General features: G+C 49.4%; 2 protein-coding genes across 6 annotated transcripts in view; both read right to left on the minus strand.

The window, feature by feature from the left end:
* Window positions 1-9,989: 9,989 nt before the first annotated feature.
* Window positions 9,990-54,037, minus strand: RNF4 (ring finger protein 4). 4 transcript variants are annotated; one of them, XM_023206799.2, is made up of 9 exons: window positions 53,791-53,942; window positions 34,287-34,382; window positions 33,695-33,854; window positions 27,006-27,120; window positions 24,269-24,348; window positions 13,896-13,905; window positions 13,266-13,425; window positions 12,721-12,769; window positions 9,990-12,187 (listed from the first exon to the last, which is right to left on the minus strand). In XM_023206799.2, exons 3-9 carry the CDS (start codon window positions 33,701-33,703, stop codon window positions 12,038-12,040), a joined length of 573 nt encoding a protein of 190 aa, XP_023062567.1. In that variant the 5' UTR covers window positions 33,704-33,854; window positions 34,287-34,382; window positions 53,791-53,942; the 3' UTR covers window positions 9,990-12,037. The 4 variants fall into 4 exon arrangements, with proteins under 4 accessions (XP_023062567.1, XP_023062568.1, XP_023062565.1 ...); XM_023206800.2 differs by having other exon boundaries at window positions 53,820-53,937; XM_023206797.1 differs by lacking the exon at window positions 34,287-34,382 and having other exon boundaries at window positions 53,791-54,037.
* A 6,242-nt stretch (window positions 54,038-60,279) lies between these two features.
* Window positions 60,280-69,746, minus strand: part of CFAP99 (cilia and flagella associated protein 99) — a 51,127-nt gene continuing 41,660 nt past the window's right edge. For both annotated transcript variants that reach the window (XM_026448274.1, XM_026448273.1), the window contains 5 exons: window positions 64,304-64,445; window positions 63,910-64,061; window positions 62,950-63,155; window positions 60,602-60,764; window positions 60,280-60,396 (listed from right to left, as the gene is read on the minus strand). In XM_026448274.1, coding sequence (XP_026304059.1) covers window positions 60,280-60,396; window positions 60,602-60,764; window positions 62,950-63,155; window positions 63,910-64,061; window positions 64,304-64,445 — 780 coding nt within the window. The remainder of the gene's footprint in view (window positions 60,397-60,601; window positions 60,765-62,949; window positions 63,156-63,909; window positions 64,062-64,303; window positions 64,446-69,746) is intronic.

Below are 69,746 nucleotides of genomic sequence, written 5' to 3' on the forward strand. Positions count from 1 at the left end.
AAAAAAGTTGATCTCATAGAAGTAAGACAGTAGAATAATGATTTTCTTTCTTCTTTTCTTTTCTTTCTTTCTTTCGAGACATTTGCCTTTGTTGCTCAGGCAGGAATGCAATGGCCTGATCTTGGCTCACTGCAACCTCTGCCTCCTGGGTTCAAGTGATTCTCCTGCCTCAGCCTCCCAAGTAGCTGGGACTTCAGGCGCCCACCACCACACCTGGGTAATTTTTGTTTTTGTTTTTGTTTTTGAGGTGGGGTCTCGCTCTGTTGCCCAGGATAGAGTGCAGGGGCGTGATCTCAGCTCACTGCAGCCTCTGCCTCCCAGGTCCAAGCAATTCTCCCACCTCAGCCTCCCAAATAGCTGGGATTACAGGCGCACCACCATGTCTGGCTAAGTTTTTAGTACAGACAGGGTTTCACCATGTTAACCAAGCTGATCTTGAATTCCTGACCTTGTGATCCACCTGCCTAGGCCTCCCAAAGTGCTGGGATTACAGGCGTGAACCACTGTGCCCGGCTTAGAATAGTGGTTTCTAGAGGTAGGGAAGAGTAGTGGGGAGAGGGAGATAGCCAAAGGTTGGTTAATGGATACAAAAGTACAGCTCGAGGCCGGGCACAGTGGCTCACGCCTGTAATTCCAGCATTTAGGGAGGCCAAGGTGGGCGGATCACCTGAGGTCAGGAGTTTAAGACCAGCCTGGCCAATATGGTGAAACCCCATCTCTACTAAAAATACAAAAATCACGTGGGTGTGGTGGTATACGCCTGTAATCCCAGGTACTAGGGAGGCTGAGGCAGGAGAATCACTTGAGCCTGGGATATGAAGGTTGCAGTGAGCCAAGATTGTGCCACTGCACTCCAGCACAATCTCGGCTCACTGCAACCTCTGCCACCCAGGTTCAAGGGATTTTCTTGCCTCAGCCTCCCGAGTAGCTGGGATTACAGGTGCCTGCCACCACGCCAAGCTAATTTTTTTGTATTTTTAGTACAGATGGGGTTTCACCATCTTGGCCAGGCTGGTCTTGAACTCCTGACCTCATGATCCACCCACCTCGGCCTCCCAAAGTGCTGGAATTACAGGCGTGAGTTTTTTTTGTTTTTTTTCCGAGACAGAGTCTCACTCTGTCACCAGGCTGGAGTGTGGTGGTGAAATCTTGGCTCATTGCAACCTCCGCCTCCTGGGTTCAAGTGATTCTCCTGCCTCAGCCTCCCGAGTAGCTGGGACTACAGGCATGTGCCACGATGTCCAGTTAATTTTTATTTTTAGTAGAGATGGGTTTTCACCATGTTGACCAGGATGGTCTCAATCTCCTGACCTCGTGATCAGCCCGCCTCAGCCTCCCAAAGTGCTGGGATTACAGGCATGAGCTGTGAGCCACCATACCTGGCCAATATGCTTAACTTTTAAGGAACCGCCGGGCACGGTGGCTCAAGCCTGTAATCCCAGCACTTTGGGAGGCCGAGACGGGCGGATCACGAGGTCAGGAGATCGAGACCATCCTGGCTAACACGGTGAAACCCCGTCTCTACTAAAAATACAAAAAACTAGCCGGGCGAGGTGGCGGGCGCCTGTAGTCCCAGCTACTCGGGAGGCTGAGGCAGAAGAATGGCGTAAACTCGGGAGGCGGAGCTTGCAGTGAGCTGAGATCTGGCCACTGCACTCCAGCCCGGGTGACAGAGCAAGACTCTGTCTCAAAAACAAACAAACAAACAAACAAACAAAAAAAACTTTTAAGGAACCAACAAATTGTTTCAAAAGTGATTGTATCACTGTAAAGTGATTCCCAATCAACACTGCATGTGAGTTTCAGCTACTCTGCATCTGTGCCAACGGCCGATGTGGTGAGTATTGTTAATTTTAGATATTCCAATGGGTGAAAATGTGTGGTAATATCTTATTGTGATTTTTTTTTTTTTTTTTTAGACGGAGTTCCGCTCTTGTTGCCCAGGCTGGAGTGCAATGGTGCCATCTCAGCTAACCGCAACCTCTACCTCCCGAGTTCAAGCAATTCTCCTACCTCAGACTCCTGAGTAGCTGGGATTACATAGATGCGCCACCATGCCCGGCTAATTGTTTGTATTTTTAGTAGTGACAGGGTTTCTCCATGTTGGTCAGGCTGGTCTTGAACTCCCGACCTCAAGTGATCCACCTGCCTTGGCTTCCCAAAGTGCTGGGATTACATGTCTGAGCCACCGCGCCTGGCCCCATTTTCCTTTATGTTTGTTAGAATTCACCAGTGAAGGTCGGGCGCGGTGGCTCATGCCTGTAATCCCAGCAGTTTGGAAGGCTAAGACAGGTGGATCACGAGGTCAGGAGATTGAGACCATCCTGGCTAACATGGTAAAACCCCACCTCTACTAAAAATACAAAAAGTAGCCGGGCATGGTGGCAGGCGCCTGTAGTTCCAGCTACTCAGGAGGCTGAGGCAGGAGAATGGCGTAAACCCGGGGGGTGGAGCTTGCAGTGAGCTGAGATCCGGCCACTGCACCCCAGCCCGGGCGATAGAGCGAGACTCCGTCTCAAAAAAAAAAAAAAAAAAAAAAGAGGCTGGGGTGCAGTGGCTCATGCCTGTAATCCCAGCACTTTGGGAGGCTGAGGCGGGCAGATCACTATGTCAGGAGATTGAGTCCATCTGGCTAACACGGTGAAACCCCGTCTCTACTAAAAATACAAAAAAATTGGCCAGGTGTGGTGGCGGGCGCCTGTAGTCTCAGCTACTCAGGAGGTTGAGGCAGAATGGCGTGAACCCGGGAGGCAGAGCTTGCAGTGAGCCAAGATCGCGCCACTGCACTCCAGCCTGGGCGACAGAGCAAGACTGTCTCAAAAAAAAAAAAAAAAAAAAAAAAAAAAAAAAAATTTACCAGTGAAGTCATTTGGTCTTGGACTTTTCTTTCTTGGGAACTTTTCGATTGTTTCAGTTTCACTTGTTGCAGGACTAATTAATTTTGTTTCTTTATGAATCAGTTTTGGTAGTGTGTTTCTAGGAATTCATCTATATTATCCAATTTTTTGGCAAACAGTTGCTCACAGTAGCGTGTGATAATTCTTACTTCTGTAAAGTCGGTAGTCATGTCCTATCTTTTCTTTTTTTTTTTTTAAGATGGAGCCTCGCTGCGTCACCCAGGCTGGAGTGCAGTGGCGTGGTCTCAGCTCACTGCAACCTCTGCCTCCCAAGTTCAAGCGATTCTCCTGCCTCAGCCTCCCAAGTAGCTGGGACTACAGGTGCCTGCCACCACGCCCAGCTAATTTTTTGTATTTTTAGTAGAGATGGTGATTCACTGTGTTAGCCAAGATGATCTCGGTCTCCCGATCTTGTGATCCATCTGTCTTGGCCTCCCAAAGTGCTGGGACTACAGGCGTGAGCTACCGTGCCCAGCCATCCTTAACTGTTTGTTTATTTATTTATTTATTTGAGACCAGTTTTGCTCTAGTCTTGGCCTCCCAAAGTGCTGGGACTACAGGCGTGAGCTACCGTGCCCAGCCATCCTTAACTGTTTGTTTGTTTGTTTATTTATTTATTTATTTATTTATTTATTTATTTGAGACCAGTTTTGCTCTAGTTACCCAGGCTGGAGTGCAGTGGCAATATCTCAGCTCACCGCAACCTCTGCCTCCTGGGTTCAAGTGATTCTCCCGCCTCAGCCTTCCTGAGCAGCAAATCCTGACCTCAGATGATTTGCCTGCCTCGGCCTCCCAAAGTGCTGGGATTACAGGCATGAGCCACCACAACCGCTTTATTTTTTTGTTTTTTGAGACGGAGTCTCACTCTGTCACCAAGGCTGGAGTGTAATGGTGCAATGTTAGCTCACTGCAACCTCCACCTCCCGTGTTCAAGCGATTCTTCTGCCTCAGTCTCCCAAGTAGCTGGGGTTATAGGCACCCGCCACTATGCCTAGCTAATTTTTGTATTTTTAGTAGAGACAGGGTTTCACCATGTTGGTCAGGCTTTTCTCAATATCCTGACCTCAGGTGATCTGCCCACCTCGGCCTCCCAAAGTGTTGGGTTTACAGGCGTGAGCCACCGCACCCAGCCAATTTATTTATTTATTTAGAGACAGAGTCTCACTCTGTTGCCCAGACTAGAGTGCACTGGCGTGATCTTGGCTCACTGCAACCTCCACCTCCCGGGTTCAAGCGATTCTCATGCTTCAGCCTCCCTAGTAGCTAGGATTACAGGTGCACACCACAACACTCAGCTAATTTTTATAGTTTTAGTAGAGATGGGGTTTCACCATGTTGGCCACACTGGTCTTGAACTCCTGGCCTCAAGTGATCCACCTGCCTCCACCTCTCAAAATGCTGGGGTTACAGGTGTGAGTCATTGCGCCCGGCCTACCTTGACTCTAATCTTTATTATGGCCTTCCTTCTGCTTTTTCTTTTATTTTTTTTGAGACGGAGTCTCGCTCTGTCACCCAGGCTGGAATACAGTGGCCGGATCTGAGCTCACGGCAAGCTCCGCCTCCTGGGTTCACGCCATTCTCCTGCTTCAGCCTCCCGAGTAGCTGGGACTACAGGCGCCCGCCACCTCGCCCGGCTAGTTTTTTGTATTTTTTAGTAGAGACGGGGTTTCACCGGGTTAGCCAGGATGGTCTCGATCTCCTGACCTCGTGATCCGCCCGTCTCGGCCTCCCAAAGTGCTGGGATTACAGGCTTGAGCCACCGCGCCCGGCCTCTGCTAACTTTTTGTTTAGTTTTTTGTGTGTGTTTCTTAAGGTATACAATTATGTATTGGTTTGAGATGTTTTAATGTAGGTGTTTACAGCTACAAATATTCCCGAGCAGAGCTTCCGCTGCATAAATTTTGGTATGTTGTCTTTTTATTTTCACCCTTCTCAAGGTATTTTCTAATTTCTCTTGTAATTTCTTCTTTGACCCACTGGTTAAGTGTTCTGTTCAAGTTCCATATTTTGTGAGCTTTGCAGTATGTTCGTACTCTATAATCCAGTAATTTCACTTTTAAGTATATATCCATTAGATACGTGAGCCAAATTGCACCAAAAGAGACACACAGAATGTTCATTTTTTGGCTATCAATAGCCCCAAAACTTAAATGACCCGAATAGTGGATAAATGCAAGCATATCCATCTAATAAAATTACAGTGAGAAAAATGAACTACAAACATCAATGAATCTTACAATATAATACAGTAGTGCACCCTTTTCTATGCTTTTGCTTTGAGAACACAGTTACCCACAGCACACACTACAATGAAATATTTTCAGACCATATTCAGGAGGATTGCTGGAGGCCAGGAGCTCAATACCAGCCTGGGCAACACAGTGAGACCCTGTCTCTACAAAACACAAACAAAAAACTGGAAAAGAAACTACTATGCTGGGCACAGTGACTCACGCCTGTAATCCTAGCACTTGGGGAGGCCGAGGCAGGTGGATCACAAGGGTCAGGGGTTCGAGACCAGCCTGACCAACATGGTGAAACCCTATCTCTATGAAAACAAAAATTAGCCGGGCACGGTGGTGCATGCCTGTAATCCCAGCTACTCAGGAGGCTGAGGCAGAATTGCTTGAACCTGGGAGGCCGAGTTTGCAGTGAGCAGAGATAGCGCCACTGCACTCCAGCCTGGGCGACCGAGAAAGACTCCGTCTCAAAAAAAAAAGAAAAGGCCGGGTGCGGTGGCTCAAGCCTGTAATCCCAGCACTTTGGGAGGCCGAGACGGGCGGATCACGAGGTCAGGAGATCGAGACCATCCTGGCTAACACGGTGAAACCCTGTCTCTACTAAAAAATACAAAAAATTAGCCGGGCGAGGTGGCGGGCACCTGTAGTCCCAGATACTCGGGAGGCTGAGGCAGGAGAATGGCGTAAACCCGGGAGGCGGAGCTTGCAGTGAGCTGAGATCCGGCCACTGCACTCCAGCCTGGGAGACAGAGCGAGACTCTGTCTCAAAAAAAAAAAAAAAAGTACTGCATATACAGTATTTTATTAGTTGCTAACCTCTTACTGTGCCTTATCTGTAAATTAAACTTTATATGTATGTATATATAAATAAGAAAAAAACCAATATATATACAATTTGGTACTTAGGTTTCAGGCATCCACTGGGGGTCTTGAAAGGTACAGTAGTGACCGGGCATGGTGGCTCACGTCTGTAATCCCAGCACTTTAGGAGGCCAAAGACAGCAGATCACCTGAGGTCAGGAGTTCAAGAGTAGGCTGGCCAACATGGTGAAACCCCATTTCTACTGAAAACACAAAAATTAGCCGGGCGTGGTGGTGGGTGCTTGTATCCCAGCTACTCCGGAGGCTGCGGCAGGAGAACTGTTTGAACCCAGGAGGCGGAGGTTGCAGTGAGCCGAGATCGTGCCATTGCACTCCTGCCTGGGCCACAAGAGTGAAACTCCATCTCAAAAAAACAAAACAAAACAAAACATATAGAAGGACAAAGTATCATGAATAGGGTGAAGTTATCAGAGAAATGCAAGTATAGTGTATGCTAGAAAATCAAATAGTCATGTGCTGCTGTAGACCTTTAGTCAGCAGACCACATACACAATGGTGGGTGGTCCCGCTGAGTATAATGGAGCTGAAAAATGCCTACTGCCTAGTGACAGCTTAGCTGTCATGCTGTAGTACATTGTTACATGTGGTGCTACCAGTTGTATAAAGGTATAGCACATATAATTTATGTGCAGTACATACTTAATAATAATAAATGACTATGTTACTGGCTTATTCATTATATTTTAAGATTGTAGTCCTTCTATTATTGTTGTTGTTATTTTTTGAGATAGAGTTTCATTCTTGTCACCCAGGCTGGAGTGCAGTGGTGCCATCTTGGCTCACTGCAACCCCCACCTCCTGGGTTCAAGCTATTCTCCTGCCTCAGTCTCCCAAGTAGCTGGGATTACAGGTGTGCACTACCACACCAGCTAATTTTTGTATTTTCAGTAGAGATGGGGTTTCACCACGTTGGCCAGGGTGGCCTCAAACTCCTGACCTCAGGTGATCCACCCACCTTGGCCTCCCAAAGTGCTGGGATTACAGGAGTGAGCCACTGCGCCCTGCCTTTTCTGTACCTTTTCTATGTTTAGATACACAAATACCATCGTGTTACAACTGCCTTCAGTATTCAGTATACTAACATGTACAGGTTTGTAGCCTGGAGCAATAGGCTGTATCACATGGCCTAGATGTGTAGTAGGCTCTGCTATTTAGGTTTATTTAATTACACATTACACTTTACAATGTTCATACAACAGCAAAATTGCCTAACAATACATTTCTCAGAACATATCCCTGTAAGGTGGGGCGCAGTGGCTCACGCTTGTAATCCCAGCACTTTGGGAGGCTGAGGTGGATGGATCACTTGAGTTCAGGAGTTCGAGACCAGCATGGCCAACATGGTGAAACTCTGACTCTACTAAAAATAGAAAAAATTAACAGGTGCACACCTGTAATCCCAGCTACACTCTGGAGGCTGAGGTAGGAGAATCGCTTGAACATGGGAGGTGAAGTTTGCAGTGAGCTGAGATTGTGCCACTGCACTCCAGCCTGGGCGACGGAGTGAGACTCTGTCTCAGGGGGAGGGAAAAAAAAAAAAAAAGAACATATCCCTGTAGTTAAACTACATATACCTATGTTACACAATACATTAACTGTTAGAGAGGCAAATGAATGTTGTCTCAATAGGAGCAGAAAAAGGACTGATAAGATTGAACATTCACTTGTGACCAAGAACAGAACTAGAGAAACCCCATCTCTACGAAAAATACAAAAACTAGCCAGGCATGTTGGCAGCTCCTGTAATCCCAGCTACTCAGGAGTCTGAGGCAGGAGAATTGCTTGAACCTGCCGAGACTGTGCCACTGCACTCCAGCCTTGGCGACAGAGCAAAACTCTGTCTCGTTAAAAAAAAAAAAACCCAAAAAACAACAGAAATCGAAGACAAATGCACTAGGTGCGGTGGCTCAAGTCTGTAACCCCAGCACTTTGAGGAGGCTGAGGCAGGCGGATCACCTGAGGTCAGGAGTTCGAGGGCAGCCTGGCCAAGATGGTAAAACCCCGTCTCTACTAAATACACAAAAATTAGCCGGGCGTGGTGGTGGCATGCTTGTAATCCCAGCTACTCGAGAGGCTGAGGCTGGAGAATAGCTTGAAACCAGGAAATGGAGATTGCAGTGAGCAGAGATTGTGCCATTGCACTTCAGTTGGGTGATAAGAGCGAAACTCTGTCTTAAACACCACCACCACCACACATGCCTACCTCATGGTAGGAAAAAGAACCTCCCTCACCTGATAGTTATCTAACAAGAACCTACAGCAAACATCTATCTTGATGAAACACTAAAACACTAAGGTGTCCACCCACACCATTTGTGTTAATAATAACGAACTGGGCTAGCCTTGGCATCATGGCTCACACCTTTAATTCCAGTGCCTTTGGGAGGCTGAGGAAGGAGGATCACCTGAGGTTAGGAGTTAAAGATCAGGCTGGGCAACATGGTGAGACGTCCGTCTCCGCAAAAATAGAAAAAATAAAAAATAAAAAAAACAGAGTTGGGGCTGGGCATGGTGGCTCATGCCTGTAATCCCAACACTTTGGGAGGCCGAGGCGGGCAGATCACTTGAGATCAGGAGTTTGAGACCAGCCTGGCCAACATGGTGAAACCCCGTATCTAGTAAAACTACAAAAATTAGCTGGGCAAGGTGGCATGTCCCTGTAATCCCAGCTACTTGGGAGGCTGAGGCAGGAGAATCGCTTGAACCCGGGAGGCGGAGGTTGCAGTGAGCTGAGATCGAGTCACCGCACTCCAGCCTGGTGACAGAGCCAGACTCTGTCTAGGGGGGAAAAAAAGGAAAAGAAAAAAAGAAACAGTTGGCAAGGATTCTGGATACACAATATACAAAAATCAATTGTTTCTATGCTGCCAAACAACAACAAAACAAAACAAAAAACCCAGTTAATACAGACATCTTTTGAGTTTCCACAGCCAGCCTTGGGGGCTCCCTCCTTTCCAGGACCAGACCCACTCCAGCAGTACCAGTCTTAGGGATACACTGCTCCCCACCTTCCCTGGGTAGCCACCAGAAGTGTCTGGTCCAGTGCCTTTAGGTATCAGGGAGGCCTGCAGACCCTACTGTATGCCAGCAAGGAGGTCTTTCTCCTAACTTTCACAGGCCTGGCCTGGAGTCTCTGGAATTCCTTCTTCTCCTCTTTCCCTAGAGAGCTTTCTGGACCTTGAAGATGGCAACTTAGCAGCCCTTACTCAGGGAGAAATTTCTGGACAGGTTCAACTTCCTCCTGCTGAATCTCCTGGTTTCCTGTACCTCCCCCTCATCAGTTTCAATTTTCCACCGGCCTAGGGGACTGTCTCCTCTGTAAACATGTTCCATGATGTCTGTCTCACTGCCCACAGAGCCAAAAGTGCAGTGCCAGGAGCATGGTAGGAAACTGCACTGGATGGTAGGCCTTTGGGACCCAGGCAGCCAAGCATGTTAGCCTTTCTAGTCCCTGGGGACAGCTGGATAGTTACAGAGGAGGACAGAGGCAAAGGGAGAGCTTGGCCACACTACCAAGCCCATTCCCTCCTTGTGGCTTTGCTGGCACTGCTCGCCTGTGGCAGTGGCTGTCACATCCATGCACTCCCAGTGCTGACTCCCACGCAGAGGGCAAATTTTGTATCTAGGTGGCCAGGGGCAAAGGGGGGGCACTGCAATGCAAGGTATCCAGGGCAATCTCAGTCCATCCCACTCAGAGCAGCACCCCCAACACCTCTGAGAGACTGGCTGAGCTGAGCAGACAGTTCCTTGGCCTCGGCCAATCTTGCCTCTCAGAGTAGACTCTGCTCTCTCAGGGACTCCAGGGCTTGGGCCTCTGGCTCTGCTCCAAGAACAGCCTCTCACATGCATGCTGGATTTCGGACATGCAAACTTCCTGAACACACACCAATGCAAAACACACTCAATGTGAGGCAGACAAAGGGGGGAAGCTGATTCTAATTCCAAAGAGCAAACGAGTGTGTAAAAGATATTTGGTTCAAATTAATGGTTTTATTTCCATCTTTAACACTAGCAGAGGAGTCCAAAGCAGACTGATATCCATGGATATAGTTTAAATGTAACAAAGAAAGAGTTGAACTATGTACATTGAGAAAAGGAAAGACATTTTTTTCATACCAACCTTTCCCTAGTTCGCAGTTTCTGAATAGTAGAAACAAAACACATTTTTAAATCTTTTTATCAATTTAATTTAGGACAAAGTAACACAACTTTTATAATTAACCACTGAAGTTGTCTTTAAGGATAAAACTTAAAGAAATTTTAAAATGGGTGGTACTATATTTTATTAGTGGACTGACTCCAAGGTTGCCTTGCTCCAAGTCTGGGCATCATGACACTCGCATGATGCCCAGAAGAAAGTTAATGGCAATGATGTTCGGTCAGAGGGCAGACACGCTACACACCACAATGATGAGAGCTGAGGATCTGCCCTCTTCAACTCCAAGTAGAAAATTATTATTTTCATTCAAACTAACTGGAAGTGAGCCAAACAGTTAAAAAGTCAGAATGAAGAATAAAACAATTTTCTTTTCACATAGAGGAGGGACACTCCTTCAGCCCCGTCTAAAGTGAATTCTGTGCTGAGTCCCTGCTCCTTCAGAAGGGTAAACTGAAGGTCAGTTATTGCTAACAAAGCCAGAAGTGGCCCCTTTCCCACTCTGAAGATGTTTCACACGAAAAGGCCGTTTGTTTGGCTTGAAGCCCTCTGAGGAAGGAGGACAGCGGAAGAGGAGGCAGGCTGGCACTGTAAGGCCTCTCTCGTTAGCCACCCCCAGGCCCTGTGCTGTCAGGGGCAGCGTGGGCCACTTTGCTGCCCTTCAGAGAACCTGAGGCTCCCACACACCTGTGGAGTGAGGGAGAGGTTGTCATCTGGGCCCGTGTTTCACCCATCAAAACCTATGGAGCAGTCAAAGCCCAAAGGATCCAAGCCCAGCTGGCCAGAGGAATAGCTTCTGAAACAAATGGCACTGGGTTGGGAAGGATGAGAAAGCCAAGTCAGGTGGGCCAGGTTCTCCGAAACATGGGGCAACAGTGACTTGGGCAAAAGCCTGGAACTAAGCGGCTGATAAGGCCACAATTACTGCCACCACCTCTCAGTATCTACGCGGGGGCAGACGTTAGGCAGTGGGAAGTGAGGAACTGAGGACTGGAGGGCGTGTGGCAAATAGGGTGGATTTTATCAGAAAAGAGGACACCCAAACACGTGCCTGCCCTATTTATTTTACATGTCCTGTGCCAGGTGAAGGACGCTGGAGCATGGGTAAGGTTCCTGAGAACAACTGGCGGGCAGAAACGGGCTGGGATGGGCACTGCTCCCCAGGCAACACTAGGCCTCTGAGGGGGACGCTAACAGTGCTCCATCTTGTGGGCTGCTGAAAAGTAGGTAACGAATGGCCTTTATTGCACTTTTTCGTTCTTAGGAAACAGGGGATTGCCCTGCAGTTTCTCCTGATTTGCAGAAATCACTGCAGATCAATTGTAAGGTGCAGGCAGAATCACGGGTGACCTCTGACTCTCAAGGGAAGAAGTCCAGTGATTGGTCTTTCCAGGGCCTCAAGGGGCCACTCTTGCACCTGGCATCCTCGAGCTGGGTGAACTGGGTCTGGCTTGGTCAATGTGTGGCAGGCAGATTGGCCGACCGGCAGACACGTGGAACAAAAGGTGGTGTGCCTGGGAAAGCTGGGGCAAACCTTCCAAACAAGGAAAATTTCTTGGCAAATATGCAGGTTCTGCAACCAGACTAGAACCACGATTCCCAATGTGCCTGACTCCCTTTCTCCCACTCTAGAACTGGACCACCCCAGAGGAAAAGACATGGCCTGGGAGGGCCCTGGGTCCAGCGCTATAGCATCAAACTGGAGACAACAAAAGGAAGGGGTTGGAAACAAAAGAGCAGTTTACATATCAGATGTTGGTTTCGAAACAGTCTTTTTGAGCGCAGGAAAATGGAGGCAGATACCACTGGAGAACCTATCTGTCTGTCTGTCCATCCGTCTCTCCTGGGCGACTCTGAATACTTCATATATAAATGGGGTGGTACCGTTTGTGGTTGATCTTTTTCCTACAAGTTGGGCAAGTATTAGCATTCTTCAGGGAATCACGGAGGCACTGGCTACAGAAGACATGGCCACACTCTGTGGAAACGATGAGACGTCCATTCTGCACGATCTAGAAGGGATTAAAAAGAAGAGCCTCTGAGTTTATCCTTATCCCAGAGCAGCCATGGTCCCCAGAGAATCCCACCCATCTATGCCTAAGATGACCAATTAAAGGAAAGCAAGGGCCAGGCTGAACAGGGAGGGGTCTGGAGAGCTGACTGTGCCTGCTGCGATCGCTCTGAGCTGGAGAGGAGGAGGCAGGGGCCATGGCATCTCAACAGTGTGACAGCCCAAGGTTATGAGGGACACCAGTAAACACTAGTAGCTTCCAGAAGAGTCAGGATGGGGGACACAAAAGGAGGATGCATTTACACCCAGAAGCTCAAGGCATACAGGGGTACAGGCGCTGAAGGTGAAAGTTGTAGGGTCCAAGGAGAAACGGGCACATTCTCCCCTCACAAGCAGATCTGCAGCAAGTGATGCCCAGGCATGACTGCAAGTAGGGCTGTCCAGCCCCACCAAGGGGGAAGATCCTGTCTCATCCAATTCTTTCAATGAAGTTTAGAAACCAGAAGTAAGGAAGATACAGCTTGGTTTACTTACCTCAGAGTATCCATCCATGCAGATAGGACAACTGACAGTACCCGAGGGCCTAAGAGCACAGTGCTTCACATTAGTTTTTCAATCAATGCAAACATTTTATTATACCCTGTACGTGGCCTTCATGTAAGTGGCCTGTACCCCCTACAAGAGAACCACCCTGACCTCCTCTGACTCTGCCTTAGCACAGGCATCCAAGAGACTTTCAGAAAAGCCAACTGCCCCAAGGGCATGTGGCAGGGTGAACATCAGAAGGTGCAGACAACCTGAGTCACCCTGCCCTCCCCCAGGTCCCTACTGGCCCCAGGATCCCTGTCTGGAGCCACTGGGACTGTCTGCGCCCACTCTGTCAGCGCTCGGCATACTCTGGTTACAGTGGAAACAGCTGGGTTCAGTTCTGGGCCAGGTTCCAACTGTATCCAGATGCTAGGGAGAGGCTTGGTCAAGCCCTGCCAGGGCCGAGCGCTCACAGATTTGCTGAAAAGCATTCCTATGTCCTGGCCCCACACCCTAGCATGGCAGCAGCAGAGCTGGAGGCATGTTGGTACCTGAGGCCTGTAGCGCCCTCATCCCTGGTGTTTCTGGGAGTGTGGGTAGTCACATACACGTCTCTGTCCCTGGACAACTCCTCATCGTCACTGCTCACCACACAGCTGTCAGCATGGTCCTGGGGCAGCCTCCTTGCATTCCTCCTTGGTCTTCTTCTTTCTAAGGTAAGAGGTCACATTTTCAGGTTGGAGGCTCCCTACTCTTACCATCCTCACCACCCCCATCCTGATGCCTCTTAAGACCCTCTTCCTTCCCTGCCTGGGACACCCAGAGAGAAACTGCTGCCATGCTCAGCTATAACCCAGAAGGTTCTGCCCAGCTCTGGAGGCCACTATCTTATCTTCTCAGGAGAAACCCCCCAACCCCTGCTGTGAGCTACCAGCCTTCTCCAAAATCTGGTAGGCCACAAGAAAGGACGACAGCTCAGTGCTCAGTGATGGGGTGAAGTTTCTTCAGCAGGCACGGGGGGACTGACTGTGCGGGGCTGACCACAGTATGTGTGAAGGGATCCTCCTGCTTGGAGAGCTCCAAGCCCTTGGGGAAGGTCTGCCAAGGCCTGCAGCACCGCAGCTCTCACCTAAGGCAGTTTTCGCTCCAAACCCAGTGAAAAAGGAAATGAAACCACTTACCGTCAACAATCTTGTAAAAAGAAGGAGAAAAACAAAAGAGAAACAAGCAATCAGTTTGATATACGTGATAAATGAAGGCGTTTCTTTTTTCTGACGTGTGACACCCTCTGTGGAACCCTCTGGTGAGCAGCAGGGGCCCCACTCTCCTCCCATCCGCAGAGGATCTGTGCACCTCTCCCAGTCAATCAAGCCCGTTTCCCAGGTCACTCCACCTCCCAGCTGATGTGCTGTGTGTCTCCCTGTTGGGTGTTTAGTGGAGTCTCTGGGAGCGTGAACACAGCCACAGCCACAGCATGTGGTGGCTGCAAGACCTGGGGACCTTACTTACTATCTGGGGGCTGCAGCTTCCTCTTCTGAGAAACAGAGTCACCAGAGCCCACATCTGACTGTGGTGTTGTGAGGACTACCTGAGGCAGTGAACATTCAGACAGCACTAGGGGCACCATGCTTTCGCAAGCTGACATGGCCAATGTAGGCCCCTGCCAAGGTGGAGCCTTCATGTGGAGGAGGATTTGCACTGCTCAGTAGGTTGTTACAAATAACTAACAAAGAAAGGCAGGCTATGCATGACCAATGCGTGTGACACACAATCCAATTCTGTGTCCTGGGGGCCTAAGAACCTGACAAGCCCCTCACCTGCCAGCTCAGAGTTTACAGCTAGACGATTTCTGCTCCAACAGTTTCAAATTCGGTTCCTCCCGCCTTCTGGCCAAGTGCTCTTACCCATCTAGGGAGGTCAGTGGAACGCCCTTTCCCTCTTGCTCAGCATGCAGGAGGGACTGCTTCAGGAAAAGTTCTCACCGCCAAAGCCCTACTGCTCACCTCACCCTGCCTGTCAGTGACAAGAAGCTCTAACCTTCTACTCTGACTCCCGCGCAGCTAGGATCCTGGACATGAACCATGCTCCCTCAAACAGACACACTCATGCTACTGGCAGGGCAGGGGGTGGAGGCCGACTTGAGCTGCTGTGGGTGTTGGCACTGGCAGGCACAGCTGCATCACGAAGAAACAGTTCAGGCAGAGGCTGCTATGTCTTGAGTCCAGGGCTCTCCTCCCTAGAAAGGGTCTGCAGTACTGTCTACTCGAACCCAAAGATATGAGTGCAGGGGGTGGATCCCACCTCCAGACCTTCTTCGTGGAGCACACAGAGCAGCTCCCTAGGTGGGTCCATGCTTTGAGGTCAAGAGTGATTCCTTGTGACGCAGCCCAGAGACTGCTGATTTAGGCTTCTCCTTCCATGTTAAAATCCACTAAGCTTAAGAATAATTAGAGTGGATTTTGTTTCCCAAATGGCATCCTGACATACACAAATGGCCATGCAGGAGAATGTAGGCCTGGATATACAGGTCTTTGATTTGCAGATGACAATATAATACACACACGTGGAGGCACTGAAAAGTGCTCCCCTTTCCTCTCAGAGGAGACTGCAGAAGGTGAAAAGGGAAATCTGGGGACAATCGGTCAACTTCATCAACAGGACCAAACTTACCAGGGCCAGCACAATGTACTGTCCGCATGAAATCTAGAAAGGAGGCTCTGGTAACAGTGCTGGCCCTTGGGGAAAGCCCTGGGTTTAGCTGGGAGCAGAAGCAAATTCTTCTGTGGCTCGAAATGACCCTAGCTTTCTACAGCTCCAACATGCCCCCACCCTCTGCCAAGATGACCCACTAATTAGGTGTGGACACCTGGAAGGGCTATGACACTCCCAGTTCCCCAGCCATGAGAGTGTGGGTACTGAGTCTTTATGGTCTCCTGTGAGTCATACCCAGTTTGCCCCTGGATGGTGCCAAACTGAGGCCTGTCCTGAGCACTGAGCGCAGGGGCTGCTGGCAAGCAGCAGGTGATATACACATAACTACTGGGTGCATAAGAACAGGGTGGCCAGAGAGTTTCCTCACTGGTAACAATTCTGACTGTCCCCACTTTCAGTGAGAGAAAAACAGCTTACAGATGAGTCTTCAGCATAAGAATGACACCACAGGCCAGGCGCAGTGGCTCACAACTGGAATTCTAGCACTTTGGGAGGTGGAGGTGGGTGAATCACTTGAGGTCAGGAGTTGGAGACCAGCCTGGCCAACATAGTGAAACCCTATCTCTACTAAAACTACAAAAATTAGCAGGCGTGGTGGCAGGCGCCTGTAATCTCAGCTACTTGGGAGGCTGAGGCAGGAGAATCACTTGAACCCAGGAGGTGGAGGCTGCAGTGAGCCAAGATTGTGCCATAGCACTCCAGCCTAGGCAACAATAGTGAAACTGTCTCAAAAAGAAAAGAAAAGAGAAAAAAAAAAAAAGCCTGGGTGCGGTGGCTCATGCCTGTAATCCCAGCACTTTGGGAGGCCGAGGTGGGCAGATCACCTGAGGTCAGGAGTTTGAGACCAGCCTGACCAACATGGAGAAACCCCGTCTCTACTAAAACACACAATTAGCTGGGCGCGTAATGTCTGTAAACCCAGCTACTTGGGAGGCTGAGGCAGGAGACTCACTTGAACCTGGGAGGTGGAGGTTGTGCTGAGCCGAGATCGCACCATTGGATTCCAGCTTGGGCAACAAGAGTGTAACTCCATCTCAAACAAACACACACCCACCACAGCCTGGCCTCTCAGCTGGTGGACAATACAGTATTGATCACTGGTGTTCCCTCCACCCAGTGGCCGAGTCACATCAAATTCCAGAGTCCTGCAGACATCTCAAGAACTCTGTAATGTATTTAACTCACAGCTGCGGCCCTGCAGGCGGCACAGTGCTTGCCTAGCACAGAAGATGGGTGCAAGGGGAAGAGTACCAGCGCTTCGTAAACGCCTACTGGATGAGTTGAGAGATGGATAGAGGTACAATACAAGCTCTGCAGCCTCTAATCTATTTGAGAGGCCTTTAAGATAAGTGAAAAACCGAAACTGAAATAACAATGAACGAATCTCCTGGACTGAATAGTTTAATTAGTACTGTGGTAAGCTAGCCCAAGACCAGAAATTCACACTTCCTGGGCTGGGCGTGGTGTCCCACACCTGCAATCCCAGCACCATGCGATGCCAAGGTGGGCTGAATCACTCGAGCTCAGGAGGTCGAGAGGAGGGCAACATGGCGAGACCCTGTCACTACAAAAAATACAAACAATTGGCCGGGCGCGGTGGCTCAAGCCTGTAATCCCAGCACTTTGGGAGGCCGAGACGGGCGGATCACGAGGTTAGGAGATCGAAACCATCCTGGCTAACATGGTGAAACCCCGTCTCTACTAAAAAATACAAAAATCTAGCCGGGCGAGGTGGCGGGTGCCTGTAGTCCCAGCTACTCGGGAGGCTGAGGCAGGAGAATGGCGTAAACCCGGGAGGCGGAGCTTGCTGGGCATGGCAGTGAGTGCCTGTAGTCCCAGTACTCCTGAGGCTGAGGCAGGAGGATCTCTTGAACCTGGGAGGTTGAGACTACAGTGAGCTGAGATTGGGCCCCTGCCCTCCAGCCTGGGCAGCGGAGGAAGACCCTGTCTCAAAAAGAGAAAAGAAAAAAGAAAAGAAGGAGATTCACTCTCTCAAACATTCTATTTTACTCTAGCTTCTTCTCAACTATGGAGAAGAGTCCACAGGTCAGAGCATTTAGAGACAAGTGGGCCTGCAGCAGGCACATCTGATTGGTCACTCGAAGCCCCTTTGTGCTTCTAAAAGCACAGGTGAGCCTCAGAACACCTCTGCATGAAAGAAACAAGTATATGAATCACTGGGGTCCCGTGCACTCAGGCTGGCCCCTGGCATTTCTAGGAATGTTCACCCAGCCAAGAGCACCGAGACACACTTGCTTTAGACAACTTCGCAGCTCACAGCACTGCACACTGCTCCACTGGAGAAACAGCCATCTCCAAGCACTGTGCACACAAAAGGCTACTCCATGTCCAACAGCTACACACATCATGCAGTTACTGATGCCTGTTACGTAGAGCACTGGCAGGAGTGTCGGGAAGATTGGTGCTGACGATCACGTTCTAGCTGAGCAGCCAACCCATCTTGGTTAATTCCTGGATATGATATTTGGGCTTTTCTGAGCTCTTCTTTCTTCCTATAGAATTGGGCTGGCTCACTTATTTCAACAGCGTGCCTCCTGTGTCCTTTATACCCAGAGATCTACAGGGTTCTGTCTCTTCCTTCCTTCCAGAAATATCAAGCATCCTTTCTACAGAGTCTCATAAATGGAAAACCAGGCAGGATACAGAATAAAACGCAAATAGTGTGACTTATTAATACACTGTAGAAACAGACCAAAAAAAGATTCCAGAAAAATCAACCTTACTGAGACAATATTTGGAAATTTAAGAAAAACAGCCTAAGTAACATTTTCAATAATTTCCCCCTAAAAAATCTCGATTCCTTGAAGAGAGGTGCCAGTCTCTTTTCTACCACTGCATTGCTTCTAGCCAGAGCAGAGATGGGCATACTGAAAATACTCATGAAGTGATCCAAGGCCAGCCTCAGTGGTTCACAACTATAATCCCAGCCCTTTGGGAGACCAAGGTGGGAGGACTGCTTGAGCCTAGGAATTTGAGACCACCCTGGGCAACATAGTAAGACCTTGTTTCTACAAAAAAATATAAAAAATCAGCCAGGGATGGTGGCACACCCCTATAGTCCCAGCTACTTAGGAGTCTGAGGTAGGAAGCTCAATTGAGCCCAAGAGGTACAGGCTGCAGTGAGCCGTGATGGCACCACTGCACTCCAGCCTGGGTAACAAAATGAGACCCTGTTTCAAGGGGAAAAAAAAGAAAAGAAAAAAAAACAACAAATTTGGAAAAGGCACACAAAACAGAAAAAAGCAACCAAGGAGGCTGGGCATGGTGGCTCACGTTTGTAATCTTAGCACTTTGGGAGGCTGACTCAGGTGTATCACTTGAGGCCAGGAGTTCAAGATCAGCCTGGTCAACATGGTGAAACCCTGTCTCTACTAAAAATACAAAAATTAGCTGGCCATGGTGGCATGCACCTGTAATCCCAGCTACTCAGGAGGCTGAGACATGGGAATCGTTGGCACCCTGGAAATGGAGGTTGCAGTGAGCCAAGACTGTGCCACTGCACTCCAGCCTGGGTGACAGAGAGAGACTCTGTCTCGGGGGGGGGGGGGGGAGGAGAAGACAACCAATGGTTTTCTTTGTTCTAGTTCAATTTCTTCAACTATTTAATTTAAAAAGTTGATAGGACTCAAGGAACCAAAATTGTATCTGATGGCCTCAAGGGTTATGTTTGAAGGCTTGCTGATTTGCAAAAAACTCAAGTTGACTGTTCAAGATGTTCAGGGCAAAAACTTCCTAGCTTCCATGCATGGGTCTTACCCATGACAAAATGTGTTCTGTGATTTAAAAATGGCAGACCACCTGGGCGGATCACTTGAGGTTAGGAGTTCGAGACCAGCCTGGACAACATGGCGAAATCCTGTCTTTACAAAAAATATAAAAATTAGCTGGGCGTAGTGGTGCATGCCTACAGTCCCAGCTACTCGGGAGGCTGAGGAGCAGGATAATTGCTTGGACCCAGGACGCGGAGGTTGCAGTGAGCTGAGGTCATGCCACTGCATTCTAGCCTGAGTGACAGCGAGACAGCGGCTCAAAAAAAAAACGACAGACCATGATTGAAGCTCATGTTGATGTCTAGACTACTACCAATGGTTAGAGAAAACCTCAGCACCAATAGTTCTAAGATGATGGAAATTATGACCCAAGAGATGCAGACAAGTAACTTGAAAGAAATGGTAGAGAAAATTATTCCAGACAGCATTGGAGAAGACACAGAAAGGCCTGCAAATCTATTTATCCCCTCCGTGATGTCTCTGTTAGAAAAGTGAAAATGCTGAAAACACTCAGGTTTGCATTGGGAAAACGTAGGGAGCTTTTATGGTGAAGACGGCAGTTCTGGAAAAGCTACTGAGATGAGACAGGTGCTACAGCAAAAAGTCCTATTTATGATGAAAAAAGTTTACATACGACAGTTGTATTAAAAAAAGGTATACAGTCGGGCGCGGTGGCTGACGCCTGTAATCCCAGCACTTTGGGAGGCCGAGGCGGGTGGATCACGAGGTCAGGAGATTGAGACCATCCTGGCTAACACGGTGAAACCCCGTCTCTACTAAAAAATACAAAAAATTAGCCAGGCGTGGTGGTGGGCGCCTGTAGTCCCAGCTTTTTGGGAGGCTGAGATAGGAGAATGGTGCGAACCTGGGAACCAGAGCTTGCAGTGAGCTGAGATCACGCCATAGCACTCCAGCCTGGGCGACAGAGCAAGACTCCGTCTCCAAAAAAAACCAAAAAACAAAAAAGGGTATACAACAGTCAGGTGCAGTGGCTCATGCCTATAATCCCAGTACTTTGGGAGGCCAAGGCGAGTGGATCATCTGAGGTCAGGAGTTCAAGAACAGCCTGGGCAACATGGTGAAACCCCATCTCTACTAAAAATACAAAAAATTAGCCTGGCATGGTGGCACGCGCCTGTAATCCCAGCTACTCAATAGGCTGAGGCAGGAGAATCGCTTGAACCTGGGAGGTGGAGGTGAACTGAGTGAACTGAGACCTCGCCACTGCACTCCAGGCTGGGTGACAGAGTGAGATGCCGTCTCAAAAAAAAAAAAAAAGTTATAAAACAAAAAGGTTTTATAACAGGCACTTCACAAAAGAGAAAAATAAACATGAAAAAGTGTTTGATCCCATTAGTAATCAAAAAGCACAAATTAAAACCACAATGAGACACCACTGGACAAGCATCAGAATGGCTAAAATTAAAAGTGGCCACGAGGATGTGGAGAACCTCAAACACTGGCACGAATGTGAACTGCTCCCTCTTTAGAAAATAGTCTGGCGTTTATCCAGTAAAAATCAAAGAAACTCACACCTCGGGACACAGCAGTGATGCCTTTTTTAGGCAATACAATGCCAAAAATGAAAGTTAATTTTGAGGGAAAGTAATAAAGCGAGATGAACAAAGTCTCTCACTGCCCCTTACCACATTTTTCATTTCCCTTCATATTTCAGGGGCTTTGAATTCCTTCAAAAGTTGGAAGAATGTGCACACCTGCATGCAGAGTCTCCAGTCTTTTTTTCTTTTTTGAAGGAAACAGGGTCTCACTACGTTGCCCAGGCTGGCCTTGAACTCCTGAGATCAAGAGATCCTCCTTGCTCAGCCTCCCCAGTAGCTGGGACCACAGGCACAAAGTTTAGAGGGTTCCCTGATGTTCTGACGGCTACCTCTGGATCCTGGTATCCAGGGATTCCTATCTTAAAAGTACAGAGCTACAGGAGCTAAAGCAGTGCACTCAAGCTATTCAACAGGTCCTGGTGGAACTGGTAAGGAAGGTTACCCCATTTCCAGAAAGAATACATTTATCCATTTTATACTCTCCTGCAGGTGGAGTCTAGGGTCACCCTGAACACATGATCCATGTATACATGTCCCTTGTCCTCAGTGAATAGCATTCAAGGCCTCCCAAACAGATTCGCTCAGAGAGGCAGAATTCCAAACTCAGGTATACGTCTCAGTGTAAATTCATAAACTGTCATTTATTAAATTGACTTATTAAAACCAAAAATAAGTGGAGAATGATTAGCAAGAGCTATCAAGTCCAAAACAATTATTTTGTGGCTGAGAACACTAAGGACAGTGTGAGATAAATCCACTGATCAAACTGACCAGTAGATCTCAGACCAGCACCTAAGACTCCTGCCTTCCAAGCCGGGAGTATCTCCCTTTTACCTATCAGCTCTCTCTCTGGCCACCCATCCATTTTCCAGGGCAGCTCCCTCAATGCCAATATTCCCAGTCCCTGGGTCTCCCAATGACTGCAGATCTTATAAAGGTTAACCAGGCAGCCCCAGGTTAATAGGAAGTAGGACTAACAACATGGAGCCCTAGCCCAGGGAAACAGAAGGAAGGTAGGGTAGTGCAGAGAGGAAGCCCTTGTAGCAAGAGCAGTTTAGTCATCAAAACAAAACAAAGCTGGCCAGTGTGGTGGCTCACACCTGTAATCCTAGTGCTTTGGGAGGCTGAGGTGGGTGACTGCTTGAGCCCAGGAGTTCAAGACCAGCCTGGGCATCACAGTGAGACCCTGTCTCTACAAAAATATTAAAAAATAACCACCACGACCCCACCCAAATTTAGTAGGGTATGGTGGCATGCACCTGTAGCCTCAGCTACTCAGGAGGATAATGTGGGAGAATCATGTAGGCTCAGGCGTTGGAGGCTGCATTTGTAAGCTATGATCATGCCACTGCTCTCTAGCCTGGGCAACACAGTGAGACCCTGTTTCTTTTTTTTTTTTGAGACAGAGTCTTGCTCTGTCACCCAGGCTGGAGTGCAGTGGCGTGATCTCAGCTCACCGTAACCTTTGCCTCCTGGGTTCAAGCAATTCTCCTGCCTCACCCTCCCGAGTACCTGGGATTACAGGTGCGCATCATCACGCCTGGCTAAGTTTTGTCTTTTGTTTGTTTGTTTGTTTTGTTTTTTTTGAGATGGAATCTCACTCTGTCGCCCGGGCTGGAGTGCAGTGGCGTGATCTCAGCTCACTGCAACCTCCGCTTCCTGAGTTCAACCAATTTTCCTACCTCAGTCTCCCGAGTAGCTGGGATTACAGGTGCCCGCCATAATCCTTGTATTTTTAGTAGAGACGGGGTTTCACCATGTTGGCCAGGCTGATCTCAAACTCCCGACCTCGTGGCCCGCCCACCTCGACCTTCCAAAGTGCTGGGATTACAGGCGTGAGCCACCCCGCCCAGTCTGAGATCCTGTTTCTAAAGCAAAAGAAAACACACGTGTGAAAGGGGAGATGATGTTGGTTTGCCAGCCAACAAAGTCAATCAGTGATTGTGGCCAGAATCCTAGCTCCCTCCTCAGGGTCCGGCAGAGAGAAAGAAGGCCAAGAAGACTGGTGAACACGGAGTATTCAAGGAAAAGAAAACTTTTGCGGACACCACTTTCCAGCTTTAATTAGCAACTGGTGAAACCAAGGTGTCAGCTGGGAAAAAGAAAAACAGGGGAAAAAAATCAGTGACTGTGCTATAGCTTTCAGCTAACATACCAAATTAGTTATCTTTCCAGAACTCCATGGAGTACATAGGGACGATAAGCAAAGTCATATGTGTATATGTACCTCAGAGAAAACACTAATGAGACCTAAGCAGAGACCACTTACAACTAAACCCACTGCTGCTTATCTCAGATGGTTTTCCATCCCTGCCCTTTTCTATGGATTGAAGTCTTGAAACTTCTCAGTACAACCCTATTCTGAAGTTCTCAGCACAGCTAAGAAGCAACACCTATGGTGTGTCCCTGTTCAGATACCCTGGCATCAGCCAGACACGATAACCTGAACACCAGTGAGCCCAGGGCCAAGGCGAAGACTCAGCTACTAGCAGCCCCTACAGTCCTCCTCAGCAGCACCTACCACCCCACTGCCAATGCTGCCAAGTGTGCCACTGCCCCCACCCCTGACCTGCAGTCCGAGCACACTGTCAGAAAACGCTCAAGTGGCATCTTCCAGAGGCAAATCTGCACTTAGGATGCTGACCAGACTCCCAGACCTGCACGTACCATGAAACAGGTCTACTAGAAATAGCTTCTCCGTGTGTCCTCTGACCAGACAAGGCCTCCCTCTTGGCAGGCAGGACACGCAACACACACGTCCCCTGCAGTATGCAACCGGTGCCATGGGACAGGGACACAGGCAGCCTCCTGGACTCCGGCCTCCCTGGCATCAGGACACAGCAGGCATCAGGTGGCAACGCAGGGAGCCTGCATCCCCTGAGGCCATGCTCAACAGCAGGTGCTTTTAGAACTTGAGAGATTTCCCACTGGCAGTGCTGAGCCAACATTCTTTCCTCTCAGGTGGGAGGGCATAAACTCACAGTGACTGGGCACCATTCTAGGTGTCAGGCACTCAAACACGGCATCTCTTGTAAGATCTCTTACACCATGCCCTACTGACATGAGTGACCTGTCCCCATTTCATGGAAAGTGAATGAGGCTAAGTCACATGCCCAAGGTCACACGGCTGGTGTAAACTGTGTAATCAGGGACTGAAGGCAGATGTGGGGGCCTTGAGATTTTCCCCAAATCACTTTTGTGCCCAGGTGTGGCAAGGTCAGGTTACACAGACCTACTCCATAGGCAACAAGGCCATAACAAATTTTTCCTGAAACATTTTTCATTTTGGGCTCTCGTCACTGAATGCATGAACTTCTTTATTATTATTGTTGTTACAGTTTCCTTCTAAAAGCTCAATTCCACAAGATGCATGAACTTCTTTAGCATAAGCTATAACCTTGACCTGTAGTCTCTGACCACGGCTGTCAGATGCTGGCACTGGCCAGGGACCCACACCCAAGAAAGAGCCGACTCTCACACTCCAACACTTACCACAACAGAGTCATTGTGAGTCAGGTCAACAACCACGGGCTCTAAAGATTCACAGGTGAGGTCCACAATTTCATCTCCAGCTTCAAAAGAAAGTATTTCAACAAGCATTAAGAGGAAAATAAGCTTGTATCCCTCTACCCTTTAGTATGACTGCAAATGGAATATACATTTACCCCACACTAAAATAATCCTGAAGTACACACTGCAAAGAGCACCAGGACCAACACCTCCTTCAGGAGGGAAAGCCAGTAAACACCCTTCCAGAGTTCTGCTCTCAGTGGGGCTGTATGGTTTTTACAGATGTACCTTGGCGGTTATCTATGTGTGCACATGCGCACACATCTATTCCGCGGCAACCCACTTCCACATGGCTATGCCTCTGTGCCCCATCTGGAAGAAGGCACCATGCATGCCCAGCCCTGGGCCTTTCTCTTTGGGATGGGCCAGCCTGAAACCTTTGCTCCTCCCAGTAGGGGAAGCAGACCACTCTCACCTGGCCTAAGGACTAAAGTCAGGCTTAGTTTAGTAACTTCATTGGTTAATCTAGGGATCTAGGGCAAACTCTCTCTCTTTTTTTTTTTTGGAGACAGAGTCTCGCTCTGTTGCCAAGGCTGGAGTGCAGTGGCGTCATCTCGGCTCACTGCAACCTCCGCCTCCCAGCTTCAAGCAATTCTCTGTCTCGGCCTCCCAAGTAGTTGGGATTACAGGCACCCGGGAGCATCCCCGGCTAAGTTTTTTTGTATTTTTAGTAGAGAAGAGGTTTCACCATCTTGGCCAGGCTGGTCTTGAACTCCTGACCTTGTGATCCACCCGCCTCAGCCTCCCAAAGTGCTGGGATTACAGGTGTGAGCCACCGCGCCCAGCCAACGACAAACTTTTAATCTCCATTTATCTCCCAAGTGTCTCCCTACTTGGATGGAGAATAACAGTGATATTTACTGGTCCCTAGAACCTCAGCACACAAAATGGGTTGCATCTCTTGTGAAGCTTGCCTTTCAGCCCTTAGGGTATACTGTGATGTCTACGTGAGCACAGGATGAAGGTGAGAAGGACATGGATCAAACAGTTAATGTACAACTTCCATTTATATAAAGTAAAAAATGACTCACAACCATTTTGTTTCTGATTACTATTAATATTTAAAAGCACTAAATGGGCCAGGCACAGTGGAACTCCTGACCTTAGGTGATCCACACGCCTCGGCCTCCCAAACTGCTGGCATTACAGGCGCAAGCCACAGCGCCCAGCCTAACGTAACTTCTTTTATTTATCTTTTAGGTGGGGTCTTGCTGTTGCCCAGGCTAGAGTGCAGTGGCACGATCACAGTTCACTGCAGCCTCAATGTTCCAAGCTCAAGTGATCCTCTGATCTCAGCCTCTCACACTTGGCTAATTTTTTTATTTGTAGAGACAGGGTCTTGCTATGTTGTCCAGGCTGGTCTGGAACTCCTGGGCCCAAGCAATCTGGCCGGCCTGTTTTATTTTCTTGTATCATAAAGTTTCACAAGAATAAAAACCATGATAACCTTATATATACAATATAATTTATATAACATGATTGCATTCTTTATTAAAAAGAAGGGCTGCCCAACAGTCTATATACTGATACACAACAATTTATTGAACCATTCTCTTTCTGGTGAACACAATTCTGGGCTCTTACAGAAACAGTGCTCTAGGCCTGGCGCGGTGGCTCATGCTGATAATCCCAGCACTTCGGGAGGCCAAGGCAGGTGGATAATCTGAGGTCAGGAGTTTGAGACCAGCCTGGCTGACATGGTGAAACCCCATCTCTACTAAAAACACAAAAAAATTAGCCTGGTGTGGTGATGGGCACCTGTGATCCCAGCTACTTGGCAAGCTGAGGCAGGAGACTCGCTTAAACCCGGGAGGCAGAGGTTGCAGTGAGCCGAGATCGCACCATTGCACTCCAACCTGGGTGACAGAGCGAAACTCCGTCTCAAACAAAAAGAAAAACAAAACAGTGCTCTAATGGGCAGCCCTAAGCACGCACAGGGTAAGACTGCCTAGAGGATGACAAGTGCCATGCTGGAAAACAGTTGGTTCCTTTTTGGTCTAGAGCCAGGATCTTAGCCTCAAGTCAAGGCTGTCAAGAATTCACTTGCAGAAGTGAAACTCAGAGACCACATGGAGAACTTCACCGCTCCTGGGGGCCCATGAAATTTATCTTGCACTAAGCTGCTTCTGTTTAAAATGCCAGTTTGCAGATATCCTAGTTATAAAAACAGTATGTGCAGAGCAAAGGGACTTCACTCAGGTGGGCCATCAACCACTTCTTGAGCAGGCAGAAAGGCGAAATCCAATCTGGACTCTGCCTACACCAAGCTCCAACACAGGGAGCTCTGCGGACAAGTTTACCTTCTTGGGTAATTTTGTGTCTTAACGAAAACCAGAAGAGGAAGGCCAAGTCCTTTATGAGGTCAAGCAAATTGGGGATGTAATTTCAAAAAGAAAAGGTGGGCTATCCCATTTGCACTAGAGATTTTTCTTTTTTAAATGGGTCCTACCCCACTGCTAAACATTATCAGAGTTGAATAGTTAAACCAGCTGAGAGGCTATTTCAGAATCTGTGAAGCTTTGAGTTGTAAATGGTTGAGTTGAGATTGCATAGGCCTTCTAAAGACACTGAAAACACCTTCTAATAGCTCACCCTGGTACAGTGAGCTACCTCTCTCCACTTTAACACCCCACAGTTGTAGTGTCCCTGTAAATCTTACCCGTTTCCACCAGTTCTATGGGCTCTGCTTCCAAGGAAATCTCGGGGGTGGAGGTTGCTTCCCGAGTTCGCTTCTGGGTTTGTCTAGAATTTATTGCTCCACCACGACGCTTTCTCTGAGTAGCAAGGGGGAAAGAATAGTCACATGAACACCAGAATGTCAGGGTTTCAGGAAGAACTAAAGGGGCAACAACAGAAACGGTTCACCTCATTACCAGGTCAGTGAGTAGACTTGAAGTTAGGGCTCCTTTCAAAACTTGAGATTCCAGAATACTGAACGCTTATATAGAGAGAAATCATCCAAGACATACAACAGTAGAAATTCTAGAAAGTAAACCTTCTGTTTTATCAAACCATCAGCAGGTCGGCTTGGGGTGGTGGCTCATGCCTGTAATCCCAGCACTCTGGGAGGCTGAGGCAGCAGAATCATGAGGTCAGGAGTTCAAGGTTAGCCTGGCCAACATGGTGAAACCCCATCACTACTAAAAATACAAAAAGTTAGCTGGGCCTGGTGGCAGGCACCTGTAATCCCAGCTACTCTGGAGGCTGAGGCAGGAGAATCGCTTGAACCGGGAAGTGGAGGTTGCAGTGAGCTGAGATCACGTCACTGTACTCCAGCCTGGGCGACAATGTGAGACTCCATCTCAAAAAAACAAAAACAAGCCAGGCGTGGTGGCTCACGCCTGTAATCCCAGCACTTTGGGAGGCTAAGGCGGGCGGATCACGAGGTCAGGAGATTGAGACCATCCTGGCTAACATGGTGAAACACCTCTCTACTAAAAATACAAAAAAAATTAGCCGGGCGTGGTGGCAGGCGCCTGTAGTCCCAGCTGCTTGGGAGGCTGAGGCAGGAGAATGGCGTGAACCCAGGAGGCGGAGCTCGCAGTGAGCTGAGATGCACCACTGCACTCCAGCCTGGGCAACAGGGCGAGACTCCATCTCAAAAACAAACAAACAAAAAAACCCGAAAAAACAAAAACTATCGGCACCTCAAAAGGGACACGATGCATCCCTTTACAAAAGCTTCAGGGCAAGTCAGGATTTGGACTTGTCGTGGATGCCCTGGCCAAAAGGCTGGAAACCCTTCCCTTTAACCAAAAGTTATCAATGTCTCTTCCCTGACTTTGTGTCCAGCCTTTCTGGGCCCTTTTTGTTTCTTAGCATAAAGAACTTGGAGTTTTCTGAGTTTCTATACATTGTGGAAAGCTCATCTTCCCCCGGGAAATGTGGCCTTGAACCTTTCAGGGTATTATAACTGTGATTCACGCCAGACAATCATCCCCACAAAGAACTCAGAGAACCAAACCTGTTTTAAGCCTGTTCCCAGTGGCTACCCAAGAGCCATGTCTTCCGGAAGGTTCAGGCTCTCAACTGGCTGATCTGCAACTAACGCTCTGACCAGTCTTTCTTCCAAATCCTTAGGCTGCCTTTTGCCAATATGCTCCGGCCATTTCTGGGCTGGCTGGTCCCAAAAGACGAGTTGAGAATACCCTCCACCTTAACCAAGAGACAGAGCCTCCCAACCGAGCCTGTCGCCTTGTTACTCCCACTGTGTATTTCTGTGCTCTTCTCCCCTGTGCCCTGTCCTGCTATCCTTCACACTGGACCACCTGGACAAGTACTGCACTACTAAGTCTCAAGTTCCCCACCAGTACCAGCCTTGCAGAACTGTTATAAGGTCTAAATGAGATCATGTATGTAAAGTACTGCGCAGAGCTGGAATATGCTACTATCCCAATTCCTTAGCCTTACTAGGGTCAATCTGTCCGAGGAAACTCTGAAAGGACCAGATATTGCAAGTGAGATTCATACAAGATCTAGGAACACTCACCACCCAGCCAAGCCCACGCTAGGTAACAGGGATAAGCCTAATTATATCTGTGTTGCAATGCTACTCTTATCAAATGACAGCTTGAGATGTTTTGGGAATGAAGCTGGGTCTAGCAACTTCCCACCGACTAAGGAGCACAAAACCAGCCCCAGGAGGGCCCAGAGGCCAAGTGACAGCAGCCATAATTCCCACGTGACCAGCTGCTCTTGGCCTCAAGGGAGCTGACAATAACCTCAGTGGAGTTCTACTGCCTAGTGTTTTAAGGGCTTCCCCAGCAGCCACTAGGTTACTTATGCAAAAAGTAGAGGTTCCTCTTCAAAGACTTTCCTCCCCATCTAATTAGAAATAAATAGTAACTTCTCTTAAAAGCAAAATTTATTCAAAGACCTATACTAACATTCTTAAATATCTGCTAGCCATAATAAAGAAATCAATGTACTTTATATTCTTAGCTCCCACAATTTAGCCTAAATATTTACCCTAGCATGCTTATATTAGTCCAAGCAAGCATTAGATCATAGCCTGTTTCTCTTCCTTATTTAAAGGTTATTTTTACCTTTCTCAGCATTCCACAAGTTACTTCCTCATTCCTTTATTCTCCTCTGCCTTTGCCTCTTTTACAAAGTTCTGGCCTGGGCGATTATTCTCCTCTGCCTTTGCCTCTTTTACAAAGTTCTGGCCCAGCGCAGTGGCTCATGCCTGTAATCCTAGCACTTTGGGAGGCTGAGGTGGGTGGATCACGAGGTCAGAAGATTGAGACCATCCTGGCTAACACGGTGAAACCCCATCTCTACTAAAAAAATACAAAAAAAATCAGCCGGGCATCCCGGCTACTCAGGAGACTGTGGCAGGAGAATGGCGTGAACCCAGGAGGCAGAGCTTGCAGTGAGCCAAGATCACATCACTGCACTCCAGCCTAGGCGGACAGAGCAAGACTCCGTCTACCCTCCCCCGCCAACAACAACAATAACAAAAGTTGTAAGTTACTAACCAGTTGGGACAAATACAGAACGTGAGGTCCCATTCCAGCCAATAAAAACCGGACACAGGAGTAGGGTAAACACACCAAGTTATAAACAACCCTGTCTCCTTTACTCAATGTACTCTCACGGCAAAACTACTGGTGAGTGTACCCTTTCTGTAGAAAGTATAAAAATGGCCTTACTAAAAATATTAAATTTATGTTCAAATGCTATTTTTTTTTACACCACTGGAAAACAAGCATTTCAAACACTTAAGACTCTTTACTATTTACCCCATTCTCATGGATCACGAGGTCAGGAGTTCAAGACCAGCCTGGCCAAGATGCTGAAACCTTGTCTCTACTAATAACACAAAAAGTAGCCAAGCCTGGTGGCACGCACCTGTAGTCCCAGCTACTTGCGAGGCTGAGGCAGGAGAATCACTAGAACCCGGGTGGCAGAGGTTGCAGTGAGCCAATACTGCACCTACTGCACTCCAGCCTGGGCGACAGAGCATGACTACTGTCTCAAAATAAATAAATAAATAAATTTATCCCATTCTCTTTGATAATGTCCTTTGTCCTTGTACCCTCCTTCCCTTGTAGCTGACCAAGTCTTTTTTTTTTTTTTTGAGACAGAGTCTCGCTCTGTCGCCCAGGCAGGAGTGCAGTGACACGATCTCAGCTTACTGCAACCTCTGCTTCCCGGGTTCAAGCAATTCTCCTGCCTCAGCCTCCCGAGTAGCTGGGATTACAAGCACCTGCCACCATGCCCAGCTAATTTTTTTGTATTTTTAGTGGAGATAGGGTTTCATCATGTTGGCCAGGCTGGTCGCGAACTCCTGTGATCCACCATGCCCAGCCTGTAGCAGACCAAGTCTTTCTTACTAGACACTGCTAAGCAGACCTTCATGTCCCACAGCTACCTGTGTGGTTTCTGGGCCCCACTGAGGGAGCCAAGAAAGCAGCCATGGGTCCTGGACCCCAAATCTCCCCTCATGGATAATTACAGGAATGTCCCCACCCCTCCCTAACCTCAGGAATCCTCTTTCCTGCCTGCTCTATCGACCCCTCCATGCCTTTATCTAGAGCTTCTTCCCTGCCTGGAGTACCCATCCCTCCCTTTCTTCACCTGGCCAATTTTTGCACAGCTTTCCAGAACGCACTCAAATGTCACCTCCTTCCTGAAGACATCCTTCACCCTCCCCCTGTGCTTTCTCTGAGCCTCCCCCTCCCCCCAACTAGCTTCCCTGCACCACTCAAGACAGGCTCAATAAATCCAGGAATATCTGCAGAACTCTCCCCTCTCGCCCTCCCATAATTCTGGTCATAACTCTCCTCCTCTTTCCCAGCAGGGCCCTCAGAGGTCCATAGCTTTTGGTGAAAACTGACCATCCAATCACAACCACATAAGCTATAACCACACCATAACTTTCAGGAATTTTAACCAATTTCTTCACACACACACTCACAAAAGGCTACATTGTTTTGCCTGTTCCGATTCAGCCTAAGCAGAGATGGGACTTCAGAGGTAAGGCTTAGAGCACCTATTTCCCTATAGATGACCTACGTGGTAACCTGCAGGTGAAGCACCAAGGTGGGAGGTCAAAGAAGCAGGCTTTTTTGTGTATCACCATCAAAAGTGGGCCCTGGAGCAAAATGGGGGCCAGGAATGGCCAGGAAGTAACGGAAGAGGGTGAGCACCCAAAGGAGTCAGAGGGTGTGACCAGCATTTCCTTGGCCGTTCCCTCTGAGAGCTGTTTGTTCAGCCTCATCCTGCCCCCACCATCCATCTTCCCATACCATTCACAGCGTCTCTGGAGCACTGGAAGAAATCAGCAGGCGATTTCACATCTGGTCTGACAAGGAATTCAGGATCTCAGACAACAGTTGTTTTAGAGTTTAGATCATTTAAACCACCTTGCAGTGGGAACTCTGTCAGTAGAGAATAAACTGGGACAGGGGGACCTTCAGGCAATCTCCTCTAGAGCTCAAGGGGTTCCACGTGATACCTGAATTACACCAAACCAGAGCTGCCTCACAGATGCGATAAAAGCTCTGAACAGTCTGGATATGGTCAGTCACTTTGGGAGCCTAGGTGGGAGGATTGCTTGAAGCCAGAAGTTCAAGATCAGCCTGGGCAATAAAGCAAGACTCTATGCCTACAAACATTTTTTTTTTTTTTTTTTGAGACGGAGTCTCGCTCTGTCGCCCAGGCTGGAGTGTAGTGGCGTGATCTCAGCTCACTGCAAACTCTGCCTCCTGGGTTCACGCCATTCTCCTGCCTCAGCCTCCCAAGTAGCCAGGACTACAGGTGCCCGCCACTACGCCTGGCTAATTTTTTGTGTTTTTAGTAGAGACGGGGTTTCACCGTGTTAGCCAGGATGGTCTTGAGCTCCTGACCTCGTGATCCGCCCACCTTGGCCTCCCAAAGAGCTGGGATTACAGGTGTAAACCACCACGCCCAACCAACATTTTCTTAAAAATTAGCCAGGTATGACAGTGCATGCCTATGATCCTAGCTACTCAGGACGCTGAGGTGAAAGGACTGCTTGGCTCCAGGAGTTGGAGACTGCAGTGAGCTATGATCACACCACTACACTCCAGATAGGGAGACAGACAGAGACCGTGTCTCTTAAAAACAAAAAAACTGCTGGGCACAGTGGCTCATGCCTGTAATCTCAGCACTTTGGGAGGCCAAGATCACTTGAGGTCAGGAATCTGAGATCACCCTGGCCAACAAGGTGAAATCCCGTCTCTACTAAAAATATAAAATCAGCTGGGCATGGTGGTAGGTGCCTGTAATCCCAGCTACTCAGGAGGCTGAGGCAGGAGAGTTGCTTGAACCCGGCAGGCAGAGGTTGCAGTGAGCCGAGACAGTGCCTCTGTACTCCAACCTGGGCGACAGAGAGAGACTCCATCTCAACAAGCAAACAAAAATAGCCTGGCCAACATGGCAAAAACTGTCTCTATTAAAAATACAGAAATCGGCTGGGCGGGGAGGTGCACGCCTGTGATCCCAGCTATGTGGACCGTTGAGGCACAAGAATCACTTGAACCCAGAAGGTGAAGGTTGCAGTGAGCCAAGATCGGGCCACTGCACTCCAGGCTGGGTGACATGGCAAGACCCTGTTTCAGAAAATAAACAAAAGCTCTAAACAGTCATTATAATGACGAATCAACTTTGGTCACAGAACATAAGAAACTTTTCACTATGGATCATTACTATCATGCTCACAATGAATGAACCAAGAACATCACAGGGAAACAAAATAGAAGGAAAAATGGAAAACTGGGTGGAAATACTTTTATAGAGACAGGGTCTGACTCTGTCATCCAGCTGGAGTACAGTGGTGTCATCATAGCTAGCCTTGAACTCTTGGGTTCAAGGAATCTTCCTGCCTCAGCCTCCCAAGTAGCTGGGACTACAGGTGCCCCCCACCACGCCTGGCTCAATTTTGTTTGTTTGTTTGTTTGTTTGTAGAGATGGGGCCTGTATTGCCCTGGCTGGTCCTAGGCTCAAGTGATCTTTCTACCTTAATCTCTCCCAAGTGCTGTGATTACAGGTGTGAGCCACCATGCCCAGTCTATAAATAATTTTAAAAAGCAAAAAGTCTTAGTATTTCTATGACACTGACAACTGCTGTGAAGGTCTGAGATTACCAAACCCTAAGTTATTCCTTCTTAGCCTTTTGTCTTCTGGGCACTGCCCTTTATGACTGGAATTTAGTGTCGATAAGTGAACTGATGTAACTACCAGAAAGATCCTGCACACACTCCTTCAAGAAGTGGGGCTACCTTGAAGTGCCATTATGGAACTCACTTTCATTCATGTGCTATAAGGAAGAAGGTAGTTAATTAGCCCTAAAAAATCACAAATTCAAGAGATAAAACTTACTGTACTCATTGTGCTCTTTGGTGCCAACCTACAGAAAAGGAAGTGATCTATACCAAGGTTTGCAGGGAAGACAAACGTTCTCAACCTTTCATGCCGTCTGGTTACTCATCTGGCTTGCCAAAGAATTTGGATCCGGACAGATTTCCAGTATTTTCAAGTCCTGAAAAACAAAGATACTGATTTGATAAATGCTGCCACTTACATCACTGAAACAAAGCTCAGCTCGATAATGTACTGGTCCTTTCTGTCCCTAGGTTCTTTGCTGAATATGTTACGCAATGACATCCTTAATTCTATATTCATCTTAGGAAGCAAGCATTCTTGTTGCATATAGACTTCCTGATCCCAAAGTCTGCAAGTGTAATTATTATGCTACCTCCTTTCTGGCTCCTGCCATCTTGGCAAGGTACTGTGCTAACGCCTGGGAAGAGGTGCAAGTCAGGACTGCCACACACGACCACACCAACTCCTCAGTAACCGTAACCAGAAGGGAAGGGACAGAGCTTCTGAGGCCAAACAGAGCTCAGAGCCTCAGGCTCTTCCCACAATCTCACTGTTGCCGTCTAGAGTTGAGGAGACAAGAGCCACTCACTCTAAAGCACGCTGTGTGTCCAGCTGAGACTTCTGTCGCTGGGACCAGGTGAACGGTGAACCAGGAGACTGTGGACTAGGCAGCCAAGTAGAAGCTCTGAGTAAAGGCAGAGAAATCACCAGATGCAGAGGTTGAGAGGCCCTTGGATTTCACTGAGAAGTGAGGCTGAACACGGCAAACTCAGTGTCAGCAATGCAGTGGGTAATGGAGCCACAAGCCCTGAGCACAGGACAAGGCTGAGGGACTAAGAGACAGCCAAAGCAAGGACAAGACCCTTGTGGTCACCCACTGCTGGGTGCTAGCGGCTTAGATTAGGAGAGTGCTTCTCAAGCAGGAGCCTGTATCAGGCTCCCCCACAGAGGGCTTTTTAAGCCCAGGCTGCTAGGCCCTCCAATTTACACGTCTTAACAAGTTCCCAGGTGCTGCTGTTCCAGAGACCACACCATGGTACATACTGAAGTAGCATAATGGGATGGAGTTGCAAAGCAGACACAGGTGAAAGGGATCCAGGTGGCGGAAACAACAGGAACGCTCTTCATATCCACCCTCTGTGCATCCCCAGTGCTGCTGCCGTGTCATCCTTCTCTGCACCATTACCATGCCTGCTCATGCTGGGTCTCCTGTCCCTGGGTGCCCATCTACCCTACTGCCAGGCCATCTTTCCAAAACATTTGCCACAGCAACTTTCCCTGGCTCCTTATCAAGACCTAACTCCTAAGCATGGTGTGTGGAGCCTGGCTGGCAATGCAATTAGGGCACATCTCTTGAGCCAGGCAACTGGGATTGAAATCCAAGCACTGGCTGGGTGCGGTGGCTCACACCTGTAATCCCAGCACTCTGGGAGGCCAAGGCGGGTGGATTACCCGAGGCCAGGAGTTTGAGACTAGCCTGGCCAACATGGTGAAACCCCGTCTCTACTAAAAAATACAAAAAATTAGCCGAGAGTGGTGGTGGCTGCCTCTAATTCCAGCTACTCTTGAATTAGGCAGAAGAATCTCTTGAACCCGGGAGGTGGAGGAGCTGAGATCATAGCATTACACTCCAGCCTTGCAACGAGAGCAAAACTCCAAACTCCATCTAAAAAAAAATCCAGGCACCTGAACCCCAACCTGTGACGTTGGGGCATGGTACTGAACTTCTCTGTGCCCCATTTCTTGTCTATAGAACAGAACTGCACCTACCTCAATGGTGTGTGACGATTCCAGAAGTTATTAGAAGAGAGTGTTGGGAGCAGTGCAGACACACTGTAAAGGCTCAGGGTCTGTGGGTTGACACATACCCATCACCATACTCAGCCCCACAGCACAGGCTGGTAGTCTCTCCAAATCCACCTTCCCAATGCCCAGCTCCAACCTTCTGCTCAAGCCCTAAAACGCTGTGTGATATCACATCCCACTGTTTTGTTTTGTTTTTTTTTTTGAGACGGAGTCTCACTCTGTTGCCCAGGCTGGAGTGAGTGCAGTGGTGCAATCTTGGCTCACTGCAACCTCCACCTCCCAGGTTCAAGCAATTCTCCTGCCTCAGCCTCCCAGGTAGATGGGATTACAGGCGTGTGCCACCACACCCAGCTAATTTTTCTACTTTTAGTAGAGACGGGGTTTCACCAGGTTGGTCAGGCTGGTCTCGAACTTCTGACCTCAGGTGATCCACCTGTTTCAGCTTCCCAAAGCGCTGGGATTACAGGCATGAGCCACCATGCCCGACCTCCCACCCAGTTTTAAGAAGGGGCTGCATACCTCCCTGCCTCATTCATAGTGGGGATGTAGAAATGTAGAAATGCAGAGTGAATGGAGACCTTAGGGGTCATGGGAAAGTAGCCCTCACCAACTACAAAGGGTTCTGGATCATGTAGGTGAGAGTCCAATGGAATAAGAAAACTAACAACAGCTGAGATGTGCCTTCTATGCATCTGCACAAGGCACTGTGCTTCCTAAATACTACCACATGTGTTCCTCGTACCATCCAGTAAGGAAACAGGCACTGTTATGGTCCCCATTTACACATGAAGCAGCTAAGGATTAAAGTAATTTGCCCAAAGTCGTCCACACCTAGTAAACAGAGCCTAGACTTAAACCAGGGCAGTCTGACACCAAAACCCGCACCCTCAAATAGGTATGTTAGTGCCAGAATCAAATACATCAATTGTAGAAACTAGCTGGCACACTGAAGGTGATTTTTCAGATATCTCAAATTTAGTGTGTTCCAAAAGGAACTCATGCCCCCTCCTTCCGCCAACACACACTCCATTTCAGGAAAGGGCCCCACCATCCTCCAGCCTCTCGTCCAGGATGCTCTCACTTACACAAATGCTACGAGGACAGGGCTCTATTTACTTTGTACCTAGCTAAGACCTTACACAAAGCGGATGCTCACATTTATTGAAGGAATAAATGAGGGTAAGAGTGGGGTGATGATGGCACCCCCGCCACTAAGAAAAGAGGAGCTGGGGTAGAGAAGTGGTCATTCCTGACTGGGGATGGTCAAGACAGCCAGATGCTAGGGATTCCTAAAGTTCCAAGGTGAAAGGAGAAACAACTCATGACAAGGTTATCTAGCTTCTTACCCTGCAAGAGTGATATCACAAAACCCAATGAGGGAAGGGAGAATAGAAACAGGAGCTGAGTGTAGTTTTAGAAAAGTGGGGTGTGAGATACCCAGGGAGAAAGGGCCAAAGGTAGTCGGAAACTCAAGAGTGAGAACTGGGATGGACGTAGAGATTTCAGAATGTGTGAAAACTTGGGGAGGCAGGTAGATAGAATCTGTAAAAGAGAATTTAAAAGAAACAAAGCTAGGAGAACCTGGAGCTGTCACTTAGACAAAACCTCCTCCTTCAAGGAGGAAGAAGCAGTGAACAGCTGCAATGCAGGGGAACTAGAAGGCAGCCAGTGAGCTCAGATACGGAAGTGGGACACTGGTGACCTAAGCAAGTGGAAGCAGCAGCAAAGGAGTTGCAGTCCCAGCCTAACTGCACTGAGGATCAAGCTGGGCTGTCTAGAGGAAGCGGCACTGAATGGGGCCTATAAAGTGACAGGAGGTGTTAGTCAAGAAACAATGTATGTGGGTGGGGTGGGCAGAAGGGAAGAGGGATGTCCCAGACAAGCACTGCGCGGAGGCGGGGAGAGAACTGAGGACAACAAAGGTGCCGAAGAGAACAGATGGGAGACTGAACAAGTCAGACTGTAGACCAAGGAGGAGATTCAGGGTAGACCAGGCGGGAAGAAAGCCGTGAGGCTCAGGGGTAGTGACAGAGTATAGGACAGAGAGGTGGCTGACAGGGTGGAAGTTGGGAGGGCTTCGGGGCTTTCTTCATTCTCATAGATTTATTATTTAAGGTCTACGTAATTATTCTCTTATTCTTAGAGGATCCCCCCCACATAAAGCTATTATAAGTACTTCAGATATTGACCCCCCCCCACTCTAGGAGTGTGACATTTAATTATGTATATTTATGGTATATATGTATATGATATGCAGATGTTCCTTGACTTACAATGAGGCTAACTCCCAATAAATCTTAAGTTGAAAAATCCTAAATAAAACACTGTAAGTCGGCCGGGCGCAGTGGCTCATGCCTTATAATCCCAGCACTTTGGGAGGCCGAGGCGGGCGGATCACAAGGTCAGGAGATAGAGACCATCCTGGCTAACACGGTGAAACCGGGTCTCTACTAAAAATACAAAAAATTAGCCGGGCGTGGTGGCGGGCGCCTGTAGTCCCAGCTACTCAGGAGGCTGAGGCAGGAGAATGGCGTGAACCTGGGAGGCAGAGACTGCAGTGAGCTGAGATGGCGCCACTGCACTCCAGCCTGGGTGAGAGTGCGAGACTCTGTCTCAAAACAAAACAAAAAACCAAAAAACCCCACTGTAGGTCAGAGACTGTCTGTGTATTCATATGTGCATGTGTCTCTATCATATATAAAAGAGTCTGCTAATTGACAGAGACAGACTGTCAGGCGGGCAGGAAACAGGAATAGGGTTAGACTGGAACCAAATTCTATGACCGTATCTCATTATCACTGTATTCTTATGAGCAAAGAGTGAGTCAGCGGAAAAGGGGCAGTGGGGAGCACACCAGAACCAGAATGATGCTGTAACTCTGCAGCCAGTCCATGGGGAGATGCTCTAATGAGAAGCTCTTCTGTTTAGCCCAGCCCTACATCAGTTACACAGAACCCTCAAATCCTGCCTGGGAGGCAGGGTCTGATACAATTACCCACTGAAAATAAGAGACCTGGGCCGGGCATGGTGGTTCACGCCTGTAATCCCAGCACTTCAGGAGGCCAAAATGGGCGGATCACCTGAGGTCAGGAGTTCGAGACCAGCCTGACCAATATGGGGAACCCTACTCCCTACTAAAAACACAAAAATTAGGTGGGTGTGGTGGTGGGCACCTGTAATCCCAGCTACTTGGGAGGCCGAGGCAGAAGAATCGCTTGAGCCCAGGAGGCGGAGGTTACAGTGAGCTGAGATTGCGCCATTGCACTCCAGCCTGGGCGACGAGTGAAACTCAGTCTCAAATTAAACAAATAAATAAAAACACATAAATTTTTTTTTTTGAGACAGTCTTGTTCTGTCACCCAGGCTTGAGTGCAGTGGTGTGATCTTGGCTGACTGCAGCCTCTACCTCTCAGGTTCAAGCAATTCTCGTGCCTCAGACTCCCAAGTAGCTGGGATTATAGGAACCCACCACCATGCCCAGCTAATTTTTATATTTTTAGTAGAGATGGGGTTTTGCCATGTTGGCCAGGATGGTCTCCAACTCCTGACCTCAAGTGATCCGCCCACCTTGACTTCCCAAACTGCTGGGATTATAGGAGTGAGCCACTGCACCTGGTCACAAACACCTTTTAAACGGAACGTTGATACCCGCAGTCATATCAATAAACACACCTTAATATTCAAAAGAAACACGAGCCTCTTGCTCATTATACAAATGAGGGTATGTGGTAAGTGGTCAGCAATGATGTGGCTGGCCAATAAGCCCTACAGCCTTGGACAAATACTTGCCCTCTGTGCCTCAGTGTCCTCATCTTTAACTGAGTAGAACACCTCATCTCTGTGGAACCAGCGGCCGCTGAATGAAACACCCAGTATGGTTCCTAGCACCCAGAAGGCAACTCTATCAGCTAATTCGCTAACTATTCACAGGTGCCTAGTCTGGGTAAGGCACTGCTCCAGGGGCTAGGAACGGAATGGGAAACACCAACAAAAAACCATCCAAGGAGCATATATCCTAGCTGGACAGATGATCGACACATTAAGTAATAAACAGATACTGTATCAGAAGGGCTGGAGAAAATGTCTCTTCTTAAATAAACAGATACTGTATCAGAAGGGCTGGAGAAAATGTCTCTTCTTACAGGTATGAGTGCTATTCAATAAGGGCAAAACAAACCTTCACCCCAGGAGGAACTGGAACCAATGTTTCCGGCTCTTAGCAAGGGCTTTATTCATTTCCAAGAGACTTGGCAGGATGTAGCTAATCACAACGGCTTAGACTTAGAGGAGGACTCAGAGGAGGTTGAAGAAAGCCGGCACAGAGCCAACGACAGGCAGTTCTCACCCAGAGTTATTTATTCCTAAGGCTCAGGGGCCTCGAACATTGGCCTCCCCTGAAGGTTTGCAGGGACAAGAGGAATGAATTTGATCAAAGCAGAAAGCAGCAGACTACGCTCAGAGAGGCAACGAGGCAGGTTCAGATGCTAAGTAACCAGGTCTTCCATAAAATTATCTTATGGCCCTGATTAAGCTGCCACCAGCGATCAGGCTACAGCCAAAATCCCCAGGGTCCTGCAAGGAGCAAAGGGCTTTCACATCTTTCAGCCAAGGTGGCCTAGGCTTTGGGGCCTCATGCAAAAACAACGTAATTTCTGGAGGCCAGGAGAAACGGTAATATCATGAAGGAAATCTAAGGATCCACTCCTCCAGAGGAGGAGGTACCGATGGGCAGGTGTACCTCAGATGCTAGAGGCCATCAACATCCTCAACACTTCCCCAGGGCCCACAGTCAGCACAGGAGGCAGGCTTGCCAAGCTACCTGGTGATAATGGCCACTGAGTACAGAGCCTGCCAGAGAAGATCATCTAGCAGCTTAGCTGCCTCTACTGTATCCAGAATCCAGGGTTGGTTGGGCCATAGAGATGGTTGTGAGACGCTCACAAATCTGATTATTTGACCCATACCAGGTGGGAGCAGCTGAGCAGTGCTCCACAATGGGAATTCTCTTAAGGGCACACCAGAGGCGGCCTCATCTCAAACAGCCCTGTCTCCGGCTCCAGGCTCCTCACAGAGACACGTTCTTCCATCCTTAGATGCATCTGTGGGCTAAGGAGCAACACAAGCTGTCACCAAAGGGCTAGCCAAACCCAGCTCTTCAGGGGCTTGCATCTTGGTGGAGAAATCCAGCATCCACAAGCCCTAATCTAGACCCTCTTCAATGCTCAACATTTTACCTAGAAAGTAAACTAACAAGTCAGTGTCCCAGTCTGGGCAACAAGGGGAAACCCCGTCTCTACAAAAAAATACAAAAACTTAGCCGAGCACAGTGGTGTGCGACTCTAGTCCCGGCTACTTGGGAGGCTGAGGTGGGAGGCTCACTTGAGAGTGGGAGGTTGAAGCTGCAGTGAGCCATGACCGTGCCACTGCACTCCTGCCTTGGTGAGAGTGAGACCCTGTCTTAAAAACGACAAAAACGCCGGGCGTGGTGGGTCACGCCTGTAATCCCAGCACTTTGGGAGGCCGAGGCAGGCGGATCACGAGGTCAGGAGATCGAAACCATCCTGGCTAACACAGTGAAACCCCGTCTCTACTAAAAATACAAAAAATTAGCCGGGTGAGGTGGCGGGAGCCTGTAGTTCCAGCTACTCAGGAGGCTGAGGCAGGAGAATGGCGTGAACACAGGAGGCGGAGCTTGCAGTGAGCTGAGACTGTGCCACTGCACTCCAGTCTGGGCGACAGAGCAAGACTCTGTCTCCAAAAAATAAAAATAAAAATACAAAACAAAAACACACATGCAAGTCAAAAAATCACTGGCTCCCATTGAAGATAAACAGGCACACACAACAGGAATGCTCTGAAGGTGACAGAAGGCAGAAGGGAGGAGGAAGAGGAGGTTCAAGGAAGTAAGGAAGTTAAAAGCGCCACAAGGTAATGCAAAGAATCACCAGGCTCCAAAATATCCAAGAATATTGCAAGTGCTCCCAAATAATCACAAGCATTGCCTACAGAACATAGGCCAAAGTCTTCATATCATATAGCCAACCTCCCCCGCAACTCGTCCTCACTTTTCTGGGTTCATTTGCAGTTAGACATGTGTTCCTTAAATAAATAAATAAATACATAAATAAATAAATAAATAAATAAATAAGGCATCTTGCTATGCAAAAACCCAACATCTGTGAGGAAAAATGGAATTAGGGGCACAACACTAAAAAATTTTGTCAGTGACCCACATACACAAAACAATCTAGTGAAAATGGTAGTAAAGTTCTACACATGTTAAATGGTTAAGAAATACAAGTAACTGTGATACTTTACCTTGAAAAAGGCCTGAAGCTTGCTCTGTGGAAGTGGGCCTCAGACGGTTTACAGCTTGTGAGTTATTGAGAAGTGGAGGCAAAGAGAGTGAATGCTGTAACATCAGATGTACACAAATGTGGCTGACATACAAGTCAACTGAGGTGACTGATCTATGTTGAAGGTGTGTATATTACATGGCTTGGTTCAGCTGGCCTCAACTTTTCACGATCACCTAACATTTCTCACAGATGACACTGTGTACAGCAAACTCTCAAGTGGTTCTCTAATACAGCAGCCTCCCTGGAACAAACTCATGTTTCCAAACAAACACTTCAAGCAGAACTGTACTTTACTCCAGGTATCCTGGAAGTCAGTTCAAAGTACCTGACTTTGGAACTCAAAGAAGGTCTGAAGTTGGCCAGGTTGGTCCCACCACTCCCACCCCGCTTTGGGGGAATTTCTGCTCATTCTTCAAGGCCTCCCTCAAAGGTTGCTTCAATTTCTCTCACTCCTCCCAGTTCTGACTTAACCATTTCTTCTATACTCCCTTAAGACAAGAAACATAACTTATCAAATACTTATCAAGGTGTCCCCACCCATTAGTACAGCACTTGGCCCAAACATGTAAGTAAGATTTTCTTTTTCCCCACTGAAATTATCAAGGTCTGGGTTCACGTCTGTAATCCCAGCACTTTGGGAGGCTGAGGTGGGCAGATCACCTGAGGTTGGGAGTTTGAGACCAACCTGGCAAACATGGTGAAACCCCAACTCTACTAAAAAAAAACAAAAATTAGCCAGGAATGGTGACGGGCATCTGTAATCCCTGCTACTCAGGAGGCTGAGGCAGGAGAACCCCTTGAACTCGGGAGGCAGAGGTTGCAGTGAGCCGAGATTGCACCACTGCACTCCAGCCTGGGTGACAGAGTGAGACTCTGTCTCAAAATTAAAAAAAAAGAATGAAATTAGCAAACTCTAGGGCCAGGAATGGAGGCTCATGCCTGTAATCCCAGCACTTTGGGAGGCTGAGGCAGGACTTGAGCCCAGAACTCCAGGGCTCAAAAAAAAAAAAAAAAAAAAAAAAAAAAAAACCTAGCAGGGTGCGGTGGCACGCACCTGTAGTCCCAGTTACTCAGGAGGCTAAGATAGGAGGATCGCTTGTGCCCAGGGAGGTCGAGGCTAAAGTGAGTTATGACTGTGCTACTGCACTCCAGCCTGGGCAAGACCCTGTCATTCCGAACACTGACCCCCAGCAAAAGTTATCAAGCTGATCACATGTTTGAAAGAGATGGCAGATACCTTGAATACATGGCAGAGTGTTTTTGAAAAAGAAAAAAAATAATTTCAGAGATGGGGGAAATGAAGCCTTTACATTGCAAGTCACAATTAGGAAACAAACGGAGCCTTAAAAGCGGGACTGGAGCCAGTGCAGCGGTGTGCACCTGTATTAGTCTGTTTTCACACTGCTGATAAAGACATACTTGAGACTGGTCAACTTACAAAGGAGGTTTAATGAACTTAACAGTTCCACATGGCTGGGGAAGCCTCACAATCATGGTGGAAGGCAAGGAGGAGCAAGTCACATCTTACGTGGATGGTGGCAGGCAAAAAGCTTGTGCGGGGAAACTCCCCCTTACAAAACTATCAGATCTCGTGAGACTTATTCACCATCACTAGCACAACATGGAAAAGACCTGCCCCCACGATTCAATTATCTCCCACCAGGTCCCTCCCACATGTGGAAATTCAAGATGAGATCTGGGTGGGGACACAGCCAAACCATACCATTCCACCCCTGGCCCCTCCCAAATCTTACATCCTCACATTTCAAAACCAATCATGCCTTTCCAAAGTCCCAAGGTCTTAACTCATTTCAACATTAACTCAAAAGTCCAAAGTCTCATCTGAGACAAGGCAAGTCCCTTCCACCTATGAGCCTGTAAATCAAAAGCAATTTAGTTACTTCTTAGATACAACGGGGGTGCAGGCATTGGGTAATTCCAAATGGGAGAAATTGGCCAAAACAAAGAGGCTACAGGCCCCATGCAAGTCCGAAATCCAGCAGAGCAGTCCAAATCTCAAAGCTCCAAAATAATCTCCTTTGACTCCATGTCTCACAACCAGTCATGCTGATCCAAGAGGTGAGTTCCCAAGGTCTTCAGCAGCTCCACTCCTGTGGCTTTGCAGGGTACAGCCTCCCTCCCGGCTGTTTTCATGGGGTGGTGTTGAGTGTCTGCAGCTTTTCCAGGTGCATAGTGCAAGCTGTCAGTGGATCTATCATTCCAGGGTCTGGAGGACAGTGGCTCTCTTCCCACAGTTCAACCAGGTGGTGCTCCAGTAGGGACTCTGCTTGGGGGCTCTGACCTCACATTTCCCTGCTGCACTGCCCTAGCAGAGGTTCTCCATGAGCGCCCTACCCCTGCAGCAAACTTCTGTCTGGGCATCCAGGTGTTTCTATGCATCCTCTGAAATCTAGGTGGAGGTTCCCAAACCCTGATTCTTGACTTTGGTGCACTCGCAGGCTCAACACCATGTGGAAGCTGCCAAGGTTTGGGGCCTGTACCCCCTGAAGCCACGGCCTGAGTTCTACTCTATGATGGCCCCTTTCAGCCACAGCTGGGGCAGCTGGAACGCAGGGCACTAGGTCACTAGGCTGCACACAGCAAAGGAACCCTAGGCCCAGCCCAGGAAACCATATTTTCCTCCTGGGCATCTGGGCCCATGATAGGAGGGGCTGCCATGAAGACCTCTGACATGCCCTGGCAACACTTTCCCCCACCATCTTGGGGATTAACATTTGGCTCCTTGTTACTTATGCAAATCTCTGCAGCTGGCTTTAATTTCTCCTCAGAAAATGGAATTTTATTTTCTAGCACATTGTCAGGCTGCAAATTTTCCAAACTTTTATGCTCTGCTTCCCTTATAAAACTGATTGCCTTTAACAGTAGTCATCTCTTGAATGCTTTGCTGCTTAGAAATTTATTCTACCAGATACCCTACATCATCTCTCCCAAGTTCAAAGTTCCACAAACCTCTAGGGCAGGGGCAAAATGCTGCTAGTCTCTTTGCTGAAACATAACAAGAGTCACCCTTGCTCCAGTTCTCAACAAGTTCCTCATCTCCATCTGAGACCAGCTCAGATTGGATTTCGTTGTCCATATCCTTACCAACATTTTGGTCAAAGCCATTCAACAAGTTTCTAGGGAGTTCCAAACTGTCCCACATTTTCCTGTCTTCTTCTGAGCCCTCCAAACTGTTCCAACCCCTGCCTGTTCCAAAGCTGTTTTCACATTTTCGGGTATCTTTTCAGCAGCATCACACTCTACTGGTACCAACTTACTATATACTAGTCCGTTTTCACAATGCTAATAAAGACATACCTGAGACTGGGCAATTTACAAAAGCAAGAGGTCTACAAAAGCCAGTTCCAAATGGCCGGGGAGGCCTCACAATCATGGCGGAAGGCAAGGAGGAGCAAGTCATGTCTTACATGGATGGCAGCAGGCAAAGAGAGCTTGTGTAGGGAAACTGCCCCTTATAAAAGCATCAGATCTCTTTTTCTTTTTTTTTTGAGACGAAGTCTTACTCTGTTGTCCAAGCTGGAGTGCAGTGGCGCGATCTTGCTCACTGTAACCTCCACCTCCTGGGTTCAAGCGATTCTCCTGCCTCAGCCTCCCAAATAGCTGGGACTACAGGCATGCACCACCATGTCCAGCTAATTTTTGCATTTTTAGTAGAGACAGGGTTTCGCTCATCTTGAACTCCTAACCTCGTGATCCGCCCGCCTTGGCCTCCCAAAGTGCTGGGATTACAGGCGTGAGCCACCGCACCCAGCCTAGAGCATCAGATCTCTTGAGATTTACTCACCATCATGAGAACAGCATGGGAAAGACCTGCCCCCAAGATTCAATCACCTCCCACTGGCTCCCTCCCACAACATGTGGGAATTCAAGATGAGATATGGGTGGGGACACAGCCAAACCACATCAGCACCTGTATTCCCAGCTACTTGGGAGACTGAGACAAGAGGATCACTTTAGCTTAGAAGTTTGAGGCTGTAGGCTGGGCACAGTGGCTCATGCTTATAATCCCAACACTTTGGGAGGCTGAGGTGGGCATATCACCTGAAGTCAGGAGTTCAAGACCAGGCGGGCCAACATAGTGAAACCCTGTCTCTACTAAAAATACAAAAATGAGCCAGGTGTGGTGGTGCCCACTTGTAATCGCAGCTACTCGGGAGGTTGAGACAGGCAAATCACTTGAATCCAGGAGGTGGAGGTGAAGTGAGTTGAGACTGTGCCACTGCACCACTCCAGCCTGGGTGACAGAGCAAGATTCTGTCTTAAGAAGAAAAAAAAAAAAGCAAGTTTTAGGCTGTACTGTGCTATATAACTGCACCTGCAAATGGCCACTGCCCTCCTGCCTGGGAAACATAGGAAGACAACCTTCTTTAAAAAAAAAAAGAAAGAAAAGAAAAGGGCCGGATGTGGTGGCTCACACCTGTGATTCCAGCACTTTGGGAGGCCGAGGTGGGTGGATCATAAGGTCAGGAGTTCAAGACCAGGCTGGACAACATGGTGAAACCCTGTCTCTATTAAAAATACAAAAAAATTAGCCAGGCGTGGTGGCGCGTGCCTGTAATCCCAGCTACTTGGGAGGCTGAGGCAGGAGAATTGCTTGAACCTGCGAGGTGGAGGTTGCAGTGCTGAGATCGTGCCACTGCACTCCAGCCTGGGTGACAGAGTGAGACTGTCTCAAAAACAAAAACAAAAACCAAACCAAACAAAAAAAAACACAGATGATCGTGATGGGAGAATAGGAGAGAACATTTCTACCTGAGGCATTTTCAACTTTTCAACTTGCAAGAGTAGGAGGCCAGAACCAACACTGGAAGACATCAAGAAGGTACTTAGAAAGGAAGCAAATCTTAGTGCAGGTAACACAGAATTCTGCCATATTTAGCAGCAGAATTTAGCAGTAGTTTGGCTAAAGTAAGAGGTGAGGTGTGGCAGATAGGGAAATGCCTAGGCCCTAGGACAACTTCCCCTAGCTGGTGAGAGGAGAAAACTTAGGAACAATAACTTTGAGGAATACAATACAGTCACTGAGAATCAATAATGTTTCTTGAGGGTATTTATCAGACTCCTCTGGGATGAAAGCAAAAATAAAGATACTATTAAGTTTTATTTTTACTATTTGAAGTTTCTAGAAACATTGGCCATGTGCTTTCCCACCACACAAAAAAAGCACATGACATAACAAAGCCTAACAAAAGAACAAAGGTAGGAGTCAGGGGTTAAGTTGCAAGCTCTGCTTACTAACTGTGTGACCTTGGGCAAGTGACCCTGATCTCCCTGTGCCTCAGGAAGAGTAAAATGGGGCTAACTACAACAACTACCTTATAGGATGGTTCTGTAAGATAGTGAGAAGTAGGGAATCACTCAACCATAGATATTAATCACGAATCAGGAGTCTGAGACCAGCCTGGGAAATATGGCAAGACTCAGTCTACAAAAATTTGTTAAAAATTAGCCAGGTGTGGGCCAGGCGAGGTGGCTTACGAGGTCAGGAGATCGAGACCATCCTGGCTAACATAGTGAAACCCTGTCTCTCCTAAAAATACAAAAAATTAGTCAGGCATGGTGGCAGGTGCCTGTAGTCCCAGCTACTCGGGAGGCTGAGGCAGGAGAATAGTGTGGACCTGGGAGGTGGAGCTTGCAGTGAGCCGAGGTCATGCCACTGCACTCCAGCCTGGGCGACAGAGCGAGTCTCTGTCTCAAAAAATAAATTAGCCAGGTGTAGTGGCATGCGCCTGTAGTCCCAGCTACTTGGGAGGCTGAGGCGAGTTATGATTGCACCGATGCACTCCAACTGGGTCAACAGGGAGAGATTCTCTTAAAAAATAAATTAAAAACGTTAATGATCATTTGAGTCTTCATAAAGTTGTAATCTTTTTGCTGGTGAAGGGCCTTGCCCTGATGATGGCTGCTGACGGATCAGGGCGGTGGCTGATGAAGGTTGGGGCAGCTCAGGGCGGTGGCTGATTGATGAAGGTTGGGGCAGCTCAGGGCGGTGGCTGACAAAGGTTGGGGCAGCTGTGACAATTTCTTTTTCTTGTTTTTTGAGATGGAGTTTTGCTCCTGTTGCCCAGGCTGGAGTGCAATGGTGCAATCTTGGCTCACCGCAACCTCTGCCTCCCTGGTTCAAGCAATTCTCCTGCCTCAGCCTCCTGAGTAGCTGGGATTACAGGCATGCGCCACCAAGCCCAGCTAATTTTTTTGTACTTTTAGTCGAGATGGGGTTTCTCCATGTTAGCCAGGCTGGTTTGGAACTCCCAACCTCAGGTGATCCACCTGCCTCGGACTCCTAAAGTGCTGGGATTACAGGCGTGAGCCACCGTACTGGGTCAATTGTGACAATTTCTTAAAATGGTGTTTGCTGCATCAGTTGTCTCTTCCTTTCATGAAAGATTTCTCTGTAGCATGCAATGCTGTGTGATAGTATTTCACCCACAATGGAACTTCTTTCAAAATTGGAGTCGATTCTCTCAAACCCTGCCACTGCTTTATTAACTAAGTTTATAAAATATTCCAAATCCTGTTATAATTTCAGCAATGTTCACTGCACCTTCAGCAGTAAATTCCACCTTAAGAGACCCCTTTCTCTGCCTGTCCACAGGAAGCAACTCTCGATCTGCTCAAGTTTTATTATAAAATTGCAGCAATTCAATCACATCTTCAGCTTCTGCTTTTCTTTTCTTTTCTTTTTTTTTTTGAGACGGAGTCTCGTTCTGTCAATCAGGCTGGATGGAGTAGCAATGGCATGATTTCGGCTCGCTGCAACCTCCGCCTCCTGGGTTCAAGCGATTCTACTGTCTTGCCCAGCTCTTTTATTTTTTTGAGACAGAGTCTCACTCTGTTGTCCACGCTGGAGTGCAGTGGCCCGATCTTGGCTCACTGCAACCTCTGCTTCCTGGGTCCAAGCAATTCTCCTGCCTGAGCCTCTGGAGTAGCTGGGATTACTACCCAGTAATAATCCTATCACCACACCCAGCTAAGTTTTGTATTTTTAGTAGAGACAAAGTTTCACCATGTTGGCCAGACTGGTCTGGAACTCCTGACCTCAAGTGATCTCAAGTCTGCCTCGGCCTCCCAAAGTGCTAGGATTACAGGCATGAGCCACCAGGCCCAGCCTTCAGGCTCTACTTCTAATTCTAGTTCTCTTGCTATTTCCACCACATCTACAATTACTTTTTCCACTGAAGTCTAGAACCCCTCAAAGTCATCCATGAGGGTCAGAATCAAGTTCTTGTTGTGTTAATTGATTTTTTTTTTTTTTTTTTTGAGACACAGTCTCTCTGTTTCCAAGACTGGAGTGCAGTGGCGCCATCTCGGCTCACTGCAAGCTCCGCCTCCTGGATTCACACAATTCTCCTGCCTCAGCCTCCGGAGTAGCTGGGACTACAGGCTCCCGCCATCACGCCTAGCTAATTTTTTGTATTTTTAGTAGAGACGGGGTTTCACTGTGTTAGCCAGGACGGTCTTGATCTCCTGACCTTGTGATCCACCTGCCTTGGTCTCCCAAAGTGCTGGGATTACAGGCGCGAGACACCGCGCCTGACCCTTTTTCTCTTTTTTTTTTAAAGACAGAATCTCACTGTCGCCCAGGCTGTAGTGCAGAGGCGCCATCTCAGCTCACTGCAGCCTCTACCTCCTGGGCCCAAGCGATTCTCCTACCTCAGGCTCCCAAGTAGCTGGGACTACAGGAACGTGCCACCATACCTGGCTAATTTTTGTATTTTCTTGGTAGAGATGGGGTTTCACCATGTTGGGTAGGCTGGTCTCGAACTCCTGACCTCAGGTGATCTGCCCACCCCAGCCTCCCAAAGTGCTGGGATTACAGGCATGAGCCACCGTGACCTACTGATGTTGATATTTTGACCCCTCAATGTATTACAAATATATATATATATAAAATATATATATATATATTTTTTCTTTTTTGAGATGAAGTCTTGCTCTGTTGCCCAGGCTGGTGTACAATGGTGCGATCTTGGCTCACTGTAAGCTCCTCTTTCTGGGTTCACACCATTCTCCTGCCTCAGCCTCCCGAGTAGCTGGGACTACAGGTTCACACTGCCACGGCCGGCTAATTTTTTGTATTTTTAGTAGAGATAGGGTTTCACCGTGTTAGCCAGGATGGTCTCGATCTCCTGACCCTGTGATCCACCGCACCTGGCAACAAATATTCTTAATGGTATCTAGAATAGTGTATCCTTTCAGGAGGTTTTTAATTTACATTGTTGAGACTCATCAGAGGAATCACAATCTATGTAGCTATAGCCTTACAAAACGCATTTCTTTCCCCCGTGCCCCCCCGCCATTTTTTTTTTTGGTTTTTTCTAAGAAATTGGCAGTGGAGGGGGTGGTCTCACTATGCTGCCCAGGCTGGTCTCTTAACTCCTGAGCTCAAGCGATCCACCTGCTTTGGCCTCCCAAAGCGCTACGAGTACAGGCATGAGCCAACGTGCTCAGCCCCAAAATGCATTTCTTAAGTAAGATTTGAGAGTTGAAATTACTCCTTGATCCATGGGCTGCAGAACAGATGTTAACATTAATCTCATTCATCTCCATGAGACTTTTTTGGTGACTAAGCACATTCTCAGTGAGCAGTAATACTTTGAAAGAAATCTTTTTTTCTGAACTGTAGATCTCAATAGTGGGCTTAAAATATTCGGTAAAACATACTGTAAACAGATATGCTACTATACAGGCTTTCTTGTTTCACTGATCAGCACACAGTAGATTTCTGCATAATTCTTAAGGGCCTTAGGATTTTCAGAATGGTAAATAAGCACTGGTTACAATTTAGTCACGGGCCACATTAGCCCCTAAGAAGAGAATCAGCCTGTCCTTTGAAGCCAGGCATTGACCTTTCTCTGGCTATGAAAGTCCTAGATAGTATTTTTTTTCCATATAAGGCTGTTTCATTTACATTGAAAGTCTGTTGTTCGGTGTGGCCACCTTAATCAATTATTTTAGCTATATATTCTGCATAACTTGCTGCAGCGTCTACATCAATGCTTACTGCCTCAACCTTACACTTTCACATTACAGAGGCGGCTTCTTTCCTTAAACCTCATGAACCAACCTCTCCCAGTTTCAAACTTTTCTTCTGCAGCTTTCTCACCTTTCTCACTCTTCACAGAATTGAAGAGTTAGGGCCTTGCTCTGGATTAGGCTTTCGCTTAAGGGAATGTCACGGATGGTTTGATCTTCTATCCAGACCACTAAAACTTTCTCCCTATCAGCAATAAGTCTGTTTGGCTAATCATTCATGAGTTCACTGGGGTATCATTTTAATTTCAAGAACTCTTCCTCTGCATTCACAACTTGGCCAACTGTCGTTCGGCACAAAAGGCCTAACTTAACTTTTGATATGCCTTTCTCACTAAGGTTAATCATTTATTTTTTTATTTTTTATTTTTTGAGGCGGGGTCTCGCTCTGTTGCCCGGACTGGAGTGCAGTGGCCGGATCTCAGCTCACTGCAAGCTCCGCCTCCCGGGTTTATGCCATTCTCCTGCCTCAGCCTCCGGAGTAGCTGGGACTATAGGCGCCCGCCACCTCGCCCGGCTAGTTTTTGTATTTTTAGTAGAGACGGGGTTTCACGGTGTTAGCCAGGATGGTCTCGATCTCCTGACCTCGTGATCCACCCGTCTCGGCCTCCCAAAGTGCTGGGATTACAGGCTTGAGCCACCACGCCCGGCCGGTTAATCATTTCTTAACTTGATTTAAAGTAAGAGAGATTCAACTGACTGCTCCTTTTGTCTGGATACTGTAGGGTCACTGACTGGCCTAATTTCAATATTGTGTCTCAAGGAATAGAGAGGCCTGAGAAGAGAGACTGGGAACTGCCAATCAGTGGAACTGTTAGTACACACCCAACTTTTACCAATTAAGTTCACCATCTTATATTAGTGTTATTCAAGGTAACCCAAAACACTGACCACAGCTCACCGTAACAGATATAATAATGAAAAGGTTTGGGGCTGGGCATGGTGGTTCATGCCTGTAATCCCAACACTTTGGAAGGCCAAGGCAGGCGGATCACTTGAGGTCAGGAGTTTGAGATCAGCCTGGCCAACATGGTGAAACCCCGTCTCCACTAAAAATACAAAAATTAGCTGGGTGTGGTAGTACAGTGCCTGTAATCCCAGCTGCTCCAGAGGCTGAGGCAGGAGAATCACTTGAGCCCAGGTGGCAGAGGTTACAGTGAGGCCGAGAACACGCCATTGCACTCCATCTTGGGTGACTAAGATTCCATCTCAGAAAAAAAAGTTTGAAATATTGTGAATTACCAAAACTTGACACAAGAGACACGAAGTGAGCACATGCTGCTGGAAAAATGTCTGGCACTTACAGACTTGCTCAACGAATACTTCCTATAAACCTTCACCTTGCAAAAAAGGCAGTATTTGCAAAGCACAATAAAATGAGGTATCTCTTATTCCCTCCATCCTCACCCAGCTACAGGAAGGCCAGCACGACTGTTTACTGCTGTATTACAAGCAGAAAGTTTGGCATACAGAACACCTCAAAAATATGCTACTTCGATCTTGAGGAGAGTGAAATATCTTACTCATTTTATGTACAAAGCACAGACGTGCATATATTCTATAAAAAGAAATAGTTTACGTATGGCATTAAGATTTCATGAAGATTAGAAAAACAATGTTTACAAAAGATCCTTACAAAGGTAGTAATTTAAGATCAACAAACGACGTATTAAAGTAAGATTTTTGGAAGCTCAAATTCAGCTTGCTACTCAAATGTCCCTATTTCATCTCAAACTCACAGTAAAACTGAACCCAATGTATCCTTGTCCATTAACACATTAACAAGTAAAACACGAAGAAAGTAACAAAACATTCCCTTCAGTCTCTTTTACTGTCAGCGGTCCCAAAACTCCTGGTCACCGAATTCAAAAGCCTAATCCTGCAGTTGGGACTTAACCTCATCTGCTGCTGCCAAATAGCCGGCTTTGTGACCTTGGGCAGACCACCTCACTTTTCTGGACCTCAGTCTCCCCAACCACTTGGACAGTCTAAGCCAGGTTCCAGAGCTGAGACCCTACGTCTGGCTCAAGAACTTGGTGCAGAAACAGAACGAAGGTTATTAAGACTGTGAACGTCTATGGGAACCGACAAGTGAAAGACAAAAGCTGAAATCCCTACCCAAACTGCTTGCCCAAGCTCTATTCTTTTCCCTGTTTCCTCGATGGATCAAAGGCGGAAAAGCGGTGTTTACTAGCAACTGTTTCGGGTCCTGAGAATCTTCATACACCAGTCTACAGGCGCGCCAGAGGGTGAAGGGCCCGAGCGGTGCAGGGCTGGGCCGCAAGCCTCACAGTCACACGTTCCACCAACCATCAGCCGGGGCCCGGAAGCGCGCCCGGAAGTCGAGGCCCTACTAAATTTTAGACTGCGACCTCGGCGCCCCGCACGGTCAGCCCCGCACCCGTACTTAGATCCTCCCGACCTACAAAAGGCCCCGCCACGCGGCGCGGGCACCCGGGCAAACTCGCAGGCCCCACGAAAGCGGGGCGGCGGCGCGAACACAAAGGAGACGTCAGCGGGGAACAAAATCCCTGCCCAGGTCTCCCCACCAACAGCACACCCTGCCCGACTCTCCAAGTGACCTTGGGGGCGTTCCTGCCCCTCCCAGAGCCTCAGTTTCCCTTCCTAGGCTATGGACTAAGCCCCATGGCCGCGGCCCGCCAGGGTGAGCCGAGACCCAGACACAGGCCTCTTAACTTCTGTTGCCCGCGCCAAGCCGGGCTAGGTGCGCCCGCGCGGAAGGCGGCGCCAGCGGCCAGAGCTGGCTCGAGGTCCCGGGCTGCGGAGTCTCGGCCGGGTGGAGCCGTGCGGGCCGAGGCCTCTGTAGGCCGCGAAGCCGCCTAGACCTCGCATTTTGCACAGGCCCTGACTTACCGCTGCTTTCCCGCAAATCCCAGCCTAACCTGGAGCTAGCAGGGTCCGCAGGCGCCGCCGCCGTCGCACTCGAGAGAAGCAGCTCCTTCTCCAGCCGCCCAAGAGAGCCCCTCGAGAAAGATGCCGCCGCCTCAACAGCAACCCACTTCCGCTTCGGAGGCCTCGACTCCGCCCCCCGTCGTGTCCCCATTGGCCGCCCGCCTACCCTACTTCCGCGGTTGGCCGGGTAAGGACAAATTTTTAAATCCTATTGGATAAGAAAACCATCTGTTACCACTTTAAAGCGCGCCTCTTTCCGCCCCCGCCCACAATCATGCGCCCTATTTTTCGCACTTTCCGGCAAGAGACGGCGCGCGCGCGGCCCCGCCCGCAAGGCCTTGCGGGAGTCGCGGTCTGAGGGCCCACCGGGCTCCTGTACCCGGCAGCGACTGGCTGCGACTGACTGCGCCAACGCCGCCAGGGACTGCCTGCCGACTGCCTCCGGAGCCGAGCGGGCCCCGAACCTTCCCATTCCTAGTTTTCGAACCGCACATCAGCTGCCGTGCCCCTCGCTCGACGCAGCTGGCCGGAGGCGCGGAGCTGGTAGTTCATCCCACCAGCCGTTCCGCGCCCCTCTCCTGGCTCTTGTTTCCCCGCCTCTTAACGATGCCTTTGTGAGGAAGGTTGCTGGGCCTGGGGACTATGACGATCGGCTGGAAACCAGGCCTGGCCCTGTTTCAGCACCCCCGCGTGCCAAGCCCTGGGCCGGCGTGCGGGTCCCTGCCCCTGAGAGGAACCTGGAACTTTTGCAGGCTGGGGTGCAGACGTGTACCTAACAGACGAAGAGTGTGGAGGATTGGAGGACTCAGGGCAGCACGGCACAGGTGCCTGCAGGTCCCCGGTCGTGGTGGGTTGTGGGTTTCTTGAGCTCCAGTCCCTGAGCTGGACTTTGACGTGGGTTTAGCAACCGGGAAAAAAGCCCACCTTGTCCCTGCTGCCTGAGAATACCCAGACCTTAGTCCATGGCCAGCATCTCTGTTCCCTCGGCACCCTCAGGCAATGTGTAGGTCACCCCAAATGCCTTGGTTGCATTGTTTCCTTACACTGAGTTTCCGTTTGTTTTGAGATGGAGTTTCGCTCTTATCGCTCTGGCTGGAGTGCAGTGGCGCGATCTCGGCTCACTGCAACCTCCAACCTCCCACCTCCCGGATTCTCGTGATTCTCCTGCCTCAGCCTCCCGAGTAGCTGGGATTAGAGGCGCCTGCCACCACGCCCGGTTAATTTTCTTTGTATTTCTAGTAGAGACGGGGTTCCATCATGTTGGCCAGGCCGGTCTCGAACTCCTGACCTCAGGAGATCCACCCTCCTTGGCCTCCCAAAGTACTGGGATTACAGGTGTGAGCCACTTCGCCCGGCCACCGTACAGTAAGTTTCTAACCTCGAAAATGGAGTCTAATAATGGAATGACAAGGCAGATAGAAACCAGAGCATTAACGTTTTTGTGTTGTGTTTACAAACAATATGTGTTTGCTATTTTCTGTAATTGTAAGGAAATCTGGCATGGTAGAGTATCTGATAGATAAATCTAATTCTCATGTAAAATATCTAAGTATTTGTGTGTGTGTGTGTTTTTGAGACGAGATGTCACTCTGTCACCCAGGCTGGAGTGCGGTGGCACGATCATGCCTCACTGCAGCCTCGACCTTCCCAGGTTTAGATGATCAACCCACCTTGGCCTCCCAAGTAGCTGGGACTACAGGTGCCACCATGCCTGGCTAATTTTGTTTTTTTTTGTAGACACTGGCTTTTGCCATGTTGCCCAGTCTTGTCTTGAAGTCCCAGGCTCAAGCTATCTGCTTGCCTCGACCTCCCGAAGTGTTGGGATTACAGGCATGAACGAACCATCACACCCAGCGCTAGGTATTTGATTTTTGATAGTGATTGTAAGTTGAAAGGTATAAGATTTTCCAAAGTTTGTGATTATAATTGGAACAAAGAGAACTTAAAAGTTTAAGAGAAATGTAAGGCCGGGCGCGGTGGCTCAAGCCTGTAATCCCAGCACTTTGGGAGGCCGAGACGGGCGGATCACAAGGTCAGGAGATCGAGACCATCCTGGCTAACACGGTGAAACCCCGTCTCTACTAAAATACAAAAAATTAGCTGGGCGTGTTGGCGGGCGCCTGTAGTCCCAGCTACTGGGGAGGCTGAGGCAGGAGAATGGCGTGAACCCAGGAGGCGGAGCTTGCAGTGAGCTGAGATCCGGCCACTGCACTCCAGCCTGGGCGACAGAGCGAGACTCCGTCTCAAAAAAAAAAAGTTTAAGAGAAATGTAGACATTTAATATACCTGTGAGAATTATTTAAATATTAATACTTGATAAGGCAGACAACTGAAATACTAAAAACTAAAATTAGATTCTACATGTATAAATGCAGTTGAAAATGTTTTAAGAGAATTTCAGTTCATAAATGGAGCCGTACATGATTAATCAAAATGGTGCTTAAAAATGATCAGATTTAGGCTGGGCATGGTGGCTCTCGCCTGTAATCTTTTTTTTTTTTTGAGACGGAGTCTGTCGCCCAGGCTGGAGTGCAGTGGCATGATGTCGGCTCACTGCAAGCTCCGCCTCCCAGGTTCACACCATTCTCCTGCCTCAGCCTTCCGAGTAGCTGGGACTACAGGCGCCCGCCACCATGCCCAGCTAATTTTTTGTATTTTCGGTAGAGATGGGGTTTCACCGTGTTAGCCAGGATGGTCTCGATCTCCTGACCTAATGATCCGCCCGGGCTCGGCCTCCCAGAGTGCTGGGATTACAGGCGTGAGCCACTTCGCCTGGCCTCGCCTGTAATCTTAACATTTTTGGAGGGTGAGGTGGGAGGATTGCTTGAGCTGAGGAGTTTGTAGATGAGCCTGGGTAACATGGTAAAACCCTGTCTCCACCAAAAAAAAAAAAAATTATCCGGGTGTGGTGGCATGTCCCTGTGGTCCCAGCTACTCAGGAGGCTGAGGCAGGAGGATTGCTTGAGCCCAGGAGGTCATGACTGCAGTGAGCTGTGATTGCATGTCAGCCTGAGTGACAGAATTAGACACTCTCTCTCTCTCTCAAAAAGAAAAATCAGATTTAGAAAGAGTAATATTAATAATTTGTATTTTACAGCCTAAGGAAAAGTTAGGCTTTTCTGTTTGTAATACATTGAACATGTGATGTTGAAAAAGTCTCTACAAATACCAGTTTCATGCTCAAAGGCTGCCTTCAGCCTGGGCGACATAGTGAGACCTCATCTCTACTAAAAATAAAAAGTTAGCTGGGTGTGGTGGTAAGTGCATGTAGTCCCAGCTAGTAGGGAGGATGAGACAGGAGGATCACTTGAGCCCAGGAGTTTAAAACTGTATGAGCTATCATCACGTCACTGCACTCCAGCCTCGGTGACAAAGCAAGACCCTGCCTCAAAAACAAAAACAAACAAAAGCTGCCTTTAATTTAAGTCTTCTCCAAGCCTCACTTGCACTGAACTTGTTCTTTCACGAATAGCGCTTCCCTTGGGCCCTGAACACCTGCAGCTTGGAGAAAAGACTGGCACCTCGGTGCTCCCATAGTCCCACATGTGGAAACCAGCTGAATGCAGGTTCCTGGGCCTCACACCAGATACTGAATCTGCTTTCTTCACTATTTCCAAAGAAAGCCCCTGCCCAAGTGGGTCTCAGATGCTATCCATAGGACCTTCTGACTAGCCTGTACTCAGGCAAAATGTCCACTCCCCAGGCAGTCCAGCCAGGAAAGGTTCAGGGAGGGATTGTCAGCACTAGCTGGGTCATATCTCACTCTGGCTGGTCCCCTTTGGGGGAGTAGCTTGATTTTCTGTCAAGAGCCTATGCAGGGAGGGGAGGCAGGGGCCCCCAGTGTGAAGGCCCTGGGCCCTTAAGGGTGTGCCCCTTAGCTATTGCTCTGGAACAAACCACCCCAAAGCTTGATACTTTGAACGATAGACATTTATTGTTGCTCATGAATCTACAAGACAGCGGGGCTGGAGGAGGTTCTTGTCCGTCTGCTCTCATTCTGTGCTCTGCCGCTCTAGGATCGCCTCGAGATAACGGGCTTTCCTCCACGTGGTGTCTGATCCCAGCAGGCCACCCTAGTCATGCTCACATGGGGCCTGGGCAAGGTTCCGTGGGAACTCAAAGGCCACCTGAGGCCCAGACTCAGAACTGACACATGGTTACTTCTGCTGCACCCTATTAGCCGAAGAAAGTCACTGGGCTGGACCAGATGCAAGGGCTGGGGGAAATAGACTCCGCCTCTTGGTGGGAGGTGTAAAGTCACAGGGCAAGGGGCAGGGATACACAGACATTTTGCCATCTATCATATAATGCCTACTCCCAGGCCACAACTTGAGGGAGTGGTCCCAGGCCTGCTCCCACCTAGGTTTGTATGAGGAGAGGCCCCAGGTGCTCTCAAGCTAGCTCTAAGCGGCTGCTCAGTCCAGGAGGGGGCGGGGAGGACCTTGTTACCTGCCAGCCAACAGTGTTGCCAATAGTACCCTGTTTGTTAGCTGCCACAACTCCCCTCTGCCCCAGAGGCCAGCCTCCTAGGTGAAGGGCAATTCCGTGCCTTGCCACAGTGCTTCAGGCGCCCGTGCAGACCTTCCCTCACAGCAGGAACTGGCTCAGTACAAGCATGTTCAATTCAGGCCAGTGAGACTGGGGCAACTGTTCTTTGTCCCTCAGGCTGGAACTGCTACCAGACTGGAGACTGAGCTCCTGGATCGGGCACATCGTGAAGTCTGCCACCTTTGGATTGGCATTATGAGAGCTAATAAATCCCCCTTTGAAACCCCCAGAGCTCAGAGGGGCTCTCTGGGCCAGGCATCATCAATGTATTCCGTCAATATCAAATTAAATGGGTTTGGATCACACAACACAGGATGTGAGCAATGTTTGTTTATTTTTTTTGAGATGGGGTTTCGCTCTTGTCACCAGGCTGGAGTGCAGTGGTGCAATCTCGGCTCACTGCAACCTCCGTCTCCTGGGTTCAAGCGATTCGATTCTCTTGCATCAGCTTCCCAAGTAGCTGGGATTACAGGCACCCGCCACCATGCCCAGCTAATTTTGTGTATTTTTAGTAGCGACGGGGTTTTGCCATGTTGGCCAGCCTGGTCTTAAACTCCTGACCTCAGGTGATCCACCTGCATCAGCCTCCCAAAGTGCTGGGATTACAGGTTTGAGCCCCCTTGCCCAGCCAATGTTTATTTCTTTAAATAAAATTTAATCTGCTCCCAGCTGCAATTCTACAGAGAGGTAGACATTCTTCTCCTTACCCACCTGGGTGGTAAAATCCTGGGGTTCTCACAAACTCAGAATATTGGAGTAGGGCTCTGGTCCTTTAGTCTATTCTTGTCGCTGCTGAGATGCCTGCCTTCCTGGGCTGAGTGTACCCTGGGACTCAGCCTCCTCATCTGAGGGGCCATCTCCTCTGCAGGCCCAAGGAGAATATTGGGAGTTGGGGGTGGAAACATCTCCCCTGGACATCTGTCTTAAATCTGTCAGTTTCCACTCCCCAACCCCTTACTGCTCACCACCCCACGGACTTGACCCTTTTCTCTCTTTCCTGGGAAGAAGATGGCTTAATGTACTTTCTTCTTGAGGCTGACTTTCACCAGCAGGCATTCACTCAGCAAGCCTGTCTTCAGGGTGGAACCTTCTCTAGCCCACGGGGTCCCAGGACACTGCAGAACCAATCCATCTTGGTCCCTGCCCTGGGTGAAGTCCTGTCTCCAGTGGACCTGATCTTGTTGGATCTGGGCTGCTTCTGATGCTAGAGAAAGGGGAGAAGGGGGTGCTCTAAAGTCACCCAGGCGCAGCCCTGGGTTCTGGCCCTCTAGGCAGGTCACATCGCCTCTCTGAGCACCTGCGGCCTCATCAGCAGAACAGGGGCAGGCCAGTTCCTAGGTCCCTGGACGGTAGTGAGGATGGTGGAGGTGCGTGAAGGGCCAGTGCAACGGCGCTCAAGAATCCTGGCCACTTCCCCAGCCAAACGCACGCTCACAGTCGCCACTCAGTCTTGGGGGTTCCCTAGGTGAAGTCACCTGGATGCCGGCAAAGGGTGGGGGTTCCAGATTTCCACATCGGAAGGAGTTCTGGGAGTTCCCAGAGGTGGGCACCAGGAATGCCTTGTGCTAGGCTGTAGGGAAGTGCTAGGACCTGGGCCGGGGTGGCCAGATTTCGCTTATAAAATTGCAGGATGCCCAGTTAAGTTGAATTCCCGATAAGGCGAGGATACATTTTTAGCATAAGTTTGCCCCCACGCAGTAACTGGGCGTCCTGCCTTTTTATCTGGCAATCCTTTTCTGGGCAGATGGGGGCTAGGGAGGGAGAGGGGTGCGGAGGCGGGTGCGGCGGGGCCAAGGGGGTCCCGGCCAAGGAAGAGGAGGCGCGCACCGCGGGCTGCACGCTTTATTGGGGCGGGGTGGGGTGGGGGTGGCCCGCAAGCGGCTGGGGCGCGCTCCGCCCGGCTCAGGCGGCCTCCAGGCGGCGCGCGGGCCCGGGTCCGGAGCCTCCCTGCTGCAGCGCCTGCAGCCTGCGCTCGCGGCTCCGCTCCAGCTCCAGCCAGTGCTGCGCCTCTAGCTGCGCCTGCAGGTCGGGGAACGCGTCGGCGCGGGCAGGGACGCCCCCCACCGCCTCCCGCGCCGGCCGCTGAGTAGCTCCTGGCCGCGGCCCGGAGCGAATCTCCCTGCCATCCCCGCCCCGCGACGCCGGTCCCTGCGCGCCGCGCCCGCCATCCCCACCCGGCCCCGGCTTTCAGTAGCCCGGACTCCACCCACCAACCCGGACTCACGCGGGGCTTGGGGCCCGCGGCCCGCGGCGCCGACACGTGCAGCAAGGCCGCCTGCCTGCTGCGCTCGGCCGCCCTCTCCGAGATCCTGCGCCGCAGCTGCTGCACGCGCTCGTCCTGCGAGGGCGCCTCCGGGGCCGCCGCAAGGGCCTTCTTCTCCTCCCACCTGGCAGGCGACGCGGCGGGCTCAGAAGCAGGCCGCCGGGAGGCCCAGGCCAGACCCAGGATGCCACCCGTGTCCAAGCGACACGGGGACAAGGAGCTACGCGGCCGGAGAGGTTCACCGGAATAATTTAGGACAGACAGCGAAGCCCAGGGGCCGCGGTGCGCTCCCAGACAGGACCACCGCGCAGGGGCTGGGGGTGGAGGGTCTCCAGCACTTCTACCCTTTTGCTCTTTTTTTCTTTTTTAAAATTTTTGTTGTTGTTGTTTGTTTGTTTGAGGCAGGGTCTTACTCTGTCGCCCAGGCTGGAGTGCAGTGGCGTGATCATGGCTCACTGCAGCCTTGACCTCCCAGGCTCAAGCAATCCTCCCACCTCAGCTTCCCAAAATGCTGGGATTACAGGCTTGAGCCACCGCGCCCGGCCTACAGCTTTTTTTAAACTTAACATTTAAAAAAAAAGTATTACAGGTGTACTAACTATATGCATAACTGGGGTACAAATGTGAAAGCCCCCTTTGACCTCCCACTCTTTTGTCTCTTGCCTGGAGGTACTCCCTGCTAATGCTGTGGTGCTGTGGTGTGCATCTCCACAGGTATCTGCAGACATGGCCCTTGATCCTTCTGATGGTATATATTGTTCCCTGCTGGCTTTGGCGTCCGTGGACCTCACAGCCTTGGGGTATTTGCATGTGCTGTTCCCCCGTCTCCACCACTCTTGCCTGACTGTCCAGGTCGCCCCGGTGAATTTATGGCCTGGGGCCTGAGTGCATGCCTGAGCCCCCCTCTAACTTTTTTAGCAGGAGGTAGACCTTTGGAGGCACCCTGACACCAACCAGGCTGCATCTGAGCTCTGCCAGGCCATGGCCAGCAGCTGGAAGTGATGAGCTGTCCAGGTGTTTGCCACCTTGGGGATCCGGTGGGCAGCCAGCCAGCCCTGAACAGCACCAGCAGCGGTTGCCCTGTGCTTCCTCTGAATTGCAGCCAGAGCAGCAGCCCCTCCAAGGACCAATAGTGAAGGGTTCTCTTCCATCAGCAATGATTAGTCCTTCCTTCTGTCTGCCCTGTCAGCCACCCCACCCAGTCCCACTCAGAAACTTTCTCTGGAGCCCTGTATGCCAGGCTCTGAACAAGGCTCTGCTACAACAGCTGGGCCTCCCTGGGAACTAGGCCAGAGTCCAGAGGCCAGCCTGACCCCAAGGCCAGGGGACATGCCTGCCCATGTCTGACCTGGTTGCCAGGGGATAGCCACAAGGGGCTAAAAAACATCACCAGACTGTCCCCCAAACAAGTAAAAAGGCATCTGTATGTGTGTGTATGCACACGAGCTATCTGCCACCCTCAACTAGATCCTGGTTTAAAAAGAAAGAAAAAAAAATTACAGCAACAGTCTTTAAAAAATGTTAGCCAGGCTGGGCTCACGCCTGTAATCCCAGCACTTTGGGAGGCCAAGGCAGGCGGATCATGAGGTCAGGAGTTTGAGACCATCTTGGCCAACATGGTGAAACACCATCTCTACTAAAATACAAAAAGCCGGGCATGGTGGCGCACTCCTGTAGTCCCAGCTACTTGGGAGGCTGAGGCTTGAACCTGGGAGGCAGAGGTTGCAGTGAGCTGAGATTGTGCCACCGCATTCCAGCCTGGTGACAGAGCAAGACTCCATCTCAAACAAACAAACAAACAAAAAACACAGTTGGCCAACAGTCTTTGGACACCTGGAGAAATGTGAAAAAAAATGAGATATTTAGATGATGTTGGGAATTTTTTTCAATTTTCTATTGGTGTCAGGGTGCTGTGGTTTTATGTAGGACGATCTTTTTTTTAGATGTATGCTGAAGTGTTTAAGAGTAAAGTGTCTTGATTCCTGCAGCTACTTCCAAATGCTTCTGCAGACATAAATAGCTAGCTGGCTACGTGAAGCACATATGGTGAAAGGTTGGACCCATGAGCTGGGTGCAAAAATGACCGCATCTAGGTCATGGCATCTAAGCCATGGATGCAGAATTTTGCACCATTCCCATGTGCCTGGAAGTCACCTAATACAATAATAGGGGTGAGGGGAGTTATGGCAAGGGAACTTCCTGGGCAGGAAGGTGGCGGGTTGTTTCAAGGAGACCCACCCGGGAGGGTACAAAGCAGGCTTACTGCTCCCTGTCCACCCAGAGGCACCCTCCCCAAGCCCAGTACCAACCTCAAGGCTGCGGATCTCCCCATGGCCGCACGGCACAGCGAGATCTGCTCCACCGTGTTCTGCAGTTCCTGGCTCTTGGTGCGCTTGCCCTGAATGATTTGATCCCGCTTTTCTTCTTCCTTGCGCCGCTGATTCTCTTTGAGCAGGGCCAGCCGCTCTCGCAGCTCCACTATGGACATCTCTCCTTCCAGGCCATGGCCAGGGGTCTGTGGGGTGGTAGGGGAAGCCCCAAGCTGGGCCCTGATGCTTCCCACCAGGATCCCTCCCCTGCTCCATGGGCCCACCCCTTGCCCACCTTCCCTCTGCTTCAACACTGCTTATGAAACATGCTCCCAGCCTCTCCAGCCTGGGCTCTGCTCTGCAACGCTATACCTTGTGTGGGTCTGCACATCTCAGCTGGACTGAGGCTCCTCCACTGTGGCAGGACCCAAATGGAGCTCATGACTATCTCCCCAGCCAGGCTTCGGGGCCTGGGGCAGACAGCCATTTGCACTCTCCATGGCCTTGGGGCTGGGCCAGGCCCTGCAGCTGAGTCCCCGTGCTCCTCTGAGGCCTGGCCCCTCATCATGCCTTCTCACACGGGCTTCCAGCAGACCCTCCTCAACCTCCTGCTCCATCCAGCCTTTGAACACCTGCCCTCTCCCTACACTGCCCTTTCCACCCTGGCCCTCCCTCAACAGGCAGCTCCTAAGTGGTCTCCTCCGTGAAGCCCACCTTGGCCACCCCCAGGGGTTACAGAGGACTGGCTCAGTGTCTGCCTCACCTGCAGGATTGTGAACTCTTAGGGCCAGACCCAGGCCCGCGGCACATGGGTGCTGAGTCACGGAGGGTGGCAGGCCAGGTTTCAGGTGGTGCAAGACCCACCTGTGGTGCTGATGGGAATCCTGGAAACTGCCTCCCATGGCAGTGCCAGCACGGAGGCTCCCTGAGGCATGGGCCTGTCCAGGACTGTGTCCTCACCTGGGTCAGGTCCACGAGCTTGCCCTTGCGCGTGGGCTGCGTCTCGAGTGCGCGCAGCTGGGAGATGAGTTCACAACGGCGCCGCTGCTCCTCCTGGGCCGCCTGCGCCCTGCGCCGCAGCAGCCCCCGACTCTCCTCAATCACCTCCTGAACTTGGGGGCCAAGCCAGGAGCTGAGGTGGCTGGTGGGTGTCAGGGCAGGCGCTGGACAGGGAGGCACCTCCCCTGGGGTTCCCCAGCCAGGCCCCGGCCTCAGTGCGGCCACTTGGGAATGCTTCCCTCAAGGGGCCCCGTGACCCTTGACAGCTATAGTAGCTCGCTCAGGAAAGGTTGGCAGCCCAGCACCTGAGTGGGGAAGATCGGGGCCGGGCCAGTGACACTTGGCTCCTGACTACCTGTCTGCCGTCGGCCCTTTGCGAGCTTCGTCTGGGCGGCCTTGACGTTCTTCTGCCCCTCTATCACCTGCTCCACCAGCTCCTTCCTGGACCTGTCCTCCTGGAGCCGTCTCTCCGCATGCTGCAGCATCAGCTTGGCCATCTGCTCAGACAGTGGACCTGCCACGGTGAGTGGGGCTGCACCGGCCCAGGGCACAGCATGAGGTCTGAAGGCAGACCCAGTCCCTGCCTTTGAATCACCCCAGAACCCAGGTCTAAGCCCATTCACTCGTGGCGGTGCTCTGGAGGTCGGGCCTGCTGGGGAACTTCCACCTCACGTCCTCTCCCTTCCTCCCAGCATGGTCTTGGGGGGCACCTTCCTGCATTTGAAGCCACCCAGTTTGTGGTACTTTGTTGTGGTAGCCTAGAGACCCAGTGCACCCAGTAGCAATGTAAGCTGTTCACAGTGGAGGGAACCAGGGTAGGGAGCCTGGGGTAGAGGGGACGTGGAATACTCTGTACTATCTTTACAGCTTTTCTGTAAATTTAAATTCTGAAATAAAAAAAAAAAAATAAAAGTTTCTTTACCAATTTGGTAATACGTTGTATGGAAATAGGAGGTGAAAAAAGTGGGCACCAAAAAATACTAAAAGTCCCATCTCAGTCAACCAGACAATGAGCAAAGGGAGAACAGAGGCGGTCCGCACTGGCCCTCCGCCCCCAGCCACAGCACCAGGGGCCACGGCATGGAGACGGCTGGGCGCCTCAGGCTGGGAGCGCAGAAGAGGGCGGCAGTGCCTCCTGGCTCTTTGGGAATGTGGAATCAGGGAGGCAGCAGCAGTCCACAGAAAAGGCTCCCGCTTGGGAGTAAGACACACAGGATGCTGAGTTCTGCTTCTGCCACCCTGGTAGCTCCCTGGCAGCAGACAAATCTTGGGCCTCTCTGGGTTTCAGTTTCTTTGCGGGGAAATGAAGATGGCCACGCCCACCCCCTCAGGTGCACTGGGTGCTGGGCCAGCACCCAGCAAGGGCTCAGGAAAGAGTGTCCCCATCAGCCACAGCACCAGCCTCAGCACAGAATAGGGAGTCGGCAGAGAGGAATGAGCAGGGGAAGAAGGAAAAGAGGCCCACAGGCCGGGAGTGGTGGACAGGGATAGGTGTTTGACAATCTATGAGTGCGTGGCCAGGCTCACAGTAAGGCGAGGGTTCCCAGGCAGTAAGCAGCCGAGAGAGCAGCCTCAGAACCTGAGTCCAAGGTCACACGCTGGGCTGGGTCCACTCAGACATCAACCTGGGACCCACGGTCCTGCCTGCCGTCACTCAGGGGCCAGGGGCAGCCACATGCATCCTTGGGCCTGTCGTGGACGTCCCACCAGGTTTCCCACACATTCCCTCCTCCTTCCTGCCACAGAGCATGGCTTGCACTGGCTGCTTACTAAGCTCGCACCAAGCTGGAGCTTTCAGTTACCTGCACCGGCACCTTCAAAATTAAAATGAAGGGAGAACACATGGAACGGCATTTCTGTGACCAGAATCAAGTGGAAAAAAGATGCAAGTGCTGCTTGATGAAACAATCTGCCTGAAGACTTCGGTGAAATGTACTCACAGGGCCAGTTGCAGCGGCTCACACTTACAACCCAGCACATGGGGAGGCTGAGCAGGGAGCATTGCTTGAGCCTGGGAATTTGAGACCAACATAGGAAGACCCTGTCTCTACAAAAAATACAAAACTAGCCAGGTCTGGTGGCTCATGCCTGTGGTCCCAGCTACTCAGGAGGCTGAAGTGGGAGGATCATTTGAGTCCAGGAGATTGAAGTTACAGTGAGCCATGATCGTGCCACTGCATTCCAGCCTGGGAGACAGAGCAAGACCCTATCTCAAAAAAAAAAAGTATTCAAAGAATGATTACCCATGACAACCAAAACATGAAATGTCATTCCTTACCCAGGAGTTTAGGGTTGATACTAGTACAGCTATTCTGGGTTAATGTCACAGTGATAACAGATTAAAAAACAAGTTATTGGCCGGGCGCAGTGGCTCACGCCTGTAATCCCAGCACTTTGGGAGGCCGAGGCAGGCAGATCACCTGAGGTCGGGTGTTCGAGACCAGCCTGACCAATATGGAGAAAACCCGTCTCTACTAAAAATACAAAATTAGCTGGGCATGATGGTGCATGCCTGTAATCCCAGCTACTCAGGAGGCTGAGGAAAGAGAATAGCTTGAACCCGGGAGGCAGAGGTTATGGTGAGCCGAGAGCATGCCATTGCACTCCAGCCTGGGCAACAAGAGTGAAACTCCGTCTCAAAAACAAACAAACAAACATTTTTTTGTAGACACGGGGTCTCACTATGTTGTGCAGGCTGGTCTCGACTTCCTGGGTTCAAGTGATCTAGCCACTTTGGACTCCCAAAGTGCTGTGATTACAGGTGTGAGCCACTGCATCCAGCCGTAATTTAAAAATACATCCTTTTCCAGCCCCATTGCTAGAGTACTTTAAAACTAGTCACTGTAGGCCAGACATGGCAGCTTATGACTGTAATTCCAGCACTTTAGGAGGCCGAGGCGTGTGGATCACTTAAGGCCGGGAATTCGAGACCAGCCTGGCCACCATGGCAAAACCCCATCTCCAGAGAAAAAAACAAAAAACAAAACAAAACAAAAAAAAACTGGTAACTGTTGAAAAAAACAGAAAAGCACCCAGATAGGGAACTCAATACTGGCTTCTATGAGGCACGGAGGTTCCTTGGAGAATAACTGAGTCTGTGTGTCTTAAGCAGAGAACGTTCAGGTAGGCCCCAAACATCTCTCCTCTCAATGGAAAAGATGCTTCCAAAGACTCTCGAGCAGTGCCCAAAGGTCAGAGGAGGAGACGAAAGGGTGCCCATGGGTCAGGTTGTGGTACTAGAACCTCAAGCAGAAACAAAAGTTATAGTTCACTAAAACACATTGAGGCTGTAAAAGCAATCAGTCGGCCAGGCACGGTGGCTCAAGCCTGTAATCCCAGTACTTTGGGAGGCCGAGACGGGCGGATCACGAGGTCAGCAGATTGAGACCATCCTGGCTAACGTGGTGAAACCCCGTCTCTACTAAAAAATACAAAAAACTAGCCAGGCGAGGTGGCGGGCGCCTGTAGTCCCAGCTACTCGGGAGACTGAGGCAGGAGAATGGCGTGAACCCGGGAGGCGGAGCTTGCAGTGAGCTGAGATCCGGGCACTGCACTCCAGCCTGGGAGGCAGAGTGAGACTCCGCCTCAAAAAAAAAAAAAAAAAGGAAAAAGCAATTAGTCCAATATAAGCTGCATCAATATAAGCTGCATAAGAAAAACTAAAACTCTTTTTACTTCAAATATTTAGTGCCACCTAATCTAGTTAATTTAGTAAGAAAAAATATTAGTCACATGAATGCGTGTAGCTGGACATCCTTAGACCAGGAGAGAAGCCTGATAATCCCTCTGTAACCTGGTGTGAGAAGAGCGGCATTTTCTTTTTTTTATTTGAGACAGAGTCTCACTCTGTCGTCCAGGCTGGAATGCAATGGCATGATCTTGGCTCACTGCAACCTCCACCTCCCGGGTTCAAGCGATTCTCGTGCCTCAGCCTCTTGAGTTGGTGGGATTACTCAGGAGTAATTAGTTGTGTGCCACCACACCCAGCTAATGTCTGTTTGTTTTTAGTAGACATGGGGTTTCACCATGTTGGCCAGGCTGGTCTTGAATGCCTGACCTCAGGTGATCGGCCTGCCTCAGCCTCCCAACGTGCTGGGATTACAGGCGTGAGCCACCGCACCCAGCCAAGAGTGGCATTTTCTAACTCCAAACACAAACAAGAAAAGAATGTTAAATTTGAAGACATGAAAAGAATATTTGCATGGCAAACACACATTATAAGCCTCATATGCAAAGTCAAATGACAAACTAGAAAAAAAGCAATCTGCAACAATATATTATAAAGATTATTTTTTCTAACATATAAAGAACATTAGGCTGGGCACAGAGGCGCATTTCCATAATCCCAGCATTTTGGGAGACTGAGGCAGGTGAATCACTTGAGCCCAGGAGTTAGAGACCAGCCTGGGCAACATGGTGAAACCATGTCTCTCCTAAAAAGGTGGTGCACGCCTGTAGTTTCAACCACTAGGGAGGCTGAGGTGGGAGGATGGTTTGAGCCTGGGAGGCAGAGGTTGCAATCAGCTGAGATCATCAGCGACAGAGTGAGACCCTGTCTCAAAAAAGAAAAACTGTGGGTGGTCACAGTGACTCATGCCTGTAATCCCAGCACTTTGGGAGGCCAAAGTGGATGGATCACTTGAGGTCAGGAGTTTGAGACCAGTCTGGCTGACATGGTGAAATCTCATCTCTACTAAAAATACAAAAATTATTCAGGCATGGTGGTGTGCACCTGTAGTCCCAGCTACATAGGAGCCTGAGGCAGGATAACTGCCTGACCCTGGGAGGCACAGGTTGTACTGAGCTGAGATCAACCCACTGTACTCCAGCCTGGGCAATGGAGTGAGACTCCTCAAAAAAAAAAAAAAAAAAAAACCAAAGAAAAAACAACAAAAAAAGAAAAATTGCTAAGAGAGTAGATTGTAAGTGTTCTTACCATAAATAAGTATATGAGATAATGCATATGCTAATTAGCTTGATTTAGCCATTTCACAGTGTATTCGTATTCCAAAAGATCATGTTAGGCCAGGTGCGGTGGCTCACGCCTGTAATCCCAGCACTTTGGGAGGCCGAGGTGGGTGGATCACGAGGTCAGGAGTTCAAGATCAGCCTGGCCAAGATGGTGAAACCTCATCTCTACTAAAAATACACACACACACACAAATATATATATAGCTGGGCATGGTGCATGCGCCTATAATCCCAGCTATTCAGGAGGCTGAGGAAGAGAATTTCTTAAACCCGGGAGGCAGAGGTTGTAGTGAGCCATGATCACGCCACTGCACTCCAGCCTGGGCAACAGAGCGAGACTCTGTCTCAAAAAGAAAAAAAAACAAAAAACAAAAATTAGCCAGGCATGGTGTGCTCGCCTGTAGTCCCAGCTACTCGGGAGGCTGAGGCAGGAGAATTGCTTGAACCCAGGAGGCAGAGGTTGCAGTGAGCCGAGATCATGCCACTGCACTCCAGCCTGGGTGACAGAACAAGCTTCCATCTTAAAAAAAAAAAGGCTGGGTGCGGCGGCTCATATCTGTAATCCCATCACTTTGGGAGGCCGAGGTGGGTGGATCACGAGGTCAGGAGATCAAGACCATCGTGGCTAACACAGTGAAACCCCATCTCTACTAAAAATACAAAAAAATTAGCCGGGCATGGTAGCAGGCGCCTGTAGTCCCAGCTCCTTGGGAGGCTGAGGCAGGAGAATGGCGTGAACCTGGGAAGCAGAGCTTGTAGTGAGCTGAGATGGCACCACTGCACTCCAGTCTGGGTGACAGAGCGAGACTCCATCTCAAAAAAAAAAA

Source organism: Piliocolobus tephrosceles, chromosome 3, assembly GCF_002776525.5.
Source record: "Piliocolobus tephrosceles isolate RC106 chromosome 3, ASM277652v3, whole genome shotgun sequence".
In the NCBI taxonomy this organism is placed as follows: domain Eukaryota; kingdom Metazoa; phylum Chordata; class Mammalia; order Primates; family Cercopithecidae; genus Piliocolobus; species Piliocolobus tephrosceles.

Bases quoted from the DNA above. Each gene is read 5' to 3' on its own strand.
- RNF4 (XM_023206797.1), bottom strand. The intron at 12,770-13,265 runs GTACCAACATGC...CTGTGCTCTTAG, and splicing joins GAGGGCGCTACAGGCCTCAG to GCCCTCGGGTACTGTCAGTT. The intron at 12,188-12,720 runs GTAAGTAAACCA...AATCCCTTCTAG, and splicing joins GCATGGATGGATACTCTGAG to ATCGTGCAGAATGGACGTCT.